Source organism: Prunus mume, linkage group LG4 (genome assembly GCF_029339155.1).
Source record: "Prunus mume cultivar Tortuosa linkage group LG4, ASM2933915v1, whole genome shotgun sequence".
Taxonomy (NCBI): Eukaryota; Viridiplantae; Streptophyta; class Magnoliopsida; order Rosales; family Rosaceae; genus Prunus; species Prunus mume.
Genome location: NC_142701.1, coordinates 25,210,707 through 25,280,278, shown reverse-complemented (window position 1 = coordinate 25,280,278; position 69,572 = coordinate 25,210,707). Strand labels below are relative to the sequence as shown.

At 38.6% G+C, this 69,572-nt stretch overlaps 4 protein-coding genes and 3 pseudogenes across 6 annotated transcripts; 3 read left to right on the top strand and 4 right to left on the bottom strand.

The window, feature by feature from the left end:
- Window positions 1–9,280: 9,280 nt before the first annotated feature.
- Window positions 9,281–11,921, bottom strand: LOC103328915 (disease resistance RPP13-like protein 4). Of its 3 annotated transcripts, none has more exons than XM_008231334.2 (2): window positions 9,793–11,921; window positions 9,281–9,558 (listed from the first exon to the last, which is right to left on the bottom strand). In XM_008231334.2, exons 1-2 carry the CDS (start codon window positions 11,667–11,669, stop codon window positions 9,549–9,551), a joined length of 1,887 nt encoding a protein of 628 aa, XP_008229556.2. In that variant the 5' UTR covers window positions 11,670–11,921; the 3' UTR covers window positions 9,281–9,548. The 3 variants fall into 3 exon arrangements, with proteins under 3 accessions (XP_008229556.2, XP_008229558.2, XP_008229557.2); XM_008231336.2 differs by having other exon boundaries at window positions 9,281–9,555; XM_008231335.2 differs by having other exon boundaries at window positions 9,281–9,574; window positions 9,793–11,920.
- A 1,366-nt stretch (window positions 11,922–13,287) lies between these two features.
- On the top strand, window positions 13,288–17,952 carry LOC103329043 (protein RECOGNITION OF PERONOSPORA PARASITICA 7-like). The gene is made up of 7 exons (XM_089049667.1): window positions 13,288–14,659; window positions 14,766–14,916; window positions 15,019–15,162; window positions 15,275–15,439; window positions 16,684–16,759; window positions 17,101–17,224; window positions 17,421–17,952. Exons 1-5 carry the CDS (start codon window positions 13,398–13,400, stop codon window positions 16,738–16,740), a joined length of 1,779 nt encoding a protein of 592 aa, XP_088905793.1. The 5' UTR covers window positions 13,288–13,397; the 3' UTR covers window positions 16,741–16,759; window positions 17,101–17,224; window positions 17,421–17,952.
- Window positions 17,953–18,574: 622 nt separating this feature from the next.
- LOC148918280 (diacylglycerol kinase 6-like) lies at window positions 18,575–20,879 on the top strand. The gene is made up of 4 exons (XM_089050917.1): window positions 18,575–19,035; window positions 19,720–19,807; window positions 20,323–20,424; window positions 20,522–20,879. Exons 1-4 carry the CDS (start codon window positions 19,016–19,018, stop codon window positions 20,741–20,743), a joined length of 432 nt encoding a protein of 143 aa, XP_088907043.1. The 5' UTR covers window positions 18,575–19,015; the 3' UTR covers window positions 20,744–20,879.
- Window positions 20,880–32,643: 11,764 nt separating this feature from the next.
- Window positions 32,644–36,314, bottom strand: LOC103329044 (GDSL esterase/lipase At4g10955-like; annotated as a pseudogene).
- A 157-nt stretch (window positions 36,315–36,471) lies between these two features.
- LOC148918279 (disease resistance RPP13-like protein 4) lies at window positions 36,472–43,877 on the bottom strand (annotated as a pseudogene).
- Window positions 43,878–45,395: 1,518 nt separating this feature from the next.
- On the top strand, window positions 45,396–53,758 carry LOC103328917 (uncharacterized). The gene is made up of 12 exons (XM_089050530.1): window positions 45,396–46,859; window positions 46,958–47,117; window positions 47,313–47,459; window positions 47,564–47,695; window positions 48,081–48,148; window positions 48,295–48,409; window positions 48,636–48,684; window positions 49,077–49,095; window positions 50,974–51,042; window positions 52,434–52,521; window positions 52,984–53,085; window positions 53,209–53,758. Exons 1-12 carry the CDS (start codon window positions 45,583–45,585, stop codon window positions 53,425–53,427), a joined length of 2,445 nt encoding a protein of 814 aa, XP_088906656.1. The 5' UTR covers window positions 45,396–45,582; the 3' UTR covers window positions 53,428–53,758.
- A 208-nt stretch (window positions 53,759–53,966) lies between these two features.
- LOC148918278 (GDSL esterase/lipase At4g10955-like) lies at window positions 53,967–57,922 on the bottom strand (annotated as a pseudogene).
- Between the last annotated feature and the right edge of the window lie 11,650 nt (window positions 57,923–69,572).

Sequence of the window (69,572 nt, the reverse complement as noted above, 5' to 3'; positions counted from 1 at the left end):
CATAAAAAAAAATCTTAATTTTTAAAATATTTTTGTTACACATTTTTTTGTTTGTCAAAAGATGGATAAAGAGTAATCTCTTAAACTAGTGGCAGAGCATGATTGTGAGAAGGTTATGAAATTCTCCTTTTTTGTAGTTATGGTGGAGGATCAGCTATTGTGATCTTGATACCATTTTTTGGGTTCTCAGCTCGACCTTAGAAGCATTAGTTTTAAATTTTGCAAATTGCAGACTTTACGAGTCTCCAGGGATAGAGCTTATAGAAAAAAATTGCTTGTTTCATTTTTATAATTTCCCCTTTTCTTCTTTTGAAGATCTTATAATCTTAATGGTATTGTAACATTAATTATCTCTCTAAGCAACATACCTCAATTGATGACTCACAAGCCACTATTTGCATATTGTATTTAGGGTTTGTGAAGAGAAGATGAGATTGTAGTGGGTTTCTTAGATTGAAAGAGAAGAGTAATCTAACAATAGGGTGTATAGGAGTTTGTGTTTTTCTAAAACTTAATATGAAGAGTGATGGGGTGTGGGGTGTGTGTATATGTACTAGGGTTAAATATTAAGTTGGATGACCTTTTTTGTCTTTTTTCACAATAATAAAACTTAAGAGCTTATTAATAATTCAAGTATTAGGGTGAACAAAGAAAAGTATGGGGTTTAAATAGAAAAACTCTTTCTTATTATGTTTTTACTTTTCAATATGCAAAGGAAAATGACCAGGTTACCACATTTTTATACCACATCTCTAATAGATGTGGGGCCTATTGTATTAGTACTCCATCTCTATTAGAAAAGTGGTACATAATGTGGTATAAAAATGTAGTAATCCTAGCATAATTCTTATGCAAATTGCCTTGCTTCTGTAGGAACAATTTTTTTTTTTGGCATAGCTGGGTTTTTAATTTCCAGAGACCCATTGTAACACCCCGACTCCAAATTTATTCATGTTTTAATCGATTTGAGTGAAATTCCGAATTTACCCTTAGGGTAGGGGTATTTTGGTTATTTTTTGATCTGGAATGATTTTGGAGAAGTGAGTGACACCATTGCGTAGAGCTCGTCAATACGAGTTCGTAGACATGCGGCACGCCCAATTCCGAGTTGTAATAAATAAGGAAAGGCGAAAGCGAAAAAGGACGCAAAGGTAATTTTAAAATTTGCACTGTAGCAAGCGATGGCGTGCTCTGATGCGGACAGTTTTAATTTTCTTTTCTTTTTCTTCTTCTTCATCTCTCTCCTTGGCAAGAAACAGCCCCCTCATTCTGTTCATCGCGAGTTTTGGGCCACCGTGCTCTCGTCCGCCACCAAAGACGACAGGCGGTACCAAAATGACCGCCGTCCTCTTCCTACCCGCAGCCCGGCCGCCACCGTCGATATTTCGCGGAAAATCGAAGAGAAAAGCTCGGTTTTGACACAAACCACTTTGTTCTCTATCGTCCGGCCGCCATTTTTGGCGATCCAGGTATGGAAATCCATCTATTCCTCGAGCTCTTGCTGATGGTTGGGTAGGATTGCATCAATTTGTAGCGTAGATAGCTTGATTTTCGAGTTAGGGTTCGGCCGGTTGTTGGATCGCATTTCCGGCCACTTCGGCCATTTTTCGGTATGTCCGAGAACAAAAGTGACTCGAATTGGGTTTTACACCTAGGCAGGCCGCGAAATTACTCAAGGCACCCACGCCGCCGGCGCGTGTGGCGGCGCGTGGGCTAGGAAAATGGACCGACTTTGGGTTCTAAAATGATCTCCTGGTCCTCACGAGTGCGTAGGTGTGCTTGGATGTCAATTTGGATACCGTTTGAGTATCAAACGGATATCGCATATTAGGCGTTATCCGGGTTCGATTGGTTCGGACCGTTGGATTGACTCCAATTTAATATATGTTGATCTAGGTATTCCTAGGATCGTATAGGATCCGACGGATCGTAAAACGGAGTTCCGGATACCCCGAAATGCCAACCCTAGGGCTAGGGTTTTTGTAACCGTCCGATCGTTCGATCATGTAAGCGATCCGACAGTCCGAATCCGGACCAAACTTGCAGGACGTGTGTCCTAGACCTTGTAGGACCTATAGGAACTTTCGGATCGGAATTTGGAGGTCGTGGATCCCGTGGGCCCGATTGACTAATGTTGGATAGTTTGACCGGGGTTGACCGTGAGACTTCCTAGGTAGTGTTACCGTCCTAGGAAGATTAGAATGACCATAGAGAGGTCTTGATCGTAATTGGGTCGTGTGGACATTGTTGGCTTAGAATGTTAATTGATGAATTTTAATGGGAAGGGTTTACCGGATGCTATTGGTTGAGGTGTTTTTAATAATAGAAATTAATGTATATATATTTTTGTGCATATATAAAGGTATAAAAAGAGTTAGAATATCAGTTTGTAGTGCTATACGCACTACCCTTTGTACTCCCAGGATATTGACGACAATGTAAGTACAGTCCTGTGCTTGTGAGGTCACACGTGTCGTAGGAGTAGCCGGCGTGTTGACAGACCTCATCGTGGCGGGTGCATCCCAACGTATGGGAGATTATGTGATATTGTGTTGAGGTCGCATGTGTCGTAGGAGTAGCCGGCGTGTTGACAGACCCCATACGTGGTCGGGTGCGTCCCGACTTATGGGAGATTATGTGATATTATGTTGAGGTCGCACGTGTCGTAGGAGTAGCCGACGTGTTGATAGACCCCATACGTGGCGTTGGTATATTCGGCGTATGAGGATATGTGATATTGTGATTGCTGGATTGTGTTTTTAATGTAAAGAGTTGTAGGGAAGAACTACTTGTGGCTTGATCCCTCGGTAAGAGTACGTAGGCAGCCTAGGAGAGTGCCTAGGTGCAGCCGCGGGTCAAACTTGGACCTTGTCTTTGGTCCTGGAACTCGGATGAAATTGAGGTGTGAGGAGACAATTGTTCATACTTCCGTTTGACTACGGGAGGGTAGTGTTAGTATGTTGGAATCGAATTAGGGGTAAAACTCGTTTGAGTTATTACGATGTAGGCTGCGGCCCTAAACTATTTGTGTTGGCATTTGGAGGTTAAAACCTCGCATATGGGATATTTGGGAAAGTTATTTTAGGTTGATTGCAGTAGGCGTGCATAAATGAATTTGAATTTGTTATATGCATTTATAATGCATTAATTGGATTCAAGAACATTGATGGCTGTTCTATTTAGAATCATGTGAAGGCCGGAGACCATTTATGTGAATTGCATGAGACTATATTGTGTATACTGTCGGTTGAGTTATTAAATGTGTTTTATGCAGGTTGTAATTTTTGGGAAACGTTCAATTTACAGGGGAGACTTTAACGAAATTTCAGTAGAAAGTCTCGTGTCCTCACTCCTTTTGAAAAAGGAGGCTACCTTTTTTGAGGAGTGAACCCGGCATGGGTGCGATGTCGGGGTCTCCACAGGAATAGTCTCGGGTTTCGAAAAATTCGGGGCAGGTCCTGTCACCCATGGCATAGCATATGTAGTAAATAAGAAAGATGGACCCAACGAAGTAAGTTAATAAAAAAAAAAATAAAAAAAAAATTCCCATGCGCTAATTGAAAGGCTCAAGCTTCAAGCACTGTTAGTAAAAATTTAAGGCTTCAAATGTTCTCTGTTCCTCACTTTCATTTTTCTTCAATGCTTTATTTTTTTTATAATCAATTAGTTATTGTGCAACCCATTTGGACATTTTAGAAGCTTTTTTTTAAAACTCTGATATTTTTCTGAATTTTGCAAAGAAGATAACAAGGTAGGAGAAGAATGGTGAGAGAGAGGAACCTCATACATGGTGTGCATTAATGTTTTCAAAAAGTAAATAGTATTTTAAAATAAAATCATAACGGATGCATTTCTAACTTTTGGATTACTCATCATCCAATGACTAACGACTAAGAAAGTGTATCAAAATGTGTGGTTTTATGTGTGTCCCCTGATTCTAACCCATATATATATGGGCAACTGAAATTTTTTGTGGAGCTGGGAAGGCTATACAAGGATTTCAGCTGTTGCTAATGAGCTTATTGCTATGTGTTTGTATCATAATTAACTGAGCATATTCGGCACTAGGGGACTGATGCATAGACAGGCACATAGGCCGTTGAAGGAAAGACACTTTCATGGCAATCCCTAAAACACTGATGACATCATCAATGATCCCAACCTGCTAAAGGGATATCCCCCTCTGAAGGCGGTTGCCGAAGCTCCCAACTATATAACCTAAAGCTTTGGACACAATTGTCATTACCATAGTTATTTGCACAAAGTCCCACATCGAAATTTTGTGCAAACTCCCAGTTTCACTTTTCTATAAAAAAGGAATAGTGCCAAAGTTAAAAGGGTAACTACATTTCACTTTTACTGTTACTCGCCAAAATTCATATACCCCACACTTGATGACTTAAGCGTCGGAGAGCCTTCGGCAAGTACCACACTGTACCACAAGCTTGAGCGATTGCTTCTTCCATCTTTCTTATACAGGATCGCTCTGTGACCGAAGACCCCTCCTTGTCGAAGATCCACAATCCCTTGTCCTGTTGAAGACTCTACACTTCTTCTACCTAAGTTGATATCTGATTTTTGGCATCAACACTATGCATAGCCAGTTGAAGTTCCAGATCATCAGACTATCACTGCTTTAACCCGTGAGCCTCCAAAAACTTATGGTTTCCCCTTGACACTTGGCCATTTATTGGACACACATCCTAGTCAGCATTTTTCCCTTATGTTCCATCATGCTCAGTATAAGAACAGGATAGGTATCGCTGTTATTTTCTTTTGTTGCATCATATCGTTTACTTACACAAGAAATCATTTCATACCCATTTCTCATCTTAAAATTCTTAATAAAATACTTCAAAAATTAGTAATTGGTGATAAACTAGTAGGAGGGATAGTTAATCTAATTCACATTCTTTGTTTATTCCATTCCCCTTTTCTTATTCCTATTATTTGTAAATAAACATGCCATAATAGTGTTAGGTTAAGTTAAATCGATGGAAAAATGTCAAAGTATCACATAGGGGATAAACGGATATAGGAAATATAGGCACAACAAGGAATCTAGTGTCACAGGGTCCAGAATAATTTTTTTTTCTTTTCTTAAATATATATTTGGGCCAACTGAAATTTTTTGTTGGCCCTTAAATTTTGGGATCCTATGCTATTGTGTCCTACCTGCATTGGGCCAGAGCCAACCTTGTTTTAGTTATTAAACTTGGAGGCACGATTGCAAACAAGAAAAATCAAAGCATCTTCGAAAAACAAAATCAAGCAAAGTGATCATTTTTAAAAAAGAAAAAAGAAGAAGCTTAATTTGTCATAGAATCAAGCAAAGTGACATGAGTTTCTTACGAAATAAGGTCCCGCGAGGCACAGTTAGAATATTGCTTTTATTGCAATGCCAAATCATTGCAGCTTGAGACGACTAAAGAATAGAGATAGTTCTTTCTTACTTTTTCCACTTTACACCTGTTAATTATAAAGAAAAAGTGCATTTGTTTAAAACAAACATATAATGCATACTTGGCATACGTGGGTTAGACTAATCGGAAAGGATCTGGATCCTCTACTTTGATTTTCTTTGCTATGATTTGCTTTACTTTTGTTCTCCACATGCCACTTCATTAAAATTTAATCTAAGGGACTTAAATTGGACACATCTTCCTTAAAATAAAATTTCAATTTACTCCTAATAAAAAATGAAAAAAACCCTAACTTGACTAACGCCTAAACTTAACGGCTGTAGCAGTTTTTTTTCTCTCTTCTTCTTCCTTCTCTGCACGTCTCCCCCCACCCCCAAATCTTATCGCTCATCATTCTTTTCTGTGTCCAATCTTAGAACACAAAAACATTATTACCAAGAAAAGTATGAACATAATAAGAATCATCTGAGTCCTTTTTTTTTTGGTTCTTCTTCCTGCATCACGTTCTCTTTTGCTTTCGATGTCTGCAACCACCCTCATCAAACAATGGATATGGGAAGGGAAGTTTTTTTTTGGTTCATTTAATAGTGAAGTTTCAATTTTGCTTTTGATTAATTTATAAATAAATTCATCTACCACTTTCGTATTCTTATGCTTTTGATCATCACTTTTTTTTCTTTCTTCCTATGTCTGCAACCACCATCATCAAACAATGAATATGGAATAATTTTTTTCTTTTGATATGGGAAAGAGAAGAGGAATTATGATTACAGAGGTTTTGGGGAAAAGAAATCTCAGTGAGAGGTAAGATTTTTGGGGAAAGAAGAGGAAAAAATAAGAGGCGAAAGATAGAACGTGATGCAGGATGAAGGAGAAGAGTAAAGAAGACTAAGAACGCTAACTTTCCCGTTAGTTGGATTAGGGAATTTTTTTCTTTTTTAATTAGGAGTAAATGAGTTTTTTATTTTTAGGATGATTTGTCAACTTTTAAGTCCTTTATTAAATTTTAATGAGGTGACATGTGGAGAACAAAAGTAAAGCAGATCATAGCAGAGAAAATCAAAGCAAAGGATCCGAATCCAATCGGAAAAGGTAGTGAGCTTGCTTTCTTGTACCTCAAATCATCTTCTTCATAGATTAGATTTATTTAATGTAGATTATCATTTGTATAAAAAAACAAAAGCAAAAAGAAACATTTTTGAGCAGCCTCTTGATCTAAGTCATTCACCCATACTTTCATTTTTCTTCTTCAATATACCTTAGATTTAGTGAGTTATTAAATCAAATCCAATATTAGTCACCAAACATGACCATAAGGTAATATTTTCCATATCACCTTGGCATAACTTGAGTCTTCAACCTTATAATAAAAAGCATAAAGCAGTTAAGCATCACTTCATTTTGTTTAATCAATTATCAGATTTTGGAAGAGTATCCATGTTCACATTTCCCAACACAAACCAAATAATTCAATATAGGAGGAGCCCCAAGAGCATACTTGGATCGGAGGTTTCAAATCTCGCCGACAATTAGATTCTGATGCCGTATTAATCAAAAAGCTTCAATTTGTAATAGAATCAAGCAAAGTGACATGTTACAACATAAGGTCCGCAAGGCATAATTGGATTGCTTTAATTGTGATACCAAACCATTGCACTTTGAGACGACTGAAGAATATAATAAATAAAGCATGAGAAGGACCCTACGTGAGGTATGAATTGCCAAACAATTATAAAATAGTATGGTAATATGATTACGTGATATATCTTGTACATGTGTTATAATATGAGTGAATAATATGGTTTATTTTCCCATATTTTAGGGAATATTATCAATAAATATATATCCACTTATATTATAATACGTGTACAAAATGTATCACATGATTGTACTACCGTATTCTTCTATAATCATCTCTACTTTTGTATACATGACGAGAATGAAAAGTAAGTATAAAATGATGAGCACCACTATAACTTGATGAGATATATCGAAGAGAGAATATTTTGAAAATGGGTCATGCTAATTGAGACTAGATATATAAATCATATTGTGTATTAATCTTTCTAATATAGGTGAAGCCTACTAATACAATGTCCCCTTAACATGCATGAGACTACCACTAGCTGCATGCGAATAATTGCACCTCCTCTATTAATTCATTCTGCACATATAAAAATAAAAATAAAAATAAAAAACCATTTCACTTACCAACATTTTTTATTCATATTTTAATTAATTTAATACAAAAATACCATTTTGTCCTTACCTTTAACAGGAAAGTTAACAAAATTGATAGTATGACTATTTGTCCTAACAAAACTGAAGTTAAAAGACCACGAGAACGATTTTGGAAATTGACGGACTCAAATGCAAATTGGGTCTAAATTCAGGGACTAATAAAACGATTAACCCTATTTTTTTTCACTAAAAACTAGGGAAATACCCACCAAGCACCGTAGACGTTTCTGCAAATTGCAAAAGTCAGGCATTCTCCTCCATCTTACTAAATTCAACACGGAATTCATAAAACCCATAAATCATAAAATCCAATCAGGGAAGTAACAAACTTTTGGGAAGAAAAAACCAGAAGCTAAGCAAATCTGAGAGAAAACAACGATGATAACGTCAGTTTCGCTTCATCTTGTATTTATTCACCAATGCACTTTGTACTGATCTATGAGTAGGGAGGCTAGGTTTTGCAAGATGCACTGCCTAGTATTTTGTATTTACTTATTTATTTGGTAAAAAAAAAAAATTAAAATTAATAGAGTTAAGTTTATGTTACGTGGGTGGACACGTGTTAGACAAATATGAGATGCTCTTGAAAAACTAAGTTTAACAGTTTTAAGTTTCTTGTGATTCAATCAGGGCTATTTTTTTCTTTTAAAATGATGAGGAAATTGTTTTATGATTTAAAGACGATGTGTCAACTTAATGTCCATTAAATTAAATTTTAATGGAATGGCGTATCCAGGAAAGAAATCAAGCAGATTATAACAGATAAAATTCAAACAGAGAATCCGAATTCTAGTTATTAAACCTAGAGGCATGATTGCAAACAAGAAAAATGAATGAAAGCATGTTCAAGAATAGATAGTGTCTACACTACAGAACATAAACTATAGCACAAGGCTTAAGATTTTCCGTTAAGTCAGTACCGTATCTATCTACTGCAATGATGTTGCTCATCGTTTGGCTAAAGTTTCTCTTTCTGTTGATGGTTTGGTTGACTGGAATGAGTGGCCCTATGCTGTCATCATGATGCCCTATAAAATGATTGTAATTTGCTCTAGTTTCTTTAGTGAATTTCGTTCTTTTAAAAAAATAAATAAATAAATATCTTCACTTTATAAAAAAAGACCATGACAATTCGGCAAGAGCATCTCTAACTGATTTGTCAAAAGTACCACATAGATATTTAACGGCTAGAAATAACATCTCACATCTCTCTAAGCGATGTGTCAAAGCTGATGTGGAATGAAGGCTGGAGGTTGAGATGTTATTTTTGATATCCCAAAAGCAAGATGTCAAATGAATATTTTATTATTTTTTAAAAATAGCTGGCTGTTACTTTCATTTATTATTTTCCTTTTTTTATTATTTTTATTATTTTTATTTTTTATCTTAAATGATTTGACTGTTACAATAATTATTTATTTGACATATCGGGTGGAATGTAAAACTGTGTAAATGTCAAATTGCCACATCAGCCACCAAATTTAAATTTGATGTTTGATATTTGACATCTCCCTTTGAAATGCTCTAACACAACACAAAACCAATTATTATTCAATAAAAGACAAGTCCCCAGAGCACGAGAGGATCGGAGGATTTCAACTTGAAATCACTAGAAATGACAATTCGATCGGATATTATATTAAGGAGAATGCTAGCAATTTTCTTTCGAAAAAGAATGATGATTAGAGAATTATTATTTTTAATAACTCCATCGCATAACAACAACACTAATTGTCGTTAGAGAATTAATTCTTCACTATTAAACAAGAACCGAACAAACGAATACAATTAACGTATTTGAAGCCAACTGAAATAGTGTTTCTTGGTCCCCGGCGAGGCACAGTTGGATTGCTTTCATTGAGATGCCAAATCATTCCACCTTGACTAAGCCCTGCTACATTTATCAACAGCTGTATAAAGAGGGGCTTAAATTTCATAATAAAAATAAAATCCGCATATAAATTTAATTATTTAAGAAAAGGAGTGGGGTTGGAAAACTCCTCTGTTCTTGCATACTGCAGAGGGATTGATGTATGCATACAATAACAATAGGGCATGCAGTTAATTATAACATGCTGCAGACATGAACTAGATACAGAGGACTAACTTTATCGAGGCGTTAACTTACTTGCTTAATTTCTGACCTTGAGATTTGCTCCAAAATATGTTTTTCTCATATTTGTCCTTTTCAATCTCATGGCATTTGACTTTCTCCAAGTACAACAGATGAGGAAACTGAACCTCCACCTCTGTAAGTTCTATTTTCATGTTACTCAAGTACTTGAGACGCAAGATTTCCACCCTCCACTTACAGTCGGTGACAGTCTCCTCCCCTGCATGGTCTAAGCTACAAAGTTCCCCGCCTCTTATGTAGAGCTTCTTTATATTTGTCAGTTGCCTCGGATTCAGCCATGGAGGTACTTCTTTTAGAGGGATGCCTTGCAGATCCAATTTTTCCAAATCCGGTGGGAATGAGAAATCCAGGGACTGATGGGCAATTTTTCCTCTTAACTCTGGAGAAACCACTGCCCATGATATTTTGAGGCGGCGAAGAGATGAAATTTCCTTCAAAGTTTCAAACTCGTTGTCATGCATTACGGCCTCATTCCCTATGTATATACTTAGCCGCCTTAGTTTCTTCAACTTGGCAAGGTCACCGAGTCTTGAGGGAGTATTTATCAAATTGGCTATGAGAAAACCTTTCAGTACTTGGAGGGAAGAGAGTTTGCCGATCCCTTTCGGCATGCCTTCTAGCAAGTAACACTCTGATATATCCAAATGAGTGAGCTTCCTCAACGATGAGATATCTGAAGGCAATGTCTCTAAATTGTGGCATGCTCTCAGATCCAGAATTTCAAGGCTGATGATGTTAAAGATACAAGAAGGGATCCGTGTTATTCCTGATATTCCTCGGAGACTAAGATACTTAAAGCTCAAGTAGTGCTGAGCCCCAATACCCTTCAAAAATAATCCTTCATCATCCACTTCAATGTGATGCGTGGGTGAGCTCTGCCACCGTCCCAGCTGAAGAACAACTACTTTCTTCAACTTGCTAAGCCATTCACGTTTGAAGCTAAGATAGTTGCTGTTCACATTGAATACTGTAAACAGATCTTCCTCACCCGGAGAAGTCTGGTTCTGATCAAAAACTAAGCACGCGCGCCTGCACAATGATACTTGACATGATGGCATCCAAGGCCAGTCTGAATCAAAGTGGAAGAGCAGAGCGTCCCTGGCCAAGCCTATCAGCATACAACGAATCCAAGGGTGCAGCGTGCAACTAGTGGATAAATGAACATTTCCATGTGGTTGAATCAAGCCCTGTTTCATGAGTTTGCCAAAGATTTCTTCTCCTACCTCTTCGGCCGTCTTATCTTGGGTGGCCGTGATGAAGCCCTCCCCAATCCACCAGTAAATTAGAGGCCTTTTCTTTATCACCGACTCCTCAGGGAAGATTGAGAAAGAGAGGAAGCAGAGCCTCAACTCGGTGCCCTCAAGATGTTCGTAACTCCTCCTCAGATTAGCCATGGCACGGCTTTCGTAAATTCCTTTCTCCAAGCCCATTTGTGACAACTCTTTTGATAGCTTCTTAACTGCTGTTAGACTCGACTCCGGCTGAGACCGATGCGTAAACTCTAAACTGCGTTCAGGGTAGCTCGGTAACTGCACTAAAGAGATTGAGGCTTTTATTTGGTCGGTGATTGCCTCCAGGCTGTTGAAAGGATTGCTCTCATCATCTCCCAAGAACAACTTGTCAACTAGACGTTCTAAGACAGTGAATTGGCTGAACAGAGTGTGCTCCCAGAGTGTAACTCTAGGTAGCAATTTTAAGTCTTCCATTCGTTGAAGCTCATCTTCAATCTTTTTGAAGCGACTCAGAACCACTTCCTGATCATCACCTGGCTTTATGTGTGCAACGGCCTTGGCTTTGGCTTTTCCCAGACGATCCAATAACTTGGGCAGGAACTTCTCTGCATTTCTTGAGGTTGAGGTGACATTTCTCATTTCAGATGCAATTACACTGAAAATGAGGTAGCCTGTTGCATATAGATTGAGGGTAGCTGTGGAACTCAAGAGATTGATGCAATCAAACCTATCATGTCTGCCTCTTTATTATTTAAGTGATATATGTTTACCTCAACAACAACAACAATAAGTAAATCACATGAATTTATTATACAAACTAACTTACCATCCATTTGTTGCAGATTAGTGAGTCCTCTAGAACTAACTTACCATCCATTTTTCTTTTAAAAAAACAAATAAGATAATAGAATTAACAATCACCGTAAGATCATCTTTTTTAAAGAAATACAATAATGACTCTTAGGCTAACAATCAGAGCTCAAAAAAGTAACACTAAAATAAAAAAAGAAAAAGAGAAAGGAAAAAAAAGCTCATTATACTCCTTAGTAGTCCTAGAAGCAAAGAACAATGGCAAAAGAAAATATATATTATTCCACACTTAATCTTTTAAACAATTATCTGATTGAGCATAGAGAAGATGGGTGGTGCAAGAGTAGGGTAACATGTCCAAAGAAATAAAAAAAGAAAGGACAAAAGAAAAAGCTCATTATACTCCCTGGTAGTCCTGGAAGGAAAGAACAATGGCAAGAGAAATATATATAATTCCCCACTCTCTTTAAACAATTATTCAATGTCAATTAATCTTAATCTCAATGAGCATAAAGAAGATGGTGTGCGAATGACCAGCAGAGTAACATGTCGAAAGATATGTTTTATTTAAGAATTGTAATATTTGTTGAGAATGTTTGTCCCATATTAAAAAATTAAGGGACCAAACGTGAGTTTATAAGGAGTTGGGCTACTCCCCAATTACCAATTGGTTTTGAGGTAGAACCTCAACTTCCTTCATTGTATCAAAGCAAGGCTTCACATGTTGGGCCCAATGGCCCACTCGTGCTCCCACGTCACCCAATATATATTCCATGTGTTAGGCTTAAAAGTCCACCACATGTGCAGGACTTGTTGAGACAAAAAATTTGTTACTGATAGCTTCTTATTTATCCCTATAGGCATCACATATGAGTGTAGTCCTGGAAGCAAACACAAAAGAAAAGGAGAAGAGAAAAGAAAAGGCTCATTACATATACTCCTTGGTAGTCCTGGAAGCAAAGAACAATGATAAAAAGAAAAATATATATGATTCCCCATTCTTTTCGATCAGTCTTAATCTCAATGAACATAAGACGGTGTGTGAAGGACCAGGATAACATGGCAAAATATATGTTTTATTTAAACAACAAAATATTCGGTAAGTATGGTTAAACTCCTAGGTTCCGTTTTATAGCTGAAACTCAAAAAATTAAAAGAAAAACTAGTCCAAATGGCACAGTTTGGATTCTGAATCAAAATTCGTGCTTCTACTAGAGACACAAACTTTTTATTACCAACTAATAATGTGACAGTTTCTTATTCACCGAAACTGATTAACAAAAACCGAACACTTAAAAAGGGCAAGCAAAGAACTATGGCAAACGAAAAACATATATGATTCCCCTAGCGGCTCATTCTACTTTTAAACAGTTATTTGATGCTGAGCATATGAATAACGTGGGTGAGAGAATCTGTTTTGTTCCAATAACAGATCCAGGTCCTTTGATCAAAGCGCTGAACAAAGGCCAAGGTGTGGTTACGTGCTCTTCTTATTACTCCCCACAGTTTCTGATTAAAATTGCAGTAGATACATAAATATAGTGTTGAAGGGGAAGAATGGCAGGGGATGTTGCTCAATTTCTCCGGAATAAGTTCCTGGCATCTCTTAGCGAGACAGAGTCTGAATTATCAGGTGCTGTTCTCATTTCTGATTTGGGAGCAATCAAAGATATTGTAATAGCTATAGATACTCGAAGACTTACGGGAGATTACTACTGTCTCTTTATCTCTGTGCTCCTGGACCTCACCGACGCATTGACCAAGTGCCAGGTCTTCTCACATGAGTGGAAGAAGCATAGTCATCACAAGACTCATTTAGTAGTCTTCAACCATTTGAGTTTGAGGAAGATTTGTTTCGTGCGGAAGATGAAGAAGCGGCTGGCTGCAATAAAACGCATCTTCGAGGCTGAGTTTATGAAAAAGGAAGAAATAATTTATAACTTGAGGGAATCATCAAGTCGTCCTGATGATCCTGAAGAGAATTCAGAGATCGAACTACCTGTAGTGGAGGCTGAAGTTGTGGGATTTGATGAGCAATTACTGAAGATTGGGAACTTTCTTTTAAAATCATCGCCGTCATCAGGTGCTGGATTTGCGGCAGTTGGGATAGTGGGCATGGCAGGGGTGGGTAAGACCACTCTGGTGCGCGAGGTTTTGAGTTGGTGGATGGTGCTAGGAAAATTTTCTCCTATAATTTGGTTATGCTTGTCGAATATAATCAAAGAAAATAAACAAGTAGAAGAAGAAATTGAGGTCAGCATTGTGAAATGTATGCTTAGTAAGTTGGACCATGATGCCGTTGCCGACGGAGATGGCATCATCCAGGAGGAGGAGGAGAAGACACTAAGTAGTAATAATTCTGGTCATCTCCTTGCTGCGCTCTTGGAAAGGCTCAACCAACATTTATCAGGTAAAAGTTATTTAATTGTGTTGGATGATATGTGGCACATGAACGATTTCTACTCGGATTTAGGACAAGTACTTGAGGTTCAGGAAGGTGATAAGAAAGTTGGGGATCGCTTATCGCACGGATTGCCTAAGGGTAGTGGTGGTGCCATCATCGTCACTAGTAGGATACCGGAAGTGGTTGAAGCTATGGTGGTACCGGCGCAGGGGTCAGATAAACATTATAAGAGCTTGATTATTTCTCTTGAGCCTTTGGACAGAGAAAGCTGCTGGAATATATATCAGGACACTGCTTTTGGTTATCAACAACATTTGGAAAAGGTTGAGAATGAAATTAAGGATCTATGTTATGGTCTACCATTGGCCGCTAGGACACTCGCAGAAATCATGTCCCAAAACTCCCAAAATTTTGAGTATTATTCTCAACTTAATTATACATACAGTACTTTACTTACTCCCTTATTTTGGTATCGTCTGTCTTTCGAATTATTTACGTACCAATATGAATGTCCCATGCAGGAGGACTTCTCCGCCCTACCACAAATCTGAGGACTTACCTTATTCCTTCCATATAAAAAAATCCCCAGTGTTGGTGTTTATTGATATGTCCAATACACGACAAGGAGAAGAACTTATTGGGAAATTTTGCGACCTCCTTACTAAAGAGCAGGTATTTTTCTCATTGAACATAGTTTATGTATAATTAAAGCTCTAATTAACATGCATGGATTTGATTAAAGTTTGTTGTAAATTGTTTTCCTTTATTTTCTAGGTTTTTGGTGTACAACTGGAAGAACCAAATATGTATAATAATCCTGTGACGGTGCTAAAGGATGTTTATGGTACTCTAGAAAAGCTTAAGCAAAATGGTTATTATGATTTTGCTTCTGAAATTCAAAAGAAGATGAGAATTATAGTAAGTAACATATTAAATTTATACGATTTGCTAAAGCGTAGTAAGTAACATATTAAATTATAGTAAGTAACATTTTTAATATGTTTTTTTAATTTGACATTATATATCTCAGGTTGTTGGCCAGGATGAGTTTGTAAATTGGATTTTGGGAGTTATCTGTGATCTTAAATTGCCAGAGTCACCCTCCATTGCTCCGGTACCACCACCGACTTTAAAAGAAAAACCGCTCTGGGTCCTCGACACCTACCAATATGGAATCGCTGCTTCGTTTGGATGGGTGGGGCGTTTAGCATTTATATTTAATTCTTTTTAATTGGCAACTATTTAATATTGAAACGTCTTTTTAATAACTATTTAATATTGGCCAATTGCCTGTTGCCGACCCCTGCTATCCGCCACAGCAGCCGGCCTCGACGTCAACGTCGCCCACCATCCTCCATATTCCGCGTCACTCTGCCCTCCTCCATCGTCGTCGGCATCGCCTTTGTCCTTCTCACCGGCTCACTCCCTCTCTATCCCCCATTTCCCGTTCTCTCTCTTCCATTCCTTGTTCTTCATCAAATCACTCCTCCTCCATCATCATCATCACCCACCCATCCCTTCCTCTTTTCCTCTTCAGTAACTCATCATTCATCACCCACACACTAGATATTGATTTCTCTCCTTTTTATCTTTAATTTTATTTGAGTTATTTATTAGGGAATTCTGAAAATTTTGGAAATGGTGGACTTTGAGTTGGCTTCGGGTCTGTGGAAGAACAGGGTACGGTCGGTGGAAAACAAATTTATCTGCTCTCTCCTCAAGATCTAAGTTGCTGAGAGAGAGAGAGGGAGGAATGAGAGAGAGTCGGTGGGAATTGAAGAGAGAGAAGAAGAGTGGTTTGAGTTGGAAGAAAAAAAAAATACTAAGTGTGTAAGTGGTATCCAACTGTCAGGAAGTAATTGTCTAGGGACACTGAGGTAGAATGCTTACCTTGGCGTCCCCGTGCCAGGCAATGTGCCAAACATTTTGAAATTTAAAACAATGTGTGGTTAGTCAAATTTGTAATAAATTTCAAATTTAGGAGGAAAGAAATCAATACAATAAATTAAGGAACTAACATTTAATACAACCATATAATAGGGTAAAATCTAATTAGGGGTACTTATGGAATATAAAAAGTATAATCAATCAAATTTTAAATTAAAATAGGTAACTTGCTGAGTTAGATCCTAATTATCGGGTTTTACTTATAATAAATTGGGTTTTATTCATGGTTAGTTGTAAAAAAGAAAACATTAGTTTGAAGGGATCCACATTTACTATTTTATTTTCTTCCGTTTTCATGACATATATATATATATGTACCATCTCTTTGTACGTCTTTGTTTTTCATGGAAAAATGAGTATGAGTATAGGCTTTTAAATTTCCATTTTAATTACAACATGTACATGTATGATTCTGCTGTTACTTACTAGGTTGGCAGGCAATTGATGCATCTCTCTATTATTTATGCATGTTGCCTGCTTGACTACTTCCAGAAGAACATTTTGAATATATCACCGCTGCGATCGTTCCTTGTTGACGTAGCACTGTAAAATCGTGGAGAACTGACAGGTATTCGATTTAGATGTCGTATGGCTAACTCTTTAATTATCTGTCGTATGGCTAACAAAAAAACAAAAACAAAAAAGGTTTCTCACACAAACATTACTAATTAGGTGTCATGAGAGTTTGAACCTAAAACCATTGGTATGCAAGTGAATATCATTTTTCCACTACGGCTACACCTAATTGACAATTATATATATGTTCATATTATTTCTTTTTAGTTTACATTGAAGTTAACTTTTCGTAGTAAGATAGCAAGAATTAATGGGTAAATTAATCTGGATTATATATGTTGCATTAATTTATTGTAGTTGTAATCTTATTTTATTCTTTTATTGGATTTTCAGCTGGCTTTGTTTCATTAAGCTGAAACACACTCAATCTTCTACAAGTCAACAAGAAAAACCATATTCTTCTTTTATGGACCGATTACCACATTATTTGCATGAGGTTGGAGATGTGGGAAAAGCGGTAAGAATCTCCAATCTCCAATCTCAATGGACCTATCACTTCACTTTTATGATAACCTTTGAGTACTGAATATTCGGATGATCATGATCTCCCTTTTCTTGCAATTGGTGTCTTCATTCATTCTTATCTCTCCTTCCATATTACCACTTCTTATCTTAAGATAATATTAATTCCTCAATTCTTATACATTTCTTAGGATAATCCAACATTATACGGACGATTTTGGTACGTCTTCCACTTCAGCGGTAAAGAATTTCATCCTTGTTTAGCACTTTGGATGGCTCAAATTGCATCTCACTTACAATTTTTATACGGACGATTTTGGTACTACTTCAGGTTGTCTGGTAAAGAATTTCACCCTTGTTTAAACTTTAATTTCTTTTCTTCGTTACGTGCCCAAATTCATTTGAATTTTTTTTTTTTTAATACTCATGTTATCATTTCATTTCCATATTTTTCATGCATTAATTAATGGGTCAGAATTAGAGGGACACATTTTTTGACACTTTTCGACACATGCTATAGAAAGTTGGATTTTAGCACTTTGGATGGCTCAAATTGCATCTCACTTACATTTAGTTTTATAAACATGACTCAAAGTTTCATTCGAAGTTCCATAATTTTCTAACAATTTATATTTTTTTATTCATATTTTCGTCGGAATTTCTACATTTGGGGACTACTAATATTTTCAAAATGGCCGATATTTAAGTCCACAGCGATAAGCCTTCAAGGTAAATGAGCTTCATGCTTTCATCCAAGCTAAATTATTCATCATGTTGTTATAAATAACCCTGTATGCATATGAAATTACTAATTATTGGTATCCAATCCTGGTAATTTGATATTAAATTATATAGGCTTATTTTCACAAAAGGTCTTTGACGTTCACGAAATTATCATCTTTAGTTCTTCTTTTTTTTGGTGACATGATTAGTCCTTAGCACTAGATTGTCTTAATTTTGTTATTCGACCACTCCGTTATTGTAATCACCCTTTGTGGTTAGTTTGTTTTGGCCCTTGTGGCTAATGGCTTTTTTGGCTGAATTATGAATGCAATCCTAGAATTTCTCAACAAAAAAAAAAGGTTACTCACATATATTCATACCTCGAGAAGAAAATTACTAATCATTCATACTGTCAAGTATTCTATTAAACTGATGATGTGGAACCCAAATCATAGAGAAGAAAATAACAATCCTCCTGTACTACAAGAATTTTGTTGTTACAGAACTACTTTTTAGGGATTTTTGGAACTGTTATTTTTCCTTATCAGCAAAACAACAACGTGTATCTGATCCACCAGCTGTTTTATATTTATTTAATTTGAGCTAGAGAGTGGGTGTCAGGGAAAGGGAGAGGGGGAATGCAGGATGGGACGAGGCATGGGAGGGGGAGTCAACAGTTTTTATTTTATTTTTATTTTTACAAGTTTTAAATTTAAGTTTTCTATGTTTTATTGAATTTTTATTTTTTAAATATTTTCAAAATAATTTTTTATTTAGATCCATATGACATGCTATTATTGGACACATGGCTCCACATACATGCCATATCATCAATTTAACAGAATCTTTATGGAATCTCACGGTAGGGATCAATTTTATATACGCAGGGTAATTTCGTGACGTATCAAATGTGATAATTTCGTAAACCTCATAGAACATTTGTGAAAATATAAGCCAACTACATATTCTTCTTTTAGTACTTTATACTTTTGTTTTTCCTAACAGAGACGACCTATCCTCAATTGCAATAGTAAAGGTGTTGAATCATCTTGGTCAGTGGGAAATGCTTCACATTCCTGAAAGGTACGTAATAATTGTGGAATTTACACTCAACTTCTTTTATTGCTCCCTCATAGATGATATCATTTTTCTGTTGTGTGCTTTTACTTCTTTAAAATGTTTGATGAAAACCTTGCTTGCACTCTCTCTTTCATCTCACTATTTGTTGTATGATTAAATGGAAAGGAAAAAAAAAAAGAAAAAAAAAAAGAGGAAAATGGCACTTTCATTTTGGCACATCTTTCTGTCATTTTTTCTCTCTCTTTAACCCTAGTTTGATAACTAATTTTTCATAAAACTTGATTCTGTTGGTGTCAAACGCACCAAAAGGGCAATTCTCTCTGTACATCGGGAATTTCTGTTGTTTTCAAGTCATCATTTCTTATTTTTTGTTTTTGTTTTTATATATAAGGAAAGCAACAGTGTGAAAATGCCATAAAAATTTAAACCTAAGACCTCCATTAGTATGCAAGTTAAACTTTTTTGTTTTCTTAATACAAGTGACATTGATGTTTTTCATATGGGTCCCTGAGAGTTTAACCTCTGTCCATATGGATAAAAATGAAAGAGCAAAACCACCTGAGTTATACCCTTCATTGGCTACGTTTTGATTACTTTACATTTAAGCATATATATATCATTCACACACTTGCACATGCGCAAACTTACGCGTACTCTAATTTTATGTCTTTTGGTATACATGTACAGCACCAATTCAATTCATTGTCTTAACTTCCCTATCTTTCGTCCAAGAGAAGATCATATGTTCATGGACGACACTAGGGAATATAAAAAAGTGAGGTTCCTTTTTCTTCCTTTACACGTGTTTTTGTTTTCGTGAGATATGCATGCATTGGTTAATGTTTCTGTGATTGGCATTTGCAATCAGATTTAATGTTATTGATACCATATTTATTCACCAAATCACCTCATTAATAGGAATCTGGACTTTTTATATTGATTTTTTCTGTTAGGATTTGATTTGATTTTCCTTTACAAATATTTTTTTTTCTTCAAATCAGTGGATGTGGATCCCTCTAATAGAGAGGTGACTCCACCAGTGTACGTGGGATCTATCGTTTTAAAGAGGTTGTCAGTACTGTGATCAGTAAATGTGGTCCAAATAACACCAACCTTCATTTGTACGACCACATTGCTGATTATCTCTCTAAAAGAGGATCCACCACTGTATGTGAGATCCATCCATATTAAAGAGGTGGTGAGTAATAATGTTTTTCAAATAGCGACACCCTTACATATATACCCATTAATTACTAAAACATTTCCATGTTAAAATTGAGTTAATTACAGACACCCAAGAGCCCATCTTTCATAGACGATGGACGCCTCGAAGTTATCGGTTACAAATTTGATCTCATCGCTTATATGGTAATCCGGACTTCCCTTGATCAGGTCATACATCTTGAATTGATATTTGTTCAGATTGCAGCATCCATTTCAAAGAGAGGATTACTAAACTTATATCTACTTCTTTTTTTTTTTTTTAAAGGTACGAGGAATTCGCTTCGAGTTTATAAAAGGTGCAAGAGGGTTTGTGCGCATGAGTTTTGATGATGGAGAAACAAAGTTTAAAATCCCTACTGATGAATTGGTTGAGATTGAAATCTCTTACCAGGGCCAAGTCAACATTCTTGCCGGTCCAAATTGCGAAGCAAAAAGTATCCATCACTCCAAATTGCCGGTCCAAATTGCACAGCGTTCAGATACCTGAGGCCAATCTAGAGCACTGAACAAATGAAACAAGTGTAACAGTGAAACTTTATTGATATTTTTCAACAACTGATGTATTTTTTGTTTTTTTTTTTTGTTTTTGTGTGCGTGTGGTCTGAATTTCAACAACTGGTTTACAAGCTTGAAAACTGATTAATATACTAAAACAGCTGTAAAACTGATTAATTAACAACAGATTGATAACAGAACCAATATAAGTTTGACAACTCAATCTTATACCAAAAGACAATAATGCCCTTCGAATCCTATCGTTACTCCCTCCTATGATCCTATCCTATAGAAGATGAGCCTTGTCCTCAAGGATATATACGGATTATCTCACCAAAGTCCATTCGTTGTCTTAGCTTGCTAACCTTTGTTTTACCTTCATTTTTATCCTTGTAAAATGCATGGATCATGTTTCTGTTCCGTGATTGTAATATATGCAATATTATACACCCTTCGAATATTAAAGTTTTCTTGGTTGAAATCGACTTACAGACAACCCTGGCCTGGCCCCATCTTTCATACACTACTACGTTTCACTATTTGCGCGACGAAAGATCGCGCGACGAAGAACAATTCGTCGCGCAAACAATACTTGCGCGACTAAGAAAACTATTCGTCGCGCAATCCACTGAAAATTTGCGCCACCAAACTTTTTCGTCTCGCAAAATGTATATGCGCGACAAAACAATTTTAAAGCAGAGTTAAAAAGCGGGGAATTTTTTAGCGAAACATTTGCGCGACGAGAAATATCGTCGCTAAAGGCAACATTGCGCGACGAATAAATTCTCCGTCGCCCAAAGAGGACAGTCCCTTATTTAGCGCGACGGAAAGACGCTTTCACGTAAGAGAACAAGAGATATTTTATTTTTGGCGCCAAAAATGACTGGTGGGATATTTTTTTGCGCGACGTAGTACATTCGTCGCGTAAAGTTCAACGTTCTGCGACGAATATCTTGTTTTGCGCGACGGAATTTTGTTTTGCGCAAGGTGGCGCGACGGAAAGTACCAGCGTTGTGCAAAAGTTAGATGTCGGCGGTGTTTGCGCGACGAAAAAATGGGTTTGCGCGACGGATGATTTGGTTTTTTGCGACGGGAGTTTGCGCGACGAATAAGTATGTTCGTCGCGCAAAGTCCTTCTTCTTCATATTAGAATTCTGCCATTGCAGAGGCAGAATGCAAAAACAAAGCATCGCCTCTGCCTCTCTCTCAACCTCTCTGCCGCTCTGGGATTTCAATACATTGATTGGGTAAGTATTTTTCGTCATTAGTTTAAAAGTATTAATTTAAGTTCGTACTAAGGTTTTTTAATTTGTTTTCGTTAGGGATATTTGTAATTAGCGATTGGTGGAGAACGATTGAGAATGTATTTTATTTGTTTTATATATGTTTAAAATGTTCTTGTGAAGTTATATTTATATTATGTTGTGCGTAACGTAGTACAATCTGTTGTGATGTACGAAGTTAATTGAAATTAACTTCGTGCTTTTATTTTTATGTTTAGTAACACTTAGTTTCCCTCGAGATTAGTTGGATTTCGTGCATGGATGCGTAATGCATGACTGCGGTCCAATTAATTCTTGAATTGTCCCATTATTTGGACAGTTTGGTAATGCATAGTGTTGTCACGTAATCTATGGCTACATGATTAGGTTTCGATTGTGGATATTTCGTTGTCATCTCGGTACGTTCTTCGGGTGGTACATAGGTATTTATACCTATGGCCACCTCAAGCTATGGCGAGATCTTTGGCGAAATTCATCCACGTCGAAATCTAATCTCATGTAGTCGTGGTTACGTGGCGAGTATGCATTCCCGAATGGGATAGGACCCTTACCGGAGGCATAAGGTGACATTATAACTTCGTATGAAGTTGTTGTGATTGTTGTGTTGTGATTCTGGTTTCAGGAATTATGGACAGAAGGTGGATACAGAACCCGAACAGATGTGCAGACGAATACTTGGATGGAATCGAGGATTTTATTGAGTTTGCACGTAGAACACAACCCGGGTGCAACTAGAATCCGTTGTCCTTGTAGGAGGTGCAACAACACGTTATGGGAGACAATTGAAAATGTTGGATTTCATTTAGTAAGGAATGGAATGATTGAGACATATAGCATTTGGAACCTTCACGGGGAACAATTAGAGCATGCTTCGTCTTCAAATGCCACAAGAGTGGACAATGTTCAACCTATTGTGGATGCTAATGATGAAGTCATGGATATTATAGGATGTTTTTCCATTTGCATCGACCAACATGAATCAAGAAGAGCAAGATGATGTGCCTACACCAATAGACAGTGCGGAGTTTGAACAATATGAGAAATTGTTAAAAAATGCCAACCAAGAGTTATACCCGGGGTGCGAGAGCTTTTCCGTTCTCACGGCCATTGTGGAGCTAATGCACGGAAAAATAAAGTATCGTATGTCGAACCTGTGTTTCGATTACTTTTTGGGGGTTTTCAAGAGAATGCTTCCGACGGACAATTGTTTGCCGAAAGACCATAAACAGGCGCAGAAGGTGTTGAATGGTCTTGGATTGGGTTATGAAAAAATCCATGCTTGCAAAAACAATTGCATGTTATTCTACAAAGAGCATGAATCGTTGGATACATGTCCTATATGCAATGAGTCGAGGTTCAAGATGACATCTCAGAATAGGACGACTAAGATCCCACAAAAAGTCATGCGTTATTTGCCCACGAAACCTAGGTTGCGGCGATTGTATATGTCGACCCATACGCCACGGACATGAGATGGCATCAGGGAAAAGCGGGTAGACGATGATGTGATGCGGCATCCTGCAGATGGGAGGCATGGAAAGAGTTCGATCGAGCGTTCCCGAGTTTTCTGCTGATCCCGAAATGTTAGATTGGGACTTGCCACTGCGGATTCAATCCGTATGGGGTTCTAAACCAACACCACAGCACTTGGCCGATTTTCGTATTCCCATATAATTTGCCGCCTTGGAAATGCATGAAAAAAGAATACATGATGATGACTGTTTTGATAATCGAGGATCCTGGGAGGTCAATCGATGTTTACTTAAGGCGCTGGTTGATGAGTGAAGGATTTGTGGACAAACGGTGTTCGCACGTACGATAAATCAACTGGGAAGATGTTCACTTTGCGGGCAGCAGTTATGTGGATGTGAATGATTTCCCAGCATATGCAATGGTTTCTGGGTGGAGCACAAAAGGTTATATGGCATGTCCTGTATGCAAGGAAGATGTAACTTCTGGTTGGCATGCTGGAAAAGTTTGTTACCTTGGTCATCGGAGATGGTTGCCATGGGACCATGAGTGGAGGGAAAAAGATAAAGAGTTCGACGGGAACACTGAGAAGGCCGCTTAGACCAGAGAATGGTCCGGTGATGAGATATTGGACCAGCTTAACCGTTGGATTTTGCTCCCTTCGGAAAACAGTTAGTATATCGGACCTTCTACACATATGAACTGGACGCACAAGCCTATGTTTTTTGAGCTCCCATATTGGTCGAAACTAAAATTGAGGCACAATCTAGATGTGATGCATGTTGAGAAAAATGTATTCGACACATTGGTGGGCACGATTCTAGATATCGAGGGGAAGACAAAGGACACGATCAAAGCTCGTCTTGATTTGGAAAGAATGGGCATACGAAGGGGTTTATGGATGAATAGGGACAATGATAAAGCTAGAAGGGATCTTGCATTCTTTTCTATGAAACCGAATGACAAGAAAGAGTTTCTAAAGTTTGTATCGTCAGTAAAGTTTCCCGATGGGTATGCTTCTAATATCGCACGTTGTGTGAATGTTGACGGGGGTAAATTTACTGGACTTAAAAGCCATGACTGCCATGTGTTTATGCAACGCCTACTTCCTGTTGGTATTCGACACCTATTGCCGGAAGATGTAGTGAAGCCAATCATTTTGTTGTCCAGATTTTTTTCCCAACTGACGTGCGAAAACTTTGCGAAAAACGGACATGTTGATTCAGATTGCGCCATGACATTGTCCAAGTCCTATGCAAGTTTGAGATGATATTTCCTCCAGCTTTCTTCACAAGTATGATGCACGTGATGGTTCACTTGCCAGAAGAGGCATTACTTGCTGGTCCTGTCAACTATCGCTGGATGTATCCAATAGAAAGGTATATAATCCTTATCATTTGTGTATGCATCATTATCACATGCTTGCTAATTTCAATCATATCGTTTTATTTTGGCGAGAGCTTCTCGGAGAGCTGAAAAAGTGTGCATGCAGGCCGAAGGGATCAATTGTAGAGGCTTGGGTTCAATATGAGTCGCTTACTTTCTGCGGAATGTATTTAAAAAATGTGGAGAGCGGTTTTCAATCGTCCCTCAGCGCAATCATGATGGAGGTATGAGAAATGAAAAACTTTCAATTTTGCCCAGCGCCACCGACCCTTCGGAGATCCTGGGCCGAGAGTCGTTTCTTAGAAATGACATGGAGGTAGCGCATTGGTTCGTACTGAACAATTGTGATGAGATCATGGGATACTTATATGAGCATGAAGAGATGATGAAGCGAGAACATCCATCACATTTGGTTGCCCAGAAACACCGTGAATTGTTTCCACAATGGTTTTTGGATTCTGTAAGTTATCAGTTGTTTGTTATTTGAGAAATATAAATTTTTTTAAATTTTGTCAGACTAACATATGAATGGTTTTGTATAATATTAGGTGAATAAGTTGAAATCATCGAATTCCCCAACTTACAGTGATGAGTTATATAACTTGGCGTTCGGCCCGATTCGCGCTGAATTGTTCTCGGGTTGTAATGTCAACGGTGTCAAATTTTTGGCGAAGCTGCGAGATGACAAGTTGTGTACGCATAAAGCAGCGGTGTCCATGTCCAGGTGGAGGCGAAAGCGGACATTGATTTCTATGGCAAACTCACAACTGTCGTGCAATTGCTTTACAAAGATCGATACCAAGTGATTATGTTTAAGTGTCGATGGTTTGACACCAACCCAAATAGGCGGCAAGTGTTAAAATCGATCATGGCTTACTATCATGAACATGAACAGAACTTGGTATGATGGCGACCCTTATATTTTGGCAAACATGGCAACACAAATTGTGTATCTAGATGACCCTAAAGCCGGGAAGCGGTTGGAGCGTTGTTCAAAAGATGGATCACGAGGCGTGTATGCTATACCAGAACTAGACCCAACTGACAACGACGTCAACAATGTGGCTGACCAACGTTTAGAATCTTCAATGGAAAATGATGCGGAAACACTTCGAAATACTAATGTTAGCCATTTCAAATACAAGGAGTGTCTTCAATCGAAATACCGATTCAGTCAATTACAATTGACCTCGGTGATCTTCCGCAATATGATGTTGCCGTTGGCCCGAGCAACGACGATGATGTAGTTATAGAAGGCGGAGGAGGAGGAGGAGGAAGAGGATTGGGAGACCGAAAGTGATGATAGCAACGATAGCGAAAGTTATTATAGTTCAGGATGATGAATGATTAATTTTTTTTGTAATTTTATTATGTTAGTGGACATATTTTGTGTAATGCAAATGTTTTCATATATGTACTTGTTATATCCAAACATTATATATGATACCAAGTGAAACATTATTAAAATAATTGTAGTTATAAACCATTGTAGTTTAAAAAATGAAAACCATATAACCGAAAAAATGAATACAAAGAACATAAGATTATCAACAATCCTTCCATTCTCAAATCAAAAGAAAATAGAATAAATCATACTTTCATACAATTCATTATATGTAATGATGAATAATTCAGATTAATAATATGTGAATGCAAATAATCTTGCGCGACGAAGGCATAATTGTCGCGCAAATTTTCTTGCGACGGATAACGTAAACGTCACGCATACTCTATTATTTGCGCGACAAATAATATCGTCGCGCAAGTGCCTTTCTCGCGACGAAAAACAGACCTCGTCGCGCAAACATATACACATATATATATTTCTGATATATACACACGTATATAGTTGAAATTGACGATCGAAGTAGTTCACTGTATTCACATAGGGTTAAACAGTATAGCTGTAAAAATCGTCAAAATCAGAGTCAAAATAACCGTTAAATCATGACTTTTCGTTTATAATCCGTCGAAACGTTTTGTCCCGTTACATTTGAGCTCTGAATGTTTTTTTTTTCTCATTTTTGACGTATAAGATCTCGAAGTATAAACAAACATATTTGACGGCTAGATTACTGAAACTAGTTTCCTAGAATGCGTATTCCATAAAAACACAATATTCATAAAAACTGAATAATTTCTTTATACATTCCTTCAGTCTAACATAAGATTATGTGATGTCTTGTACTGTAAATATCTGAAATTGAAGATCGAATTACATCTCTGTATTCATATAGGGTCAAGAACCGCAGCTTGTAAAAAATTTTCAACATCGGAGTTAAAATCACCGTTGAATCGGGACAATTTGTTTAGAACCGTCGAAAAGTTTTGTCCCGTTACTCAATCTCTGAATGTTCATTCATTATGATTTTTGACGTATACGATCTTGAACTATGAAAAAAGAAGATTGCCGGTTGGATCATTGAAACTAGTTCAGGAGTTCGGGTTTAGGGCTTAGGGTACAGGTTTTAGGGTTTAGGGTACTAGGGTATGGTTTTGCGCGACAAACCTACACTTACGCGTCGCGCAAAACATATGCGACAAACATAATCCCATTCGTCGCGCAAAATCATTAAAAATTCGCTCCCTCTCCGCTCCAACACTTGGTGAAATTTTTTTTGGCAAAGCAGATTACCGGCGATTTACATATTCCCATTCGTCGCGCAAAATCAATAACAAAATTCGCTCCCTCTCTCGCTCCAACACTTGGTGAATTTTTTTGCAAAAGCAGTGCGCGATATATGCCCATTCGTCACGCAAAAATCAATAAAAAAATTCGTTCCCCTCTCCGCTCCAACACTTAGTGAAATTTTTTGGCAAAAGCTGATTGCGCGACAGCGTGTCCAGTCGTCGCGCAAATTTTTTGGCAACAGCTAGATTATGCGCGATTTATACGCACTCGTCGCGCATTCTCATTGCATGTATTTTTCCAGCGCAAAATCAAATCCCAAAATTTTGGGCGGTCGGACAAGTATCTTGTGAAGACACTAGTTCTTTAAATCGCCGCGCAAGGTATATCTATTCCACAGCGTTGCGCGGCGAAATCAAGTTTTTCAGTCGCGCAAAGGTCAGGTTTTTATAATATTGCGCGACGAAAAGTTTATTTTACGTCCGCAGGTTATTTTAATGAACTTTGCGCGACGGATTTATATGTTCGTCGCGCAAAGTCGAATAAGTTTTCTGAAAATCACGATCTTCTCATTCTTCCCCAATTTCTCAAACGGAACCCTAAACCTCCCTTTCTCTTCGCCGTGACCTCAGCCCCTACTCCGCCCCAATTCAGGACAGACTGCCGCCACCACCGTCGAACCCAGGAGGCTTCTCCGCCGTCGCCGTCTATCCTGCCGCCGTGATTTCCTCCGCTTAGGCCGAATCTTCGCCGCCGTTGTTCTCTCTCCTCCGGGCACCAAATCCGGCAATTGAGGTATGCTTTCTGGGCTATTTTTCATGCTCTACCTGATGGTTGTGTAGGATTTGATTGATTGTGTGCATAGGGTAGTGAATTTGAAACCCTAGGTTTCGGCCGGTTTTGAAATTGAAATTCCGGCCACTTCCGTCCGTTTTTCGGGGTAGGTCCGAGAACAAAAGTGCCTCCAATTGATGTTTTAAACATAGGGTAGGAACCTTGCCCCTTAATTTGTAGGATTTCCCGGGGATTGTTATCGCTTAGGGCACTCTACGCGCTATTGCCGTAGCGGCGTGTGGTGGCGTGGAGTATTGTGGCATAGGGAATTTTGTCCCAGATGCAAACATTTCGTTGTCACGAGCGCGTAGGTGTGCTCGGATTGGAATTTGGTTATCGTTTGAGTCTCGAACGGTTCGAACCTATTGTGCGATTTTAGGGTTTGATATGTTCGGACCGTTGGATCGAGCTGAAACTCACGTATGTGGTACCATGTATTTATAGGATCGTTTAGGATTGACGGATCGTGATCGGAGTCCCGGATACTCAAATCGCAAACCCTAGGTCAAACTATGATTTTAATTAGTTAGTTCAATTTTTTACTGACATTGTATGTGCTACATTGGATTAATGAAATTGTGCAGATGTCAGACTTGATTAGACGTCGTAGGCCGTGGGCTACACCGAGTTCGAGGCCGGCTCGGCCAGTGTCACCCTGCTCGCTCCGATGATGAGGCGGGACCACGTGCTAGCTGGTCCTGGGGATCCCAGGCGGCTGCATCATCATCTTCTTCGGTGGTGCAGCCTCTTAGCGCTAGGCGGCGACACCGGCCCGCTACCACCACCGACACCACATCCACGGTATCACTTGTCTGGTGCCTCGGGCACCTCAGAGTAATACCCTTCCCCTTTCATTTTTTTAACATTTTTTTAATTGGGAATTTTATGGTTCAATTTGATTGTATATGTAACAATATTGTCATATCCCTTTGCGCCAAGGAACACCCGCGAGGCGTGTCGGCAAGACGCGGAGTCACCGGGTGACCAACGAGTCGTATCGACATCGGATATGACGGCGCCATCGGGCTGCCGGGCGGACTTGCATAGCTCCTTGGCCCACGACATTGGCCACGTCGTTCGGACCCATTGCCCGATGCAATGGAAGTCTTGGAAGAGTCATACAGCGAGATCAAGATGCAAGTTCGCGGCCAGTTGTCGGTATGTTTCATATCTTTTAATTATTTTTCTTTCAAACTTTATATATTTCTATTACTTAATGTATGTAATCAATTTATTGCAGACGAACTACGACTTAGAGGACATCAACGAGGAGACTTTGGCATATCGTCAATGCGGACTCTTCGGTGAGAGTATAAGCGATGGAAGAGCGACTTGCACCACCATTTTAGGCGTTTGATGATCCGCAAGTCGCTCTTGGGAGGGTTGCCCGAAGGAGCTTGAGGGGCGGGAGGATAGTTAGGCGTGGCTCTGCGCTCATTTTGGCGCCCGATTATGTGGTATTTTTAATAATATTTGTTTAATGTTTATTTTATTTTTTATATCTCATTATTATTTAATTTATTTATAGTTCAATTATTACGTTTTATTTTTTGTATAACAGAATAAAGCCCAAGTGAATAAGGGCAATAGGAAGAAGAAGACTCTTCTTCACCATTCCGGCTCCAGGCCCTTCTCATATAGGATGGATGCACGGCGTCGGGTAAGAATAATATAATTTATATTTAATTTTTAATACGTCATTATTATTAATTTCTTTTGTTCATACTAATATTTTTCTTCTCTTGTTCAATTAAGGGGGGGTCGAAATTCCCAGAGATCGACGTCTTTGGTGACGTTTATGTTCGACCTGGGAATGAGTTGGCCGAGTCCCTTCATGTAAGTATTATGTATTTTTAATTCTTATGTTACACTTTCAATTTATATGCATTTTTGAATTTATATTTTATGTAATGTTAAACAGACGACGATGGTGGAAGGAGCCAGTTGGTTCTTCAAGAGTCCGCCTCCCAACTTCCTCCCGAGACTCCGATCGAGTCTGTGGATCCTCCGCATGATGCTGGATTTTAGATTTTGGCGCAGGCGTTGGATCAGACTCTCGGGAGGAGGCGGGAGCGTATTGTAGGGGATGGGAATGCCGACGAGAGGAACCTCGACGCGGTCATCGTCGCGAGCAAGCGATGTGGATTTGTTTGACGTCGCGGGTTGCGAGCTTGAAGGTCGGATGTCCGGTGATTCTGCATCCCTTGCAGCGATCCGCATTCCAATCCCAATTTTTGGTGCGCGACCTCCGAGCCCGTCCACCCCGAGCATCCCCAGACACCACGGCCCCTGCAGACACCCATACCTCCGAGCCGCATGTGGCAGATGACCAAGTAGATTTTGGAACATTATTTGATTAGTTTTTTATTTTTATAATTACTTTTACAATTTGTATACATTTATTTTATTTTATATAATAGATGTTTTCTTTACGATTAATTTTTTTTATTGTAATTTCATTTTAATTAAAAAAACCAAATTTATTTTTTTACAAAATTAAAAATCAAATAATAATTTTTTTTTAAAATAATATATATTGCTTTTGCGCGACGAAACGTAAATCGTCGCGCAAAAACATTTAAATAACAAATCGACAAATATATTTTAATCTTGCGCGACGAATAATTTCGTTGCGCAAAATAGTGTATGCGCGACGAATAAGATGTCGTCGCGCAAGGTTCATGTAGCTCGCGCGACGGAAAATTCCGTCGCAAGCAGATTTGCGACGACCACTTGTTCGTCGCGCAAATATTTGTGCGACGGACAATGAGGTCGTCCCGAAATGTTTTTTGAAACGAAGTTGTTATCGTAGCGCAAACTGCGCGACGAATAAATATAATTCGTCGCGCAAATCCTTTCTTCACGAACTTTGCGCGATGAAACTTCTGTCGCGCATAATGATGTGCGACTAAAATCATTTTTGCGCGACGAATACCCTTTCGTCGCGCAAAGACTAAAATGTAGTAGTGATACATGATGGACGCCATGAAATTATTGGCTTCAAATATGTTTTTCTTTAGAGTGAACGTTGCAGTCGCCTTGATCAGGTCATATCTCTTCAAAATATGTTTAAACTGCCCTTTTGCTTCTTCCGGACTCATTACATGAATGTTGTTAAGTGCCCTCCAAATGTGCTACCAAGGAATAAGTTTTACATCTTCTCCTACATTTGTATCAAAAGATGATTAATTTTGCTTTTTCCCCTTGAATTTAGGTACTGTGAATTTGCTTCGAGTTTATAGAGGGTGCAGCTCAAGTTGTGAACATGAGGATTGATGGAGCACCATGGAAAAAAAATCTCACTTGATGGTTTGGTTGGGATTGAAATCTCATACTGTCAAGTCAACTTTCTTGCCTTTCCAAACTGCCTGGCAAAAAGTATCTGTGACTCGTCCCGATCTTGAGCTTCTGAAACTGGTGTTGATAACAATGCTAAGGATTTACTCTCAAGGACATAATAATAATAATAATAATAATAAAAAGTTCGGTGCAGCTAGCACGTTCAAAGTCCCCCATGATGGTAACTCTTCTAAAGGAGATAATGAGTCCGAAGAAGCAAGTACTTATGAAGATTACTTTGAAGGCAGATGATGAGTCTCAAGAAGCAAGGTCTTCCAGAATCCCCTATGATGATGGTAACACTTCTGAAGATGACTCTTGAGTCTGAAGGAGATGATGAGTCTGATGAAGCCAGCACTTCCAGAACCCTCTAATCCTAGAGCTACTTTATATTTTAGTTTGTCCAGCTCTCCTTTACTTAGTCAATGATGTGAAGAAAGAGAGTAGTGAAGTATTTACATTGTGTTCTGACTTTTGCATCTGAATCAAATTATATCAAACTGATTATCTCATACTTTTAGAAAATTTAAATATAAAACAATGTTTATCCATTTGAAATAGGTCCCTTTCTATAGTTGAAGTTTGTAAATGAGTAGACAGAATTCCATACTCAACCTCAAACATACGCAAAATTTTGCTTGGATGGAAATATTTCTTATCTTAAACTCATTCATCTTTAGAGGTGTAAAATAGCTCAGTCTGATACAAGACGACACTGGCTCAATATGATGCAATTGTGCCCGAACACTATTAAGATGAACACAGCATGGGCAGGACTTTGTCATATCCTGCCAAGCAAAGCACAACATGATTTATTCTACACCTATTCATGCTTATTTCACATTGAGGTACCGTAGGAAGAAAAATTGTAAAGCTTTTTCAGATATCTTTGGAAAATTTAGAGCACTTGAACAAATGAAAATGACAATAAACACAGGTGACAAACAACGATGAGCAAAGGCAATAGCCATTATGAACTGATGGACAAAGTATAAAAACATGACAGTATGGAAGGCCCAAGTCGAAAATGAGTTATTTAAGAAAGAAAGAAAACAAGAGGGCCTTTGTTATCTAGCAAGTGTTTGTTGTGGAGCTGGAAGGCTATACAAGGATTTCAGCTGCTGCTAATGAGCTTCTTTATGCATAGCAGGTTGAAGTTCCAAATCATCGGACCACCATTGCTCTAATCCGTGAGCCTCCGAAAACTTCTGGTTTCCCTTTAACATCACAAACAGCTTTGCTGCTACTTGACCATTTGTTGGGCACGTTCTCTTTGTTAGCATTGTTTACTTCTCCATCATGCTCAAGATATAAGAACAGTGAGATGTAGTCACTTGGTATTTACATACAAATGAGAACCCATTTTCCCAAACCCATACCAGGATTCTTCAAACCCGAAAAATTTGGCATCCTATTCTTCAATCCAAAACCAGAAGTCCTATCCCCTTCTTCACTGCTGACCTGAGCTCCACTTCTCAAAGGGAGCATTGACTTAAATCTCTTCCAAGCAAATCCTGCTTTCTCTCCGATATTTCTGAAGCTCATTGCTAGCTAAACAGAAGGTGGATTGAACAAATGAGTTTCCACATACATCCCTTCTTTGGCTAATGCTTTTCCCACTTGGAGAAAAATCCAGCCCCCAATGAGTGTCCCGCAAATACAAACATTACTACTTCCATACCTTTCAGCAAGAATCTGATTTCAAAGCCTCCATAGCTGCTTTAAACCTAACAGAGCCCTTCAAGCTCTCCCAAGCAAGAAACCGAAGGTCGTCTTCATATCCCTTCGCATAGTTGGGCCTTTGAGCAATGTTCCTCTAAGTGCTAGAATCGCCTTTGGCGCACCGCTTGGTCTGATGAGTACAAAGTCAGCAAAGTGCTGCAGATCGATCCCATTCCAAAATTGTCCCAAATATGGATCCATCTCTTTCATCGACTAAGGTTTGGGATAGTTTATACCTAAAGGGTATCCACCACTTAGGAGCTAGAGCATTTGCTTCATCTCTATTCTCTTGTCTGTCGAGTTCAAGCAAATATATTGCTTGTATGAAGCATGCGATTACAGATTCGTTTATAATTCCCATCCTTCCTGTATGAAAAGAAAAGCTAGTCATTTACCAAAATTAGTGGCATAGGGTTTTTCATCGCCTATACTACATGAGAGTTGTGCCATGTCATATGAGGGAGACAAGCATACGTATACCCCAGAACCAATTCTGGCTAATTTGAAACAAAGCTAGCATTTGATTCAATGATTCTAAATCCAGATCACTAAATTAATAATGTTAACAGCATTCTTTGTACATTTGTGTCTGTAATTTATGCTCAATTAATTCCAGATAGCATGGTATGCGTTGATCCTCATCCGTGAGTCCCATAAGTTTGCGTTGATCCCGGCTGGGGACCTCTGCCTTCGACATCCATGTCGTTGAGCCGATGGCGATAGTCGGCGTAGACTTTCTTTGGTATATGGGGCTAGTCCCGAGGGGCTTGGACTACCAGCTATTTGGAAGGCGCAAGGGTTGCCTTTTGCCCTCTTTTTCCCTTTCTTACATCGACCCAGGTGCCGTAGACTTTAGGAAGGTTACGTAGATTGAATATTCTGCATTTCCTGCTGATTAAGCAGCCGTTGAGTTTCGTCTACTTTGGATGTGAGGAGTTATGTTCTTGGAGCTTGTCTATTTTCTTCGAAGAAATCATTTGAACCAAGAGCTCCGCTTCCACCGTAGTCTGAATTACCGGAGGGTTATCGAAGGAGTACTAGGGTGCAGCGCCGGGGCTTGCCCGCTTGGCATTCCAGATGAGTCCGTCCTCGGGTAAAACGATGGTCTGAAGTGGTTCCCATGTGTTTTTAGGAATTGTAGGTTGATTATTATCGTTTCCGACGGCAGTAAGCTGGGCGCAGAAAATGGTTTAGCACTTTTCCCGCAACTTAGAGATATTTGGGCTTCGGTATGCTCGGGCCTCGGTAGGGCGTTCGATCTGCAAAATAGGGAGCCCGGTAAGACCTAGGGCACCGGTGTGGTAATGCAGTTTAGTAAGTTTGAACTACATATCAATAGGCAGTATGCCGTGAGTTCTTATTGATTACCTCCAAACTGGGATGGTTGCCCTCTTTTATAGGCCTTGGGAGGTGTGCAATTTATTTAGAGTTTCAATGTGGGACTCTGGGCATCAATTGTGGGATTGCCATGTGTCCCTGGGAGTGAGGTTGCCCTAATCGTACGATCGGTAGGCGTGATACTGAAGCTAGGTGCCGAAGGATCCCATAGCTCTAGTTTGGTCCACGTGTCCGATGTTCATTGGCTGTTCATTTTGGTATAAACAAGATATATCGAAGAGAGAATATTTTGAAAATGGGTCATGCTAATTGAGACTAAATATATAAATCATATTGTGTATTATCTTTCTAATAAATGTGAAACCTACTAATACAATGTCCCTTTAACATTTTCCTTAGAAAGTAAAGTTGTGCATATATGCATGATACTACCACTAGCCGCATCCGAATAATTGCACCTCCTCCATTAATTCATTATGCACATATAAAAATAAATAAATAAGAATAATTCACTTACAACATTTTTTATTTAGCCCAAAGGAGTATGGTTGTCAGTGGGGACGATGATTGTTAATTTTAGGTCTTAAATTGTTTTCACACAATCTATTTACTTTAAAATCTTTATATATAAAAAGGTAGGATCTTCGCATAAGTCAAAGAAGGATCAATTGACGTGCAAGAAATGCGCAAGTTGCAAGAAGCAGAAGTTAATATTTAATGGTTTAAGCAAACAAGGTCTAATCCAATGGGAAATGACATTGATCTGTAGACTAGATTAAATTTTAATGAGATGACGTATTCAGGAAAGAAATCAAGTAGATTATAATAAAGAAAATCCAAACAAAAGATTCGGATTCTAGTTATTAAACCTGGAGGCACGATTGCAAACAAGAAAAATGAATGAAAGCATGTTGAAAAATAGATAGCGTCTAGAGAACATAAAATATAGCACAAGGCTCAAGATTTTCCATGAAGTCAGTACTTTGTATCTACAGTCTACTGCAATGATGTTGCTCATCGCTTAGCTTAAGTTTCACTTTCTGTTGATGGTTTGGTTGACTGGAATGAGTGGCCCCATGCTATCATGAGGATGCCCTCTTAAATGATTGTAATTTGCTCTAGTTTCTTTAATGAATTTCGTTCTTTTCAAAAAAATAAAATAAAAAATACCTTCACTTTATGAAAAAAGACCATGACAATTCGGTAACACAACACAAAACCAACTATTATTCAATAAAAGACAAGTCTCCAGAGCACACGAGGATCGGAAGTTTTCAACTTGAAATATCTGGAAATGACAACTCAATCGGATACTATATTAATTAGGATTAGGAGAATACTAACAATTTTCTTTCAAAAAAAAATAATAATTAGAGAATTATTATTTTTAATAACTACATCACATTACCACGACGGTAATTGTCGTTAGAGAATTAATTCTCCACTATGAAACAAGAACCGAACAAACGAATACAATTAACGTATTTGAAGCCAGCTGAATGTGTGCTTCTTGGTCCCCGGCAAGGCACAATTGGATTGCTTTTATTGTGACGCCAAATCATTGCACCTTGACTAAACCCTGCTACATTTATCAGCACCTGTATAAAGAGGGGGATTAGATTTGAGGTTGTAAAACTTTTGTTTGCTTAAATTTCACAATAAAAATAAAATCCGCATATGAATTTAATTATTTAAGAAAAGGAGAGGGTTGGAAAATAAAATCCGCATATTGCAGAGGGATTGATGTATGCATACAATAACAATAGGGCATGCAGTTAATTATAACGTGCTGCAGACATGAACTAGATACAGAGGACTAACTTTATCGTGGAGTTAACTTACTCGCTTAATTTCTGACCTTGAGATTTGCTCCAAAATATGCCTTCCTCATTTATGTCCTTTTTAATCTCCAAGTACAACAGATGAGGAAACTGATCCTCCACCTTTGGAAGTTCTATTTTCATATTACTCAAGTACTTGAGACGCAAGATTTCCACCCTCCACTTACACGCAGTGACAGTCTCCTCCCCTGCATGGTCCAGGCTACAATGTTCCCCGCCTCTTATATAGAGCTTCTTTAAATTTTTCAGTTGCCTCGGGTTCAGCCATGATGGTACTTCTTTCAGAGGGATGCCTTGAAGATCCAATTTTTCTAAATCTGGTGGGAACGAGAAATCCCGGGACTGGAGGGAAATCTTTTCTTTCAACTCTGAAGAAACCACTGCCCATGATATTTTGAGGCGGCGAAGAGATGAAATTTCCTTCAAAGTTTCAAACTCGTTGTCATGCATTACGGCCTCATTCCCTATGTATATACTTAGCCGCCTTAGTTTCTTCAACTTGGCAAGATCACCGAGTCTTGAGGGAGTATTTTCAAATTGGCTATGAAAACCTTTAAGTACTTGGAGGGAAGAGAGTTTGCCAATCCCTTTTGGCATGCCTTCTAGCAAGTAACACTCTGATATATCCAAATGAGTGAGCTTCCTCAACGATGAGATATCTGAAGGCAATGTCTCTAAATTGTGGCATGCTCTCAGATCCAGAATTTCAAGGCTGATGATGTTAAAGATACAAGTAGGAATCCGTGTTATTCCTGATATTCCTCGGAGACTAAGATACTTGAAGCTCAAGTAATGCTGAGCCCCAATACCTTTCAAAAATAATCCTTCATCATCCACTTCAATGTGATGCATGGGTGAGCTCTGCCACCGTCCCAGCTGAAGAACAACAACTTTCTTCAACTTGCTAAGCCATTGACGTTTGATGCTAAGATAGTTGCTGTTCACATTGAATACTGTAAACAGATCTTCCTCACCCGGAGAAGTCTGGTTCTGATCAAAAACTAAGCACGCGCGCCTGCACAATGATACTTGACATGATGGCATCCAAGGCCAGTCTGAATCAAAGTGGAAGAGCAGAGCGTCCCATGTTAGAATTTGGTATTTAGCTTGCTGGTTTTAGAGACTGATTTACAGAACAATAAAACCTTTTGTAAGCAACGTATGCAAAGGAGAGAAAAACTCAGAGAGAATGAGAATGATTCAGTCTATTTTCTGTATATTGCATCAGAGCCAAAATCACACTATATGCATGACACAAGCTGCCAAAAAACAGATCCTAAAAACTAGGACACAAGGACTCATCTCCAGCCATTCAAGGTCATTGGAGGCTATGATTCTTACACCTAGGCTAGAAATTGTTACAGCAGAAAATACTAAGACAGCTAAGAATGACAGCTGTAAAATTTCCTAAAATAGTAAGAAAACTAGCTGTTGGACATATCCTATAACAGCTATTACTATAAAAGGAAAGTTCTTCAGTTCCTTCGATTTCATCATCCTCTTCACTATCAATCTGCAGGATTAACATCTGCAGCTTGATTCAAAACTAGTATGCAGCTTAACTCTCAACAGCCTCTCCTAAGCTGCTTACTGGTTTAACTCCAAGCTTCAACCTCAAATAATTGAATCGATCTTTGGGCAGAGCTTTTGTAAAAATATCTGCCAACTGTTCTTCACTTCTGCAGAATTTTATATCAATCACCCCTTCTTGTAAAGCTTCCCTTATGAAATGATACCTTCGGTTTATGTGCCTTGTTTTCTGATGGAAAACAGGATTTTTGACCATTGATATTGCTGACATGTTGTCACAAAACAATGGTGTTGCATCAGATTGCATTTCACCAAAATCATCCAACACAAACCTTAGCCAGATAGCTTGAGTGTTGCCTCAGCTGCTGAAACGTATTCAGCCTGCAGTTGACAATGCAACTGTTTTGTTGACTGAAGCCCATGAAAAACTCCACTACCAAAACTGAATGCATATCCAGATGTGCTTCATACTGTCATCTTCACTGCCAGCCCAATCAGTCACAAAAGCCAACGAACGCATTATTATCCCTTGTAAATTCAATGCCATAGCTGAGAGTGCCTTGAATGTATCTAAGAACCCTTTTTGCAATTCCCATGTGCTTCTTTGTGGGGCTGTGCATGAATCTTGATAACAAACTGGCTGCAAACATTATATCAGCCTGGTTGCAGTCAGATACAACAGGCTGCCAACAATTTTTCTAAACAAACCTTCATCAGCCAAATCACTTCCATCAACTTTCTTTAATCTTTCACCAGTGGGTAGAGGAATTGTTACTGACTTACAATCCTCGAGACCAAATTTCACAAGCAAGGACTTTGCATACTTGCTTTGATGAATAAACACTCCATTTTCAGTTTGTAGAACTCCCATTCCCAAGAAATGATGTAGGAGTCCTAAATCAGTCATTTCATACTTTTGCATCATGTCCCTTTTAAACTCACTGAGCAAAGCATTACTGTTTCCAGTATAAACTATATCATCAACATATATAGAGACAATGATCAGTTTTCCTTCTTCATCAGTTCTGGTATATAAGGTGGCCTCACTGGTGCTTCTTTTAAAATTGCAGCTAGTTAGATAGGTGTCTATTTCACTGTACCAGGCTCTGGGAGCCTGCTTCAAACCATAGAGGGCCTTCTTTAATTTATAGACCTTGTGACTTGCTGTTTTCACTTCAAACCCCTCTGGTTGCTCAATATAAACCTCCTCCTCAAGTACTCCATTCAAGAAGGCTGACTTAACATCTAATTGAAACAACTTCCAACCCTTTTGTGCTGCAAGTGCAATCAAAGTTCTAATTGTATCTAACCTTGCCACTGGGGCAAAGGTTTCATTATAATCAATACCAGGTTTTTGAGCATACCCTTTAGCTACAAGCCTAGCCTTGTGTTTTTGAACTGTTCCATCCAGATTCAACTTGGTTTTGAACACCCATTTGACTCCTATGACTGGTTTATCTGTAGGCCTTTCCACTAGCTCCCAAGTTCCATTCTTTTCAATGGTTTCAATCTCAGCATCCATTGCTTCCTTCCATGCTTTGTCTTCTACAGCTTCATAATAAGTTTCAGGTTCAATAATGGTCATGTGACATCTTGCATAAATGTCCTCCAAACTTCTCAGCTTTACTGGTGTATTGCTTGGAGTTGACCCTTGGTGGTGCCACTGCCATTTCTTCCAGAGACATGTTCATCATCTGAGATTAATTGATTCAGATTGGTGAATCAATGCTATGAATTTCATGAGAGGCTTCTTCTTTCAGCTATCTCAGAATTTCCATTTTCAAAGATGAAAGGCACAGAAACAGTTTCATCTTGCTTGCTTTCCCAATTCCAGATTTGTTCTTATCAAAAACAACACTTCTAGAGAGTATAATCTTCTCAGGTTTGAGATTATAGACCCTGTAACCCTTCTCACAGCTGCCATAACCCATAAAAATTCCTTTGCTTGCTTTGTCATCAAACTTCTGTCTAAGGTTTGATGGAATGTACTGTAACATATACTTCCAAACACTCTGGTGTTTTGCACCTGTTTCCTTCCTGTAAAGCTTCAAATGGAGTTTTGTCTGAGGCTGAAGTAGTATAGCACCTGTTTTGCAGATACACAATATAGCTTGCCTTCAGCCCAGAACTTTCAGGATTTTCTTCTTAGTCATCATTGATCTTGCCATTTCACAGATGGTTCTGTTTCTTCTCTCAGCAACCCCATTTTGTGAGGTGAGTAGGCAATAGTCGTTGCCTCTCTATGCCAAGATCACTGCAAAACTCAAGGAATTCATGTGAAGTGTACTCTCCACCTCTGTCACTTCTTAGTTTCTTTAAGTTGAATCCACTTTGTAGCTCAACAAATGCTTTGAACTTTTTGAACACACTTATCACACTTGACTTGTTTCTGAGAAAATATACCCAACACATTCTTGAATAGTCATCAATGAATGTGATGAAGTATCTATTTCCTCCAATGGACTCATTTTGCATTGGACCACATACATCCGTGTGTATCAACTCAAGTGGATGCTTAGCTCTCCAAGACTTCTCATTTTCAAATGGTTCTCTGTGGCTTTTACCATACACACAGCCTTCACATACTCCTTCTTTTTCTGAGAAATCAGGTAAGCCTAGCACCATTTGTGTTTGCTGCATTTTTTTCATGCTTGCAAAGTTCAAATGCCCCAATCTCCTATGCCAAACCCATGGATCTACTTGTACTGCTGCTTTCATTCCCATTGAGCAGATAGATTCCATAGACAATGGAAAGCATCTATTTCCAGCCATTGCTACTTTGGCAACAACATTATCAAGGCTGCTATCATCACATATTAATGCATAGTTTCCTCCAAATAGAATGTAGTACCCATGCTCCATCATTTGTCCTACACTCAACAAATTCTCATCTAGACCAGGGACTAACAGCACCTCATTTATATATCTTCTCCCTTTTCTTGTCTCAACTACTAGTGTCCCTTTTCCTGTGGCTTGAACAAGGTCACCAGTGCCCATTTTCACTTTGCAGGTCACTGACCTATCAAGATTGATCAACAAGGACTCTTGAGAGGTCATGTGATTGCTGCAAGCACTGTCGACAAACCACACAGACTTGCTTGATGCAATTGAGCTTGCATGACAAGCATAGAACATTGTTCCTGTGGTTACTTCTTCCTCTTTTGCACAGTTTGCAACTTGTTTACCACTTTCACAGATCCTTAGTTAAATGACCAAATCGACTGCACTTTCCGCACACTTGAGGTTTTCCCTTATATCTGCATATACCAAAATGGTATTTCTGACACACTTGGCACTGTGGTTTCACACCACCTTGACTACTACTCCCTTGCTTGTTTTGTGAATTGAAGCTGCTGTTCCAATTCCTTCCAGAGCCATTATTTTTGTTAAAATTTCCACCTTGAGACTAATTTGAGCCCTTTTTGTTTTGTCCTTGCCATTTTTGATTTTGCTTTCCCTGAGAACTTTTGTTAGCTCTAGAAGCTTGATCATTTCCAACTCTGAGACTACACTAAAAGCTTTCTCAGTTCCTGCCAATTTGTCCTTTTCATCATGCAAATCCTCTCTCTTATCATAAACCTTGACAGATGCAAGAATTTCTTCAACTCTAATAGTGTCAAGATCTCTGGTTTCTTCAATGATTGACACTATGGACTTGTACCTCCTACTTAGACTCATCAACAATTTTTGGACAATCCTTTTCTCTGTTACATCTTCTCCTAGAGATTTCAGGTTGTTTACAATTTCAAAAAAACGAGCCAAGTAGTCATCCAGAGATTCAACATCATTCATTCTCAAATATTCAAAGTCAGCTCTAATAGCTTGTAATTTCACAGCTCTTACCTTTTATCTCCTCCGAACTCTCTTCTTAGAATTTCCCAAGCACCTTTTGCAGTCTTCTCATTTCTGATGCGAGGAAAGAGTTCATCTGTCAGTGCTCCTTGAATAAGACTCAAAGCCTTGGCATTTTTGATCTTATCTTCTCTGGAGATAGTAGGTGCTTCCATGGAATTTCCTCAGCCTCACTCTCTTCATCTCCAGTGCCTTCAGAGCCTGCTCTGCTCAATAATCGGCTGTGGTTGTATTCCAATCTCCACTGCATCCCATAAATCATATGCTATGAGGATAGTCTCCATTTTTACTGACCAAAAATCATAGTTTGAACCATTGAACTGTGGAGTTCGTAAATCTCCACCTGCAGAACCTGATCCCACCATTTTGATGTGAGTCTCAGTGAACCACACAATAAAAGAGCAACCTTTATCCCTTATAGAGATTTCAGGAAAACCCCCTTTCTCACACCACGCCTTCTCTCAAATCAGACCAGGAGCTCTGATACCATGTTAGAATTTGGTATTTAGCTTGCTGGTTTTAGAGACTGATTTACAGAACAATAAAACCTTTTGTAAGCAACGTATGCAAAGGAGAGAAAAACTCAGAGAGAATGAGAATGATTCAGTCTATTTTCTGTATATTGCATCAGAGCCAAAATCACACTATATGCATGACACAAGCTGCCAAAAAACAGATCCTAAAAACTAGGACACAAGGACTCATCTCCAGCCATTCAAGGTCATTGGAGGCTATGATTCTTACACCTAGGCTAGAAATTGTTACAGCAGAAAATACTAAGACAGCTAAGAATGACAGCTGTAAAATTTCCTAAAATAGTAAGAAAACTAGCTGTTGGACATATCCTATAACAGCTATTACTATAAAAGGAAAGTTCTTCAGTTCCTTCGATTTCATCATCCTCTTCACTATCAATCTGCAGGATTAACATCTGCAGCTTGATTCAAAACTAGTATGCAGCTTAACTCTCAACATCCCTGGCCAAGCCTATCAGCATACAACGAATCCAAGGGTGCAGCGTGCAACTAGTGGATAAATTAACATTTCCATGTGGTTGAATCAAGCCCTGTTTCATGAGTTTGCCAAAGATTTCTTATCCTACCTCTTCGACTGTCTTATCTTGTGTGGCCGTGATGAAGCCCTCCCCAATCCACCAGTAAATTAGAGGCCTTTTCTTTATCACCGACTCCTCAGGGAAGATTGAGAAAGAGAGGAAGCAGAGCCTCAACTCGGTGCTCTCAAGATGTTCGTAACTCCTCCTCAGATTAGCCATGGCACGGCTTTCGTAAATTCCTTTCTCCAAGCCCATTTGTGACAACTCTTTTGATAGCTTCTTAGCTGCTGTTAGACTCGACTCTGGCTGAGACCGATGCGTAAACTCTAAACTGCGTTCAGGGTAACTCGGTAACTTCACTAAAGAGATTGAGGCTTTTATTTGGTCGGTGATTGCCTCCAGGCTGTTGAAAGGATTGCTCTCATCATCTCCCAAGAACAACTTGTCAACTAGACGTTCTAAGATAGTGAATTGGCTGAACAGAGTGTGCTCCCAGAGTGTAACTCTAGGTAGCAATTTTAAGTCTTCCATTTGTTGAAGCTTATCTTCAATCTTTTTGAAGCGACTCAGAACCACCTCCTGATCCTCGCCTGGCTTTATGTGTGCAATGGCCTTGGCTTTGGTTTTTCCCAGACGATCCAATAACTTGGGCAGGAACTTCTCTGCATTTCTTGAGGTTGAGGCTGAGGTTGAGGTGACATTTCTCATTTCAGATGCAATTACACTGAAAAGGAGGTAGCCTGTTGCAGATAGATTGAGGGTAGATGTGGAACTCAAGAGATTGATGCAATCAAACCTATCATGTCTGCCTCTTTATTATTCAAGTGATATCTGTTTATCTATTTGTTGCAGATTAGTGAGTCCTCTAGAACTAACTTACCATTCATTTTCCTTTTCAAAAAACAAATAAGATAATAGAATTTAAAACAATCACCGTAAGATCATCTTTTTTAAAGAAAAAAGATAATATATATTATTCCACACTTAAACTTTTAAACAATTATCTGATGTTGGTCAATCTTTTGTTTCGAGGAGGAACTCCTCCTCAGTTTTAAGGAGGCAAGCTTTTTCCAACATAGTGTTGATTTGTAATCTAGTGAAACGACATGGTAAACCCAAACCTGCAAATTTTGGTAAATGAACGTGTAGCTTCAGAAATTGCTACCTCTATTGGAATCGCCAAAATTAATTAATAAAAAGAAACAAATTTTTTTACTTTTACTCTTGAAGATGCTCTTAGCTGACAATCACAGTTCAAAAGGCAAATAAAAGAAATAAAAAAAGAAAAGAAGAAAAGAAAAAGCTCATTATACTCCCTGGTAGTCCTGGAAGCAAAGAACAATGGCAAAAGAAATATATATAATTCCCCACTCTTTTCAAACAATTATTCAATGTCAATTATTCTTAATCTCAATGAGCATAAAGAAGATGGTGTGCGAAGGACCAGCAGGGTAACATGTCAAAAGATATGTTTTATTTAAGAATTGTAATATTTGTTGAGAATGTTTGTCCGACATTAAAAAGTTAAGAGATCAAACGTGAGTTTATATGGAGTTGGGCTACTCCCCCATTACCAATTGGTTTTGAGGTGGAACCTCAACTTCTTTCATTGTATCAAAGCAAGGCTTCATATGTTGGGCCCTACTGGCCACTTGTGCTCCCACATCACTCAATATATGTTGTCTATGTGTTAGGCTTGAAAGTCCACCACACATGCAGGGCTTGTTGAGACAAAAAAAATTTGTTATTGATAGATTCTTATTTATCCCTACAGGCATCACATATGCTCGTTGGTAGTACCGGAAGCAAAGACAAAAGGAAAGGAGAAGAGAAAAGAAAAAGCTCATTACATATATTCCTTGGTAGTCCTCGAAGCAAAGACAAAAGAAAAGGAGAAAAGAAAAGGCTCATTACATATACTCCTTGGTAGTCCTGGAAGCAAAGAACAATGATAAAAGAAAAATATATATGATTCCCCATTCTAATAATGTGACAGTTTCTTATTCACCGATATAAGTCTGATAATACACAAGCTTCGTCATTTTTGTATAATTATAATACTAGTTAAACGTGCTTGTCAAAATCAGGTCCTTAAGTTTTTCATCCTATTTGGACCTTTTTATTATGTCACATTTGAGACAACATGGTAAACGTAAACCTGCCAATTTTGCGTTAATTTCAAGACTTGTCGTCGTGTAGCTTCACAAAGTGCTACCTGTAATTGGAATAACCGAAACTGATTAACAAAAACCGAACGCTTAAAAAAGGGAAAAAGAAAAGAAAAAGTTCATTATACTCATGCAAGCAAAACTGATTCCCCTAGCGGCTCATTCTACTTTTTAAACAGTTATTTGATGCTGAGCATGAATTTTATAGCTAAAAATATGAAAATGATCGAACTAGAGACATAACCTTTTCTTCCAATAACAGATCCAGGTCCTTTGATCAAAGCGCTGAACAAAGGCCAAGGCGTGGTCATGTGCTCTTCATAATACTCCCCCCAGTTTCTGATTAAAATTGCAGTAGATACATAAATATAGTGTTGAAGGTGAAATGGCAGGCGATGTTGCTCAATTTCTCCGGGATAAGTTCCTGGCATCTCTTAGGGAGACAGAATCTGAATTATCAGGTGCTGTTCTGATTTCTGATTTGGGAGCAATCAAAGATATTGTAATAGATATAGATACGCGAAGACTTACGGAAGATTACTACCATCGCTTTATCTCTGTGCTCCTGGACCTCACCGACGCATTGACCAAGTGCCAGGTCTTCTCACATGAGTGGAAGAAGCATAGTCATCACAAGACTCATTTAATAGTCTTCAACCATTTGAGTTTGAGGAAGATTTGTTTCGTGCTGAAGATGAAGAAGCGGCTGGGTGCAATAAAACGCATCTTCGAGGATGAGTTCATGAAAAAGAAAGAAAGAATTTTTAACTTGAGCGAATCATCAAGTCGTCCTGATCCTGAAGAGAATTTAGAGAGCGAACTACCCGTATTAATACATCGCCATCAAAGATTTGAGACTGTAGTTGTGGGATTTGATGAGCAATTACAGAAGATTGATGACTTCCTTGTAGAATCATCGCCGTCGTCAGGTGCTGGATTTGCGGCAGTTGGGATAGTAGGCATGGCAGGCGCGGGTAAGACCACTCTGGTGCGCGAGTTTTTGAGTTCGTGGATAGTGCGATGTAAATTTTCTCCTATAATTTGGTTGTGCTTGTCGAATATAGTCAAAGAAAATAAACAAGTAGAAGAAGAAATTGAGGTCAGCATTGTGAAATGTATGCTAAGTAAGTTGGACCACGATGCCGTTGCCGATGGAGATGGCATCATCCAGGAGGAGGAGAAGACTATAAGTAGTAATAATTCTGGTCATCTCCTTGCTGCGCTCTTGGAAAGGCTCAACCAACATTTATCAGGTAAAAGTTATTTGATTGTGTTGGATGATGTGTGGCACATGAACGATTTCTACTCGGATTTAGGACAACTACTTGAGGTTCAGGAAGGTGATAAGAAAGTTGGGGATCGCTTATCGCACGGATTGCCTAAGGGTAGTGGTGGTGCCGTCATCGTCACTAGTAGGATACCGGAAGTGGTTGAAGCTATGGTGGTACCTGCGGAGGGGTCAGATAAACATTATGAGAGCTTGATTATTTCTCTTGAGCCTTTGGACAGAGAAAGCTGCTGGAATATATTTAAGGACACTGCTTTTGGTTATCAACAACATTTGGAAAAGGTTGAGAGTGAAATTAAGGATTTATGTTATGGTCTACCATTGGCCGCTAGGACACTCGCAGAAATCATGTCCCAAAACACCCAAAATTTTGAGTATTATTCTCAACTTAATTACACATACAGTACTTTACTTCCTCATTTTGGTATCGTCTTTCGAATTATTTACGCACCAATATGAATGCCCCATGCAGGAGGACTTCTCCGCCCTACCGCAAATCTGAGGACTTACCTGATTTGTATGTTGAACCTGATTCCTTCCATATAAAAAAATCCCCAGTGTTGGTGTTTATTGATAAACATGCTGGAGAAAAACTCTATGGGAAATTTTGCGACCTCCTTACTAAAAAGCAGGTATTTTTCTCATTGAACCCTAATGCAATTTGATATATATATATATATGTATATATGAGTATGTAGTCATGAATGATCATATATTATTTGAAATGAAATTTTAACCTAGTTTATGTGTAATTAAAACTCTAATTAACATGCATGGACCGGATTTGATTAATAATATATATTGTATTGTTTTCCTTTATTTTCTAGGTTTTTGGTGTACAACTGGAAAAGGCAGAGACATATAATGTTAATCCTGAAACGGTGCTAAAGGATGTTTATGGTCATCTAGAAAAGCTTAAGCTTCAAGGTTATTATGGTTTTGCTTCTGAAATTCAAAAGAAGATGAGAATTATAGTGAGTAACATGTTAAATTAATACATATTGCTAAAGCGTATAACATTTGTAATATCTTTTTTTAAATTGACATTATGTGTATATATATATTTCTTCTATCTCAGGTTGTTGCCCGGGATGCGATTGTAAACTGGATTTTGGGAGTCATCTGTGATCTTAAATTGCCAGAGTCACCCTCCATTGCTCCGGTACCGCTACGGTACCACTACAATGGAATCGGTGCTTCGTTTGGATGGGTGGGGCATTTATTAATTTCTGATCATCAATCAAAACATATATAAATGAACTTGAAATGATTTACAGCGGTTTTGCGTCCCTTTTTAAGATGATGACATCATTTACAATTGAGTCGTTCATTGTAGTATTTTTCTTAATTAGGTAACTTACTGAGTTGGATCCTAGTCGTTAAGTTTTACTTATAATAAATTGAGTTTTCTTAATAGAAAAATAAGACAAAGAGTTGTAAGTAAGAAAACATTAATTTAAAGAGGGAAATCCACATTTACTATTTTATTTTCTTCCGTTTTCATGACATATGTACCATCCTCGTAGGTCTTTGTTTTTCATGGATTTCCATTTTAATTACAACATGTACATGTATGATTCTGCCGTTACTTTCAGAAGGACATCTCGAATATATCACCGCTGCAATCGTTTCTTGTTGACGTAGCATTGGCAGAATCGACGAGAACGAACTGATAGGTATTCGATCGAGATCTCGTATGACTAACTATTGAAGTTAACTTTTAATAGTGAGATATCAAGAATTGAAATTATTGGATTTGTTCTTGCGGGGGTAGTGGTAATCTTATTTATTCTTTTATTGGATTTTCAGCTGGCATTGTATCATTAGGATGAAACGCACTCAATCTTCTACAAGACAACCATATGCTTCTTTTATGGACCCATTACCACATTGTTTGCATGAGGTTGGAGATGTGGAAAAAGCGGTAAGACTTGCTCCTTAATTTTTTCTTTCTTTCTTTCATAATCTCCAATCTCCATTCTCAATGGACCTATCACTTCACTTTTATGATATATATTCTATATTATCGAAAGAATGAAAACCTTCAGTACTGAATTAGTAGTGTCTTCATTCATTCTTATCTCTTCTTCCTTATTACCACTTCTTATCTTATGATAATATTAATTCCTCAATTCTTATATATTTCTTAGGATAATCCAACATTTTACGGACGATTTTGTTACTACTTCATCTTGAGAGGTAAAGAATTTCATCCTTGTTTAAATTTTAATTTCTTTTCTTCGTTATGTGCCCAAATTCATTCAAATTTTTTTTATACTCCTGTTATAATTTCATTTCCATATTTTTTATGCATTAATTAATGAGTCAGGATCGGAAGGACACATTTTGTAACACTTTTCGACACACTATAGAACGTTGGATTTTAGCACTTTGGATGGCTCAAATTGCATCTCACTTACATTTAGTTTTATAAACATGACTCAAAGTTTCATTCAAAACTTTCATAATTTTCTAATAATTTCTATTGTTTTTATTCATATTTTCATAAATATCGATATTTTATCGATATTTTCAGTCGGAATTTCTACACTTGGGGACTACTAATATTTCCGGAATGACCGACATTTAAGGCCTTTCTTATTCTATGAGGTATTTATTGGCAGAGCTTCATTCTTCCCTCCAAGCTAAATTATTCATCATGTTGTTATAAATAACCCTGTATGCATTTGAAATTACCAATTATCGGTACCCAATCCTGGTAATTTGATATTAAATTATATAGACTTATTTTCACAAACGGTCTTTGTGGTTCACGAAATTATCATCTTTGGTCTTTAAGTTTTTTGTGACAAAGTTAGTTCTTAAAGTTACCCTGTGTACATCAAATTGATTCATACCGTGATATTTCGTTAAGTATTTTGTTAAACTAATAATGTGGAACCCAAATGTCCAATAATAACGTGGAAATTAAATAATATATATATGTTTTAAAAATTTAAATTGAAAGGATTAGGAAAAAAGATGAAAAAGTAAGAAAAAAAAATAAATAGGTATTCCGTGTCAGCCTAGGCGGTGGGTCAGCAGGTGGGGTGAGGCCGATGTGTGGGTTGTGGGTGGTGAGTTGGGAAGATGGTGGCCGGGTGATTGCTTTTGGTTCTGTGGGGTTGGGTATGGGGTGCATCGATGGTTAGGGGGATGATTGGGGTGGGGGGAGAAAGTGAGGGAGAGAAAGGGAGAGAAGGAAAAAAGAGAGAGAACTTGCAATGTGGATTTTTTGATTGTACATATTTGTTTCCATTACAGTGAATTAATCCTCCATATGAAAGATTGCATATATGGGCTTAGATAAGTTGGTTATAGTGGGTGTGCTCCCAAGGGCGGACCCAGGAAATTTTATAAGGGTGGACTAGTATTTTTTAATGGGAGATCCATTATATTACCTTTTTTTTCTTTAGGTTTACGTGGTTTTTTTGATGAGGGGTTTACATGGTTAATTGGCTATAGGCTATAGATTTTTTTTTATATGTAAAGAAAATGAGTGGTAGCAACTATTCTTCAATTAACAATTTTTAAATTTGATGGGAGTACACATAGACGTAGGGAGTGCAGTCATATAGATTTACAATTGAACAATCACAAGCTACAAACATTCAACAAAACCAAGAGACAACTAGACTATATAAAAGCAAAGATCAAGTAATGAAAAGATTAAATTAGAAAAATGACAAGTCATCAATAAAATCATAGCAAATTGCATAAAAAAAAATCCCCAAAATTGAACACACAAACTCTAAATCATAAAAGGCTAACAATAACAATTGAAGTTGGAAATTAAACAAAAAGTAAGAGAGAAACTTACTAATATTAAAGAACCCATTGGATATAGGTTGATACAATTTTAAAGAGGAGGAGACCCACTACTTCTAAGCTCTCAACTTCAAATATAAAGTTATAGCTTACATGGGTGGGTAATAGAAAAACATGATTTTTAACGTGTGTGGGTGCCTCTAGAGATGAAATCTTACAGTTGTTATAGGCTAATTTCAACAGAAAGGGGTGGACTCTTTTTATTTAACTTGGCTTTAACTTATAAAATTAATATTAATTTTTTTCCACCTCCAAGTTTAGCACTAGGCTAGAGCCCACTCTAGCTCATGCCTAGATCCGTCTTTGTGTGCTCCCCACTATGCACTCGAGTGTCCATTTCCTGTATTTTAGATTAAATTAAAGTAGAATATCGTTTTTATAAATAAATAAAATCCTCTGTATAAAAGATTTCATGAAAAATCTCAGAGAGAGAGAGAGAGAGAGAGAGAGAAGCATGCTATTATTGGAGATATGGACTCCACATACATGCCATATCATCAATTTAACATAATTTTTTACAGAATCTTACAGTAGAGACTAATTTTACGCAGGATAATTTCGTGAAGTATCAAATGTGATAATTTCGTAAACAACATTTGTGAAAATAAGCCAATTACATATTCTTGTTTTAGTACTTTATACTTTTGTTTTCCCTAACAGCGACAGACCAAGCATAAAGGTTTTGAATCATCTTGGTCATTGGGAAATTTACAACCACCTTCCAACAAAGTACGTAATGATTGTCGAATTTACACTTAACTTCTTTTATTGCTCCCTCCCTCATGTATGATATCATTTTTCTGTTGTGTGCTTTTATTTCTTTAAAATGTTTGATGAAAACCTTGCTTGCACTCACTCTCACACCTCACTATTTGTTGTATGATTAAATGGAAAGGAAAAAAAAAATACAAATTTATAAATAAACCCAATCCTAGACATGTATTTATAAAAAAACCCAAACACTATTTAAACATAGAAACACACCCAAAATCAACCCCAAAATCAACAATTGTATATTTTTTGGGTGTGTTTATAAATGGGTTTTGAGTGTGTGTAATGATGGATTTTGGGTGTGTTTATAAAGTGTTTTGGGTGTTGGATTTTTTTATAATTTCAGCTCCCATTTTGGGTGTTTTAGTGAAACCCCCCAAAAAAAAATGGCACTTTCATTTTGGCAAATCTTTCCGTAATTTTTTCTCTCTTTAACCCTAGTTTGATAACTAATTTTTCATAAAAACTTGATTCTGTCAGTGTCAAATGCACCGAAGGGGCAATCTTCTATGTACATGGGGAATTTATGTTGTTATCAAGTCATAATTTCTGACTTTTTGTTTTTGTTTTTTTATATAAGTAAAGCGATAATGTGAAGGTGCCATAAAAATTTGAACCTAAGACCTCCACTAGTATGCAAGTTAAACTTCTTTTTTCCCCCTTAAGTGACATTGATGTTTTTCATATTTCTAGCAGAAAAAAAAGAAGAAGAGTTATGATCATCAATTTTGATTACTTTTTTTTAAGCACAAGCTATTGGGGAGGAGATTTATAAGTAGAGAGATTCACTATTATATCCAATATAAAAGCCCAAATTATAGAAAAAACCATATATAAAATGGACTTTAGAAACACACTTAAAGCTCATTTACAACATAACAGAAAGGCTTTAACTTCTTTTAAATTACAAAATTGCCATTGATTTTTTAACATAAACCCAACCCCAAAACCTCATTAAAAAACCCAAAACACTCAATAGGGCATCAATGTAATTTAATAATCAAAATTAAATTCAATAGAGCCAATTGTCATTTTTTGGGTTTATTTTATAGAAATTAAATGGTGTAGTGTTTATCTATATTATTAGTGCTAAGAATTGGTATATGACTAAATATCTATTATAAGTATTCATTGAGTGCCTGAGAATTTTGAACCTTTGCCCATATGGGTAGAAATGAAAGAGCAAAACCACCTGAGTTATACCCTTCACTGGCTATGTTTTGTTTACTTTATATATATATATATATATATATATATATATTATTGATTTATTTATCATTCACACACACATGCACACGCGCAGACTTACGCGTACTCTAATTTTATGTCTCTTTGGTATACATGTACAGCATGAATTCAATTTGTTTTCTTAACTTGCCTATCTTTGATCCAAGTGGAAATCGTGGGGTGACAAAAAATACGATGGAAGATGGAAAAGTGAGGTTCATTTTTCTTCCTCTACATGTGTTTTTGTTTTTGTGAGATATGCATGCATTGGTTAATCTTTCTATGATTGGCATTTGCAATCAGGTTTAATGTTATTTATACTTATTTATTCATCAGATCACCTTTTATATTGATTTTTTCTGTTGGGATTGCTTTGATTTTCCTTTAAAAATGTTTTTTCAAATAAGTGGATGTGGATCCCTGTAATAGAGGTGGCCCCATCAGTGTATGTGGGACTTATCGTATTAAAGAGGTTATCAGCAATGTAATTATTAAATGTGATCCAAATAACACCCTTCATTTGTAGATTACATTGCTGATCATCTCTCTAAAAGAGGATCTATCACTGTATTGGGGGATCCATCCATATTAAAAAGGTGGTAAGTAATAATGCTGTACAAATAGCAACACCCATTACTAAAATTTTTTAATGCTAAATTGAGTTAATTGCAGACACCCACGAACCCATCTTTCATAGACGATGGACGCCTCGAAGTTGTCGGTTCCAAATCTGATTTTTGGTACGGGGGCATAGACTGGCCTCTCCTTGATCAGGTCATACATCATCTTGAATTGATATTTGTTCAGATTGCAGCATCTATTTCGGAGAGATGATAATTACTAAACTTATATCTTTTTTTTTTTTTTTTTTTTTACTTACCGCTATTTTTAATTAAGGTACGAGGAGTTCGCTTCGAGTTTATAGAGGGTGCAAGAGGGGTTGTGCACTTAAGAATTGATGAAGGAATGTCGTTTGGTATCCGTATTGAGGAATTGGTTGAGATTGAAATCTCTTACCACGGTCAAGTCAACATTCTCGCCCTTCCAGATTGCGCAGCAAAAAGTATCCGTCTCTCCACACAATCCAGTGTTTCCCAAGCTAACGCTAAGGATTAGTCTGAAAGACGTAAGAAATTTAATGCAACAGCAGCAAGTCTAGGCTTGAGTTTGCTTGATTGATTGATGCTCGCTGCTTTAACTCATCAGTTTGAAAATCCCCTGTGATTGTAAATATTATACTGAAGCAAGCACTCCCTATCATACAACTAGCTCCTATCTTTCTTTATATTTTAGTTTCTCCAACTCTCCTTGAAGTTGTGGATGTGAAGAAACAGACTAGTGAAGTGTTTACATTGTGTTGTGACTTTGGCATATATGATATATCTTGCCAAGCTTAGCCAAGCAGAGCACAGCATGAATATATTTTATTTATTTATTTTACACCTCATTCATGCTCATGTCACGTATATGATATATCCTGCCAGTGTGTAGGAAGAAAAATTGTAAAGCTTTTTCAGATATCTTAGGAAACTTAAGAGCACTTGAACAAATGAAAATGACAATAAACACAGGTGACAAACAACGATGAGCAAAGGCAATAGCCATTATGAGCAGATGGACAAAGTATAAAAACATGACAGTATGGAAGGCCCAAGTCGAAAACGAGTTATTTAAGAAAGAAAGAAAACAAGAGGGCCTTTGTTATCTAGCAAGTGTTTGTTGTGGAGCTGGAAGGCTATACAAGGATTTCAGCTGCCTGCTAATGAGCTTACTGTTATGCATAGCCAGTTGAAGTTCCAAATCATCAGACCACCATTGCTCTAAACGGTGAGCCTCCGAAAACTTCTGGTTTCCCTTTGACATCACAAACAGCTTTGCTGCTACTTGACCATTTGTTGGACGCACATTCTCCTTGTTAGCATTGTTTACTTCTGCTCCATCATGCTCAGTATAAGAACAGCATATGTAGTCACTGTTATTTACATACAAATGAGGAACCCATTTTCCCAAACCCATACCAGGATTCTTCAAACCCGAAAAATTTGGCATCCAATTCTTCAATCCAAAACCAGAAGTCCTATCCCCTTCTTCACTGCTGACCTGAGCTCCACTTCTCAAAGGGAGCATTGACTTAAATCTCTTCCAAGCAAATCCTGCTTTCTCTCCGATATTTCTGAAGCATTGCTAGCGAAACAGAAGGCGGATTGAACAAATGAGTTTACACATACATCCCTCTTTCGCTAATGTGCTTTTCTCACTTGGAGAGCAAATCCTGCCCCCAATGAATGTCCCGCAATACATACATTAGTGCTTCCATACCTTTCAGCAACTGATTTCAGAGCCTCCATAGCTGCTTTGAACCTAACAGAACCCTTTAAGCTCTCCCAAGCAAGAAAACAAAGGTCGTCTTCAATATCCCTTCGCATAGTTGGGCCTTTGAGCAATGTTCCTAGAACTGCCTTTGGTGCCCCGCTTGGTATGATGAGTACAAAGTCAGAAAGTGCTGCAGATCGATCCCATTCCAAAATTGCCCCAAATATGGATCCATCTCTTTCATCGATTAAGGTTTAGGATAGTTTATACTTAAAGGGTATCCACCACTTAGGAGCTAGAGCATTTGCTTCATCTCTATTCTCTTGTCTGTCGAGTTCAAGAAAATATATTGCTTGTATGAAGCATGCGATTACCGTTGGTTTATAATTCCCGTCCTTCCTGTATGAAAAGAAATCTAGTCATTTACCAAAATTAGTGGCAAATGTTTTTTCATCCCCTACTACATGAGAGTTGTTCCATGTCATATGATGGAGACAAGCATAAGTATACCCACCAATTCTGCCTAATAAATTTGAAACAAAGCAGCATTTGATTTTAGAAATGTCAAAAGCATTCTTTGTACATTTTTATCTTTGTAAATTATGCTCAATTAATTTTAGAAAACATGGCATGATGCCAAAACAACCAAACAAACACAATCAAAATGAAGCCTCCAACCAACCAATACAAACTTAAAAGGAATTGACATTTTGAAGATTCAGCATTTTGTGGTTTATATTGGCAGCAACTTGAAGCCTATCGCCCCCAACACAAAATATTAACTAAAAAAAAACTGAATCTATTCGAAATACAGTTAAGTTGTGAAATGAGAGATGGGTCGTTTGTGCTATCCGAGGATGGGTTACCCTCCCTTTTGGTGTGTGTGCTATCCAAGGATGGGTTACCCTGTCCTCATGTCCCTGAGAGCATTTGGGGATGAAATAAAATAGTACTGTACGTAGTGCTCCATTTTATTAGTTTCTGGATACCCATTTATACGATCGTACTAGAGAAGGGTGGGTTAGAAAACTCCTCTGGTCCTGAAACAGAAACCTGAGAAGTCACTATATATAATGTATTCACTGTAATAGTCAGTGTTGTAAAATTAGCAGTAATTACGTACGTTTGGAGGTAAATTCCTCCGATGAATTAATGTATATTATTGTATGTTGATACTAGTTCTCGTGAATGTTTAAAATATGATTATGAGTGTATGACCATGTACAATATTGATCGAGCACAAGAGCCAGAGGGATACCTTGAAGAACCAAATTTTCCAAATCGGGCGGCAAGGAGAATTTCAAGAACCAGAAGGCACTAAATGCTTTCAACTTTAGAGCCAGTCTCCATTATATTTTGGGGTGGGCGAAGAGATGAAAAATGTTCCAAAGCTCCAAACTCTCTGTCAAGAATTACAGCATCCTTCCTCATATATATGCGTATACTGAGGCCTTTAGTTTCTTCAGCTTGGCAAGGTCACTGAGTGCAGAGGAATTTGTCAAAGTCTGGAAAATATAGAGAAAACAAGTGGAAAATAGGGAGAATGAGAACTTCCCGTGGGTTTTCTTATTTCCTCTTCTTCATGCTTTGTATTACTTACAACACATTTATAATTACAAACTAGGAGACAAGGATCCCTAAGACGAACATCCCTAGAACAAGGAGACAAACTTTCCCTAAAACAAGGGGACAGGAACTTGTGTTTCACAAGATGACAAATAGCTAGTCACAAGCTAACAGAATTATTTTTCCAAGTTATGAAAAAATTGAGAACTTGGAAAGAAGAGAGTTTGTCAAGCCCTCTTGGCATGCCTTGTAGAAAATAACACTCTGATGCATACAAATGTCTGAGCTTCCTCAATGCCACTAAGGCTTTGTTGTATTATATAAATATAACCTCCTACAGCAAGAGGAATACATAGAAAATTCCCACAAGCAAATATAATATTTTAACCATGCTAGCAACCTTCTCTCTAAAGAGAATGGTGGTTAGAGAATTATTCTTTTTAATAACTCAATCGCACTACCACGACGTTAGAGAATTATTCTTCACTCATAAACAAGAACCTTACAAACGAATACAATTGAAGCCAAATGAATGTGTGTTTCTTGGTCCCCCGGCAAGGCACAGTTGGATTGCTTTTATTGTGATGCCAAATCATTGCACCTTGACTAAGCCCTGCTACATTTATCAGTAGCTGTATAAAGAGGGGGACTAGATTTGAGGTTGTAAAACTTTTGTTTGCTTAAATTTCACAATAAAAATAAAAGCCGCATATGAATTTAATTATTTAAGAAAAGGAGAGTGGGGTTGGAAAACTCCTTTGTTCTTGCATATTGCAGAGGGATTGATGTATGCATACAATAACAATAGGGCATGCAGTTAATTATAACATGCTGCAGACATGAACGAGATACAGAGGACTAACTTTATCGTGTCGTTAACTTGCTTAATTTCTGACCTTGAGATTTGCTCCAAAATATGTCTTTCTCAAACGTGTCCCTTTCAATCTCATGACATTTGACTTTCTCCAAGTACAACAGATGAGGAAACTGATCCTCCACCTTTGGAAGTTCTATTTTCATATTACTCAAGTACTTGAGACGCAAGATTTCCACCCTCCACTTACACTCAGTGACAGTCTCCTCCCCTGCGTGGTCCAGTTTGCAAAGTTCGCAGCCTCTTATATAGAGCTTCTTTAAAATTTTCAGTTGCCTCGGGTTCAGCCATGATGGTACTTCTTTCAGAGGGATGCCTTGAAGATCCAATTTTTCTACATCCAGTGGGAATGAGAAATCCCAGGACTGGAGGGAAATCTTTTCTTTCAACTCTGGAGAAACCACCGCCCATGATATTTTGAGGCGGCGAAGAGATGAAATTTCCTTCAAAGTTTCAAACTTGTTGTCATGCATTATGTAATTGTAAACCTAGATGGATCAATGTTAAAATGCAATATGCGGAATTGATATGTGATTCAACCCTTGTACTACACAGCAAAAATCCAAACACAACAAACTGAGAAAAATAAACGAAGATAACGTATTTGTACGAAATCTCGCATGAGGAAAAAACACTCCACATAGAAGAGAAAAACCTCAAGGCACACAGCCAATTTCACTAAAAACTTAAGGACATATACAAGACTCAATTGATTCTTTCTTATACCACAAAAGAAGATTGATCAAATACTCTTGTCTTGTACGAACACGTCCTCTTCACTTTCTCTTGGATGAACATCAATTCATGCAGGTTGATCTTCCTCACAAGCAAAGCTTCCACAACGTTCCATGATGAATGAATGATATGTTATGTGTGGGAACCTAATTTTAAGCAAACCCTAGGTCAAATATTTCTTTCCATTTGGGGAATATTTGATTTGGGGATTCTTGCCTTGATTAGGGATTTGATTCACATTAAATCCCTAATTGATTTAAATCTCCTAAAATCAGAAAAATAATTTCCTAACAAGGATTATTTTTCTCCAAACCCTAACCCTCTGAGACCACTATAAAAGGATGACCACGCACAAGGGTTGAGGTACGTCTAAAATTCCTACTGAAACTCTGCAGAAAATTCTCCAAACCAGCCACCTCCTCTCTCTCTCTCTCTCTCTCTCTCTTACATAAGACTCCAGCCTCCCGGTTTACACCATAAACACATCTCCATACCCTAATTAGCTAGTGTTTTTCTTATAAAATCTTGAACTAATTTAGACATCGGAAGGCCTTTGGCCAACACCCCCCGGGCGTGGTCCTCTTATTTATTCTATTTTGTAGGAGAAAAAGGCGGCGAAGAAGGAAGGGGAATCTTAGTCGATCATATCGGGGAAATTTGCTTACACAAATTGGTGCTTTACTGAGAGCACGAGAGTATACTAACGCAGGCCAAGGAATCCGCTCTCTCCTACTTTCCATCAAGCCTTCCAAACAACCATGGTTGGAAGCAAGAAGATGAGAGGCAAACGCAATGGCTAAATCCGCTGACAGCCCAAAGCCACTCCACCCATGGTCCAGCCATCGCCATGGTGGCACCACCACCTCTCACCATCGCACCGGCCACCGCTGCCGAACATGGTGGAACCTCCCATCAAGGTGGGCTTGTTACCACCTACTGACTTAGGCCCAGCTTGAGCAACTTCGCTGCCTCTATTGCCTCCAAGCTAGACGCACGCTCCTACATACACCTCCAATGAAACCTAGCCCGTGTGCAATTGGGCTCCACACACTTCTCTCATCCCGATCCACAAAGTCAAGCAAACCTCACTAAGACAGCTAGCCTCAGCCGTAGAATGGACGAAGTAATCTGATGAGGAAACTCCTCAACCAAATAAGCTTGGCTCAAAACCTTGGCCTTGGACAATTGGGTGAAGAGAGAAGATGGACGAATGAACCGGTAGGCAACTCGACGGGTACCAAGCAGGTCAAGGGTGAGTGAGCGCAGGCAGGGACAACAACGTGATCACCTCGCCGACATGTCGCAAGCATCTGCAAGCTACACTTAAAGCAGATTGAGTTTAAGGAACAACGTGCGCGAAAGGCTAGGCCCACGACTTGACATCCGCGCCGCCTTAGGCCAGCAGGAAATGTACATCAAAGGCTAGGCCCCCAGGGAGGTCAACTAGACAACCATCGCAACGAGGATCGTGAAGAAATGCGTCGTTGTCCACTCACAGAGGAACATTCACAAAAGGCTAGGCCCCCTGGTGGTGGTCAATCGATAACCTCCAATGAGGCTAAGCATGAGGAAAGGCCAGTGCCCCTGTGGTCGACATGCTATAGAAAATCCTTCGCAAGCGCAGTCTACCAACACACCGCCTAGGCAGCGCATGCGAGAAGGTCGATCCTCGCAGACCAACGAGGAGGTCAATCAGCATCACACAAATCGTGAAGGTTGCCAACAAGACCGACCAGCAATGTGTGCGGAAGATGTGGAGAAGCTTGTGAATTACCGACTTCGAGACTTGAAGACTGGCGAAAATTTCAAAGATGTACTACGTAAGGAGATAGACCAAGTAAACTCTACGCCCTTCACTGTCGAATTCGAGCAGGCTGCGCCTCCAAATCGATTCTCAACACCCTTGTTCACACACATCAAAGGGGATTCCGATCCCGAGAGCCATCTAAAGCACTTCAAAAGTATTATGATCTTCTACAAGGCTAATAATGCGCTGATGTGCAAGGTGTTTGCAATGACCTTGCTAGGAGTAGCCCAAGACTGGTTCCACATCCTGCCATCCGGGTCGATCAGCAGCTTCAATGAGCTAGCTTATGTCTTCACCAAAGAATACATTTCTTACCGGATTTTCAAGAAGAACCCAGACTACCTGTTCAGCCTGCACAAGAAGTACAATGAATATCTCCGAGATTACATCAAGAGATTTAAAGGGAAAGGCAAAACATCATTGATGTGACGATCGAATTGCGTCATCGACCTTCAATAGGGACTTGCCAATTGAGTGCGAAGTTGTATTGCAGTTGAGCATCTCTCCTACCAAACACTAGTAGAAGTCTTCGCATGTAAGAGCGCTATGCACTTCGGACGATGATCGGACTGCCGCAAAGAAAGCTGCCAAGCAAACTGATCAACCGGTTGAGCAGGCAAGCCAAAGAAACGACATGATAAAAGACAAAGATAGAGGCAAATGCGGATTACAGCCTCAGGGAGGTGCTCTAACAGCAGAGAGCTACACCAAGTTTACTATTCCGATACAGCAGATCCTAGCCCAAGTAAAGAACATGCCTTGGTTGAAGAAACCGTCGCCTTTGAAGGGAAACCCAGCCAAGAAGGATACTAGTAGATACTACGAATTCCATGAAGGGCATGGTCATTACACAAATGATTGCTTTGCCTAGAAAAAGCACCTCAAGAACTGGTCAAGATGACCATTGCACGGAATTCATCCCAATGGGGTTATCGACAAATCAAAATGTGACGCAACTGCCAACGAACCTCCATGAAAAAGTCATACAGACGACGATCCTAGCCGACTCTAAGAGCTCGAGCTGACCACTGAGGAGCATAAGAGAAAGATCATGCAAGCGACAAGAGCAGTGTCTCCCAAATCACACCTGTTACCTACCATAAAAGACGATCCCGACATCATCTTTAAGGGAAGGAAGTTCCAAGACAACAGAATGCCCATCACCCGAGGTACTATCCACGGAGCTCCTCGCCTATTAGCTCGGCTCAAGCAGTGCCAGCCTCTCACCTTCATTGAAGACAAGTTACTTTGATGTTACCTTTGCAACTCATATTTTTTGTTCAATAAAGCAATGTAGTCACACATACATCAATATAAGTTCGAGCTTTTCTTTCTAATGGAATGTTCACAAATGCAATCGACACGTCTCTAGACGTAGGCCAAATGAGCCACTCTCATCGACACGCTCTGAACGTAGGCCAAACGGGCCACTCTCATCGACACTTCTCCGATGTAGGCCAAAGCGCCACACTCATCTACGCTCGACGAGGCTAAACGAGCCACTCTCATTGACACGTCTCGCACGAGGCCAGGGCCAAACTCATCGACACTTCTCGACGTGGCCAAACGTGCATATCCATGACACGTCTCGCACGGGGCCAAACAAGCCACACTCATCGACGACGCCTTCCGGGCGAGGCCAAATGGGCCACACTTATCGCATGTCCCCGCACGAGGCCGACGTCGCTAAGCGGGCCACACTCATCGACACGCCTCCGACACGTAGGGCCAAAGGGCCACACTCTATCGACACGCCTCCTGGACGTGGGCTAAACGTGCATACTATGACATGTCTCGATGGGCCAAACAAGCTACACTCATCGACACGTCTGGATGTAGGCCAAGCAGCCACACTCGCCGACACGTCCTCCGGACGAGGCCAAATGGGCCACACTTATCGACATATCTCCGTAGGCGACATGGGCTAAACGGACCACACTCATCGACACATCTCCGGCGTAGGCCAAGCGGGCCACACTTATCGATATGTCTCCTGGCGTAGGCCAAACGCAGGCCACACTTATCGACAAGTCTCGCACGAGGCCAAACGGGCAACACTCATGACACGTTTCTAACGAGGCCAAACAGTTACACTCATTGACATGTCTCCGGACATAGGTCAAACGGGCGCTTTATCGAGTATGTCTCGACATAGGCCAAACATGCCGCACCGAGAAAACAGAGCCGAGTCCCTTAGAGAGACTTGACACTTATAAATTTCTAAGAGAGATGTACAATCAAGATATCAAGCTAATTACTCAATCAACAGTGTCAACACGCAAATTGAAGTTGAAAAAACAAATTTCCAAAGCAAGCTAACTAACCGCCAAGTTCAACTAAAAAGATGGTCGATAAGATCAATTATTCTACACAAGAAAACAAACTACAAAAGTTGAAAAGAAATAAAGGAGTATTCATCTACTTTGAGAAGCGCAGAGATCCCTGGTTTACAACCTCTTCGACGTCCGCGATCACCACGCTCAAAGAACTCCACTGATCGCGATGTTCGCCACTACCTCATCCTGCTGCAACCTTTCAGCCACCGTCTTTTCGACCGCTTGCTCTTCAACTCTTTCGATGTCTTCATTTCCAATGGCATAGAAGAGATCATTTTCATTTGAGCAGTCCAAGTAGCCTAGCTTGCGCATTCATGGTAGCTTCGAACTTGGACTTTTCAGCAGACTTGTTATGGGCGTCAAATCTGGCTAGAAGTTTGTCATAACTAAAGGAGACGCAGCATTCTTGCGCTCACGACGAAAAGTAAGCATCCTTTCACTAACAAGTCAATAGCGAAGAATGGGCAACAACAGACGAGTTCGATAGTTTCGGCAGCAAGAACTACTCATTTTTCAAGTAGATGAAATGTTGCTTCCCTTTTTTTTTCCAAGGAAAGACTTGAGACTGTCTAAAGATCACCAGCCTGATGGATATGATCAACCACCTTAAAGCAAACAAACGGGCTTGACAGGAGGTTCATCTTCAACAGATTAGACACGTTTGCATCCCATGTAGGGCTGGACTTGTCCATCTTAGGATCATCGACGCTAGAAGAACCTTTCACTGGACGATGACTCTTTCTTTTTCTCAATTGCCGCCATCCTTAACTCCCAAAAGAGTCGATGATGCTAAATCAACTCCACACTTGACTGCTCGTGACTCAACAGCTAGATCGCGATAGTTGAGCGAATGAGCACACCTCCCAGTTCAATCTCCATCCCTTGACTAGTGTATGACTGAACTTCAGAGGAATACCAACATCTCTTTACTTTTCGGCACGCGACCACTTCACGGAGCAAATCACGGTCTCCAAGCTTGTCTATAGGAGACTCAAGTGGAACATCCTGAACATTGTGTATGCCATCAATCTTATTGCTATCCGCACCAACAAGATGTTTAAACCTTTGCATGGCGTGGAATAGCTTACTTGAGTGTTCTCGAGAAGGGATCCTTGGCTTTTTCTCAACGAGTCGCGATCTTTGCCAAATAAGTCGAGCCTCATTTCTTGAAGACTTGACATCGGCCTTCCTTTTTAAAGGAGTCCGTAACACTCATCCTGCCCGTTGGTAGATCATTAGAGTCTAGACCATGCGCCCATCTCTCAACATATCGGGTAAGGGTAGACCACCAACTTCCTCCCGATACTCACTCAACAGCCACCACGGAATCACCGCTTCTCCAACTGTTTGACTATCGGCGGCGACAACCAGCCTGGTCCCACCTAATGGTTCTCACGTAAAATAAAGAAGACGAAGAAAAATATACGTGCTCGACTTACTTGGGATGCATGAGAACTCCTCTCTTCGACAAGCAGTACAAATTCTCTAAGATCTCTCTCAAGTTAGAAAGTAAAAAAGTCAAGTTTGCGATGTGAAGAAGAGTGAAGAGAAGCCCTGCATTTATACAGGTTAGGCATCCTAGGTCAAGAAAGAATCACAAGCCCATTCCTACTGGGAACCCAACTCCAAGAACAGTCAAAAGTCGACTAGCGGTAAGGTATAGTAGACTCCCTATCATGCTTCTATACAACGTTTGATCTATTTGTTCTCCAGTGATCTTTGTGGAGCTTCTCTATGGTGCTCATGGGATTTCTCACGGGTTTGGCACTTTCCAAACCAAACTTAGCGACAAGGTCCTTTGCATATTTTGTTTGGGACAGAAACATTCTATCTTTAAGTTGTTGAACCTGCAAACCAAGAAATTAATTCAATTCTCCACACATACTCATCTCAAATTCATTACTCATAATATTAGTAAATTTAGAAACTAGAAAATTTGAGGTAGAACCAAACACAATATCATCCACATAAACTTGAGCAACAACTAAATCACTTTACCCATTTGACAAACAAAGTTTTGTCAATTGCTCCTCTGGTGTAGCCATTTTGAAGCAAATAAGATGACAACCTCTCATACCAAGTCCGGGGTGCCTGTTTCAAACCATACAATGCTTTCTTTAGTCGGTAAACATGGTCAGGATGAAAATGATCTTTGAATCCAACTAGCTGTTCAACGTAAACTTCTTCCTGCAAGACCCCATTTAGAAACGCACTTTTGACATCCATCTGGTACAACTTGATCCTAAGATGGCATGCAATTGCTAGCAGTAATCTTACTGATTCCAATCTTGCTACGGGAGCAAAAATTTCATCAAAGTCAAGTCCTTCCACTTGCGTGTAACCTTGAGCAACCAATCTAGCTTTCTCAAGAATTACCTTCCCTTTCTCATCAATCTTGTTTCTAAAAATCCACTTTGTACCAATAACATTTGCATCCTTGGGCCGGGGAACTAAGTACCAAACATTATTCCTTTCCAACTGGCTCTTGAGTATCTAAGATCCAATCATTGTCAACTATGGCTTCTTTGACATTTTTGGCTCAATTTGAGAGACATAACACAAGTAGCTTATTTCTACAACATATTGACTTCGAGTTCTCATTTTATCATGAAGCTTCCCAATGATGTTTTCTGGCTTGTGATCTCTTTTTACTTGCTTAGCTCTAATTCTAAGTGTTTGAGATTATGTGTCATGGATGTCTTCTAATTTTGTGATACTTAAAGCGACATTTGCTGCTTGAACTTGATCACACCTACTTTCTGTTTGCATTCCAGTAAGATCATCATCATCGTTTATCTGTTTGACCTGCTTCAAATCAGAATCATTAATCACAACATTTATAGACTCCATTACAGACTTAGTTCGAGTGTTGTAGACCCTATACGCCTTGCTAGTTAAAGAATAGCCCAGAAAAATACCAATGTCACTTCTAGAGACAAATTTAGCGAGATGTTCCCTATCTTTGTATATATAACATGTACTCCCAAAGACTCTCAAATGACTCACATTAGGCTTCTTTCCTTTCCACAGTTTATAAGGAGTTGCTTTTGACTTTGGTCTTAAATAAACTCATAGCAGATAGAAGCAGAACTTGTAGCCTCAGCCCAAAAATGTTTTGCCAAATTTGCAGAATTAAGCATTACTCTACTCATGTCAAGCAAGACTCTATTTTTCCTTTCAACCACCCCATTTTGTTGAGGTGCAATAGGAGCAGAAAACTCATGTGAAATGCCTTGTTCATCACAAAATTCAGAAAATAGATTATTTTCAAATTCTGTCCCATGATCTGTCCTTAGTCTAATGAGGTTATCATGTTTTTCATTCTGAATTTTCGCATAAAACAGAGAAAGATTTAAATGCTTTAGATTTATCATGCAAGAAAGCAACCCAGGTAAAGCGAGTGAATTCATCCACAAGAACCAGTATATACTTTTTACCTCCCAAACTTAAAGTTTGCATTGGACCAACCCAGTCCATATGCATAAGTTCCAATGGTTTTGATGTGGATGAGAAGTTGGTGGGACTGTGTGAGCTTTTGGTCTGCTTTCCTATTTGACAATTACCACAAACTCCTTCTTGTTTTCCACTCAATGTGGGCAGCCCCCTTACATATTATTTCTTTGAAATTTTGAATAGATCTCTGAAATTCATGTGTCCTAATCTTCGATGCCATAGATTAGTGATATTGTTTTCAACCCTGTAGCAAACATTCAAACCATTAGACATAGCACAATAGCAATTATCATGAGACCTTGGTCCACAAATGACCTTTTCACCTGTTTTTGTACTTACTATGCATTCAATTTCATCAAATATAACCTTACCAAAATCATCACTTAGTTGACTAATACTCATAAGGTTTGCAGTAAGGTTTTCAACAAGAAAAACATTATGCAAAACAGGTAAACCAGGTGTTGTAACGGTACCTTCACTTGAAACCTTGGCTTTCTTACCATCACCAAAGGTTACCGTGCCTCTTACCTTTTTATCTGAGAACGTCTGAAACCAACGTTTATCGCCTGTCATATGCCTTGAACAGCCACTGTCAAAGTACCACTTGTTAGGGTTGCAAGAATCCAAGGCAATAAAGGCAACAAAGCATTTGAAATCATTGGACTTAATTGAAGAATGAGCAAGTAAGAAGCAATGTGATTCATTCACTAATTTAGTCCTTTCCTTTTCTCTCCACACAAGTTTCATCTTAAGCAACCGTGATTTGGAATATGAACAAGTTTAGACAACCTATTCACTTCTCTCAAGAGATTTGACCTACCTCAGAATGATTCAAATATTTTTTGTCACAAAAAGGTCGAATATGACCTACCTCACCGCAAAGCGTGACAGAAGAACACAAGTCTGAGGCATAGCATACGTACCTGAAGCTTTCACAAATTTTGTTCCCAAAGAACTATTGGTAGAACCATCAAAATCCAAACCAGTTTTATCTCCACTGGATTTTCCAATACTGAGCATTTTGTCAATCTTTTCTACGCCAATGGTTAATCTTATGATTTTTTTCTTTAGAAGCCTCAAGTTGTGAAGTCAATGACTTTTTTTCTTTCTCAAGTTCGCACAATCGAGATTGAAACACGTTTGGATCTTACTTTTCTCAGCCTTTCCAGATTTTTCAATTTTTCTTTCATATCAGAACAATGCTTTCTAATTTTGACAGAGACATGATAAAGTTCATTATATTTTCGAAGTATTTCTTTGGCATCAAGCTCCTGACCATCAGATTCCTCTAGATCATCGATATTTGCAAATCCCACAAATGCAACTATCTCACTGTACGAATCTGAATATGATTCACTATCACTCCAAGTACTCTTCAAGGCTTTGTTTTTTTTTTGTTTTGTTTTTTTTTCAGATTTTAATTTCTTCAAGGTATTAGCACATTCTTTTGCTTCATGTCCAAAAGCCAGACATTCATAACATTTTCGACCCTCAGTTTGTTTAATAGGTCTGGAACCTTTTTCCGAATTAAAATTGTTTGACTTAAAGGGTTTATATCTTGAACTTGTTCCTTTTCCCTTAACATTTTTACTCTTGTGAAATTTTTGAAACTGTCTAGTGATTAGAGCAAATTCCTCATCACTAATTTCCTTAGTTTCTTCACATTCTTCTTTTACAGCTTTTAGAGCAATGTTTTTACTCCTTTTCACAGTAGGAAGCTCCATTTCATAGGTTTTCAAAGATCCAACTAATTCTGCAATTTTCATTGTGTTTAAGTCTCTAACTTCTTATAGATTTGGCGTCCGAGCTTTGATTGGGTCGCATAATATGTTCCAAAAGTGCATTTAAAAATTGTATTCAATTTACAGGCTTTTCATTTCTTTTCGCTACGCTTTTCAATAACTCCTCGGCAGTCCAATGGGTGAGAGCGTAGTATTCAATTTATGTGCTTTCGCTTCCTTTCGCTTATGTTTTCAATAACTCCTGTGCAACCCGATGGGTGAGAACGTTGTATTTAATCACCTGTCATGCTTGGTTGAAATCACCTCGACTTTTATCAAATATTTCAAAGAAAATTTTCTCTCTAATTTCCTGGTGGATTCCAGATTATTGTTCTTTAGGATTTTCGCTTGAAAATTTATTTGCTTGTGCTACGTCAAGTGGTATCAGAGCGGGTCTCTCCTGCCTCGGATTATTGGCTTATCATGGGTGATCGTGAAATCTGTTGTCCAATTACTCGAGCAGATTTGACGCCAAACGCATTTAATCGACAATTAAGCCAATCAACTTGGGGAGATGAGTGAGTTGTTGTTACAAGCTATTGGTGGCAACAATGGAAGAGAAGACAGAAATAACAATAGAAGAGAAAATAGAGATAATAATAAAAGAGAAGACAGAGACAACAACCAAGGAGGCAATGTTGGAAGAAATATTAGGAGACAACGTGTTCCAGAGAGCAAGTCAGAGTCTGAAGAACTTGAGGAACCACCACTGGTTAACAATCCACATCATTGTAATCACAACAATTTTGGTGATTATCGGATTAAAGCCGAAATCCCTAATTTTTGGGGAAACCTGAAAATTGAAGATTTCTTGGATTGGTTGGTAGAAGTGGAGAGGTTCTTTGAAATTATGGAGGTTCCAGAGAACAAAATGGTGAAGATGGTCACTTTCCGTCCGAAAGTTTCAGCGGGTGTATGGTGGGACTGGCGAATCACAGCAGAGGCAAGGAAAGCAACGGGTTCATACGTGGCGAAAGATGAAGCAGCTTATGATGGATCGGTTCCTACCTACTAATTATGAACAAATTATGTACCGCATGTACATCGGTTGTACGCAAGGCAATTGTTCGATTTCTGAATATACCGAAGAGTTTATGCGTCTAGCGGAGCATAATCATTTGACCGAGACCGAAAACCAAAAGGTTGCAAGGTATATTAATGGCCTAAAAATTTCCATTCAAGAAAAAATTGGTTTGCATAATATGTGGACTTTGCAGGAGGCAATTAATATGGCGTTAAAGGCTGATTTTTGGAGAAGGAGAAACGCCAAACTAATTATAGCAGGAACACGGTGGATCATTCAGAAAATGTTGCTACTTTTCCTAGTGACAAGGGGAAAATGTAGCAGCAAAACTTCAGCTGATCATCAAAGCCGTCGAACCTCCAAAGTAAGCGGCAATGAAGGCAGCAATCGGTCTTCCAAAAGAGTGCAGACTCGGAACCAGCCCCAGAAGGAGAATCCGTATGCTAAGCCCATGACGGATATTTGTTACCGATGCCAAAAACCAGGGCATCGTTCCAATGTTTGTCCCGAGCAAAGGCAAGCTAATTTTATAGAAGATGTCGGGGATGACGAAGAAAACGCACGAAGTTGTAGACGATGATTATGCAGGGACTGAGTTTGCAATTGAGGGGGAAATGGAAAGGCTTACTTTGGTTTTACAGCATGTTCTTTTGGCACCAAAAGAGGAAGGGCAGCGACACAACATTTTTGGTTCTCTTTGTTCAATCAAAAATAAAATTTGTGATGTGATTGTAGACAATGGGAGTTGTGAGAATTTTGTGTCAAAAAAATTGGTGGAGCATTTGTAGCTACCAACAGAGCCACATATCAACCCTTATTCATTGGGTTGGGTTAAAAAAGAACCTTCAGTTCGTGTTGCCAAGACTTGTCGTGTGCCACTCTCCATTGGTAAGCATTACAGAGGTGATGTCGTATGTGATGTTATTGATATGGATGCATGTCATATCTTGTTAGGGCGACCTTGGCAATTTGATGTGGATGCAACTTTTAAAGGGCGAGATAATGTGATCTTGTTTTCGTGGAACAACCACAAGATTGCGATTTGTACTACAGTACCCTAAAAAAAATCAGTTGAGCCCAAAACTAAGAGTTCTAGTTTTTTAACTTTGATTAGCAGCGAGCAAGAGTTAAATGAGGCAATAAAAGAAGCAGATTATTTTTGTCCCATGGTGTTGAAGGGGCTGTTGAAGGCCCACAAAGAAGAAAATGTAATTCCTCCTGAAGTGTAGCAGATTTTATCAAAATTTCAGGAACTAATTTCTGACAGGCTGCCAAACGAGTTGCCGTTGTTGAGAGATATACAACACCATATTCATTTGGTACCTAGGGCTAGTCTGCCAAATCTGCCACATTATCGTATGAGCCCCAAGGA

Bases quoted from the DNA above. Each gene is read 5' to 3' on its own strand.
- LOC103328915 (XM_008231334.2), bottom strand. From the start codon at position 11,669: ATGAGAAATGTCACCTCAACCTCAAGAAATGCAGAGAAGTTCCTGCCC.
- LOC103329043 (XM_089049667.1), top strand. From the start codon at position 13,398: ATGGCAGGGGATGTTGCTCAATTTCTCCGGAATAAGTTCCTGGCATCT. The intron at 14,917-15,018 runs GTATTTTTCTCA...TTTATTTTCTAG, and splicing joins ACCTCCTTACTAAAGAGCAG to GTTTTTGGTGTACAACTGGA. The intron at 15,163-15,274 runs GTAAGTAACATA...TATATATCTCAG, and splicing joins AAAAGAAGATGAGAATTATA to GTTGTTGGCCAGGATGAGTT.
- LOC148918280 (XM_089050917.1), top strand. From the start codon at position 19,016: ATGCTTCACATTCCTGAAAG. The intron at 19,036-19,719 runs GTACGTAATAAT...ATACATGTACAG, and splicing joins ATGCTTCACATTCCTGAAAG to CACCAATTCAATTCATTGTC. The intron at 20,425-20,521 runs GTCATACATCTT...TTTTTTTTAAAG, and splicing joins TCCGGACTTCCCTTGATCAG to GTACGAGGAATTCGCTTCGA.
- LOC103328917 (XM_089050530.1), top strand. From the start codon at position 45,583: ATGGCAGGCGATGTTGCTCAATTTCTCCGGGATAAGTTCCTGGCATCT. The intron at 51,043-52,433 runs GTACGTAATGAT...ATACATGTACAG, and splicing joins TACAACCACCTTCCAACAAA to CATGAATTCAATTTGTTTTC. The intron at 52,522-52,983 runs GTGAGGTTCATT...AGTTAATTGCAG, and splicing joins ATACGATGGAAGATGGAAAA to ACACCCACGAACCCATCTTT.